This window comes from Brachycentrus maculatus, unplaced genomic scaffold, assembly GCF_059751285.1.
Source record: "Brachycentrus maculatus isolate JH-2025_06_01 unplaced genomic scaffold, ASM5975128v1 h1tg000478l, whole genome shotgun sequence".
NCBI classification, from domain to species: Eukaryota; Metazoa; Arthropoda; class Insecta; order Trichoptera; family Brachycentridae; genus Brachycentrus; species Brachycentrus maculatus.
This window is the reverse complement of record NW_028281225.1, coordinates 175,973-248,061: the sequence shown is the minus strand read 5'-3', so window position 1 is coordinate 248,061 and position 72,089 is coordinate 175,973. Positions and strand designations below refer to the sequence as shown.

Genomic DNA, 72,089 nt, shown 5'->3' with positions numbered 1-72,089 from the left:
AACATGAGAGAAAAACCCAACTGGTTACCTATAAAAAAGAGACTTAAATATAATATGCTTATTTTTATATTTAATTATATTAACGATTAATTACTCAATCATTTTAAGGATAAAAAAGTTTTAAACTATGATAAAAGTGTAATTTAATATAATGTATAAGGGTTTGAAAATGTATGATGAGATGCCTGAATGTATGAAGAATGAAGAGAGTCTGAAAGTTTATAAATAAATGTTTTGTTTACTGTAAGAAAATGTAAATGCGGATCAGACTTTGGAAAGATGCAAGGGAGCTGGCAGCCGACAGAAAAGCCTAGAGACAGTTTGTGGACTTCATGTGCTCCACCTAGGGAGCGGATATGGCATAATATAATAATATATATCGTTTTCTCGTGGCGATAAAAAATTATTAATATTCTACAAATTATTTTTTGACATCTCATCAAAGATGAAGAAGAATATGGAAGTCTGGGCATTTACGGGGCTGACGACCGTCATAGGCTGGTTTAAGTGATCACTTTACACACGTGTAACATTCACCAATTCTACCCATTATTGACAACCACACTACTAAAATTTTTGGAAGTTCTATATATATGTATGAACCAATTTAGAAATCTTGTTCTTGAATCACTAGAACTTCACTAGAGACATCTATTGGTGAGATGTAAAGAAGCTTTTTACTAAGCAGAAACTCTTATATCAGTATGTGAGGTCCGAATCCTAGATTATAATCACACATGAGAAACGCCAGAAAATACCATTTTCATTTTTATTATTTAAGCTTATAATTTGACCAGATAATTTATTTACAACATTTTGAGTGTTTCCAAATACTTGTTCAATTTTTTTCTTTATTTATTTCGTCGTCTTTGATGAGATGTCAAAAAATAATATGAAAATAACTCCTGTAATTGGAGATAATCCAGATTTTGTGAACGAGTATTTGGACACACTCAAAATGTTGTAAATATTCTACAACATGAATAGTACAAACATTATGTCTTTCATTGATTTTATTGTAGCTTAAAGTAGATTCTTCTCATTAATTCTTTTAACGACTTTACAGATCGTCTTGAAATCGTTTTCCGATCCCGAGATTAACCTTTTTTTATCCGCCACCTCCACACATCTTTTCCTTTTGTTCTAGAATCTTCTACAGCGTACACTCCAGACTCCAGCACACATCCACGCCTTCCTTATCGTCTGAGAATGTTCACACCATTAACCAGCCTGCTCGATTAACCGTGATCGAATTATGTTTATTTAATACACATTAGAAATGAGAGATCGAATTAAATAACCGAATTAACCAACGACTTCTTCAACAGAATCTGTCACTTCGTTTCTTAAATCGATCATTATAATTTCAATAAATGATTCGGCTGTCAATTTGTAGTAATATCTATCCATTTTTGACATAAGTTTGACTTACATTTTTAACATCTCAACATATATGAAAAAGGACATGGAAGTCTGGATATTTATAGGGCTTATGATCTGTCATAGACAGATCTGTCATAAGCTATATATATATTTTATACATTAGTACGTAACCTCAATAAAAAAGCATCATATTTTCGAATAACCCTTATCATACATTAAAGGATGCGAATTTTTAACTGATTAAAATTAAGAAAGGTGTGTTAAAATTAAAACACAAACCATCTCATCACGCCTTTCTTAATTTTTATCGATAAAGCTTATTTATTGCCTTGCATTCTTTCCTTATGTTACCATTCCAACATATATCAAACATCGCTTTGCCGCACTAAGAGATTTTGACTGCATTCAATCTACTTTCATCCTTCTTTTGCCAACTCTATGCTTAGGGTTGGCAAAACAAATTAATACATAAACAAATAAGTATACTTTATGCATAGTTTGCATAGCATAATTACGCAGAGAATGCACTGAAATCGGGTCTCCAATCCAGGATAGTGTTGTCTGAGAAAATAAAAATAATGAACTGCATTGAATGGAGTGGAAGTGTAGACTCCTTTCTTCAAACATTCCATGAGCTAGACTAGATTCTTGAGATAAATCGCGTTTATCTGAAGAGTCTAGTACTCTTAATAGAGATTGAAGGACTTCAAACAGAATCGTAAAATAATTTTACGTAAAAAAATACAAAAGTTATTAGAAAATACAGAGCAAAAAAATTTAATTATTCCTATATTGACAAGAGTCCATTGTTTTTACAGAGATTGTCAAAAATATACTTTGTTACTTTAAATCAGCTATTCAATTCAGATTTTGTCATCTCAACAAAGATGAAGAAGAATATGGAAGTCTGGGTATTTACAGGGCTTATGGCTTATTTATAGATCGGTTAAGTGATCACTTTACACACGTGCAACATTCAGCATTCTGCCCATGATTGACATTTTCACTACTAAAATTTTTGAAACCCCTGGATGTATTGATCAATCTTATGACACAGTACATATGAAATTAGAAGTTGGCCATCCACAGTGACGAGGAGCTCAACAAGCTGCTCTCCAAGCTGCGATCATCGCTCAGGGAGACGTCCTGCTCAACACCTTGGCCATTCTCCAGCGCATGAGGATCGGAACGTTGGTCTGTATGTTCCCGATAGTTACCTAAGACAGCGTCGACATAGATTGTTTCACATTCCTATATACAGGACCAACCTGCCGATGGTTATGCCTGTAGGAAGAGCTACCGCTATTTTGAACAATATTATCTGTTCCATGTGTCTGAAGGAGTTTTCCGAAACTGGATTCTTCTACACCTATATCAATAGTTCTTGCATATATTTTATTTTAATGTTTTTTTAATGTACACGATTTAAATTTTTTTTAAATTTGTAATGTGTATATTCATTGAAATAAATTAATTTAATTTAATTGAATTGAGAGGAAGGCGTTACAATTTGTCGGCTAATCTCTCATCTCCCCACCCCAGACTCAGCCCACTCGACGTCCCGACACCGATTGACGACATTTAATTTAATTTTTTTAGTAACTATCATTATCATCACCATCCTATTATTACCCAAGTCATAAGCGTGCGCTTATGCAAGGGTTTGAAGTAATATTTGACAAAAAAGGCGCTAAACAATTTATCCAAATAATTATTATTATCATATCGCTCACTCCTTTCAAGAACGTCAGAAATCAAAAAACTTTATTTTTCAGGAGAACGTTTTTAAAAACGTTTTATCAACTGCTAGGTTTGTTTAACATCAATCCTTGAAATTGTTAATGAGAACATCTTTTGTTAGCACTTGAGTTATGTTTATTTTATTTTAATGACTAGTTTTGGAAGCTACAGACGTTCTTGAAAGGAGTGAGCGATATGAGTTCACAAGAGCCATGTAAGTTGGATTGAAAAAAGGTTTTATTAAGCAGAAACCCTTCTATTTGTATGCGAGATCCGAACCCCGGATTACTTTGACATGCTGAGAACGCATGACAAAATTATTTTATGCTGCTAATAATATGACCGTCCACCTCTGTAGTGTGATGGTTAGTGCGCTTGACTACCATGCTGGAGGTCCCGAGTTCTATTCCCAGGGAGGTCATAATAAATATGGTATATTTAATATCACCCTGGACTGGTGCAAGAAGTGCAGGGCTGATCACCTTGCCTTCATGCAATTAACGATCAAGATAACACTGCGTCGCTACGATGCAATGCCCTATGCACAATTGGGTGCGGATAAAGGTTAAAAATTTATAATAATATGACCACTTAAGAGTTATTTTATACAAACATGTTTAAAAAACGTTTCGCTTTTTCGAAAAACACCTCGAGAGAGAAAACAAAATACTGGGAATAACCTCAAACAGTTTGCAGCGCGATTCGTTTTGTGCTAATTAATGCTATTGCATAATATAATTAGTTTCATTTCTTTGAAATTCACAGCTGGTTAAATTTACGAAAATGTAAATACATTGAAAATGAAACTGTTTTAAAAAAATGAGAAAAATTATGTTTTCAATTAGAGTTTATAATAATAATAATAATAAAACCCTTATCCGCACCCCAATGGTGCATAGGGCACTGTGTCATATTAACGCAGTGTTATCTTAATCGTTTACACATGAAGGAAAGGTGATCAGCCCTCCGCTTCAGGTACCAGTCCATGGTAATATTGAATAAATATTACAGTGAAAAAATCACTTATATTTATTTTACCCCCCTTTGGAATCGAACCCGGGACCTCCAGAACGGTAGCCGAGCGTGCTGACCATTACACTACAGAGGCGGACAAAAAAGGGTTTATAAAATTAATTATTAACGGTTTATGAAAAATTAAATTAAAATAGCCTTTACATTATTTTTAATTATTGATTAATCAAAAAGGAATCGTTAGTGTATAAAATGAAATAACAAAAAAAATTACATGTTTAAATAGTAAAGTAAACATTTCAATACTTTTCTTTGTATAATTTTTAATTGAAGCACTAACTTTGTGATTTTCTATTATATAATTAAAATGTAACTTTGTTTTAAATCACTTAAAATATTTTATTATTACTTAATCATAATTCTATACCGGTTTCGAAGCTAACTGCTTATTTATCAAGACTTATCAAACCTTATTAATTAGTCTTGATAAAGAAGTGGATAGCTTCGAAACCGGTAGATATTATAATTAAGTTATTATAAAATATTTATAGTGATTTTAAAACAATGTTACATTTTAATTATTTTTCTTTGTAATTTTTAATAAAAACACCTGTTTGTTACCACTTGAGTTATATTTATTTTAACGATCAGTTTTGAAAGCTGCAGATTTTTCCATCATCGATTCTGAATACAAACTTATATTAATTTAATTTAGTTTATATTCAGACCCGAAGATGGAAGCATCCGTGGCTTCTAAAACTAGTCGTAAAAATAAATAGTGGTAAAAAACAACTGTTTTCATCTACAATTTCATCATGTCTAACCATTAAATGAATGTCGAAAAAATAAATAAAACTTTTCATAAATTTTTTGAAATTCGTTAAAAACTAATAATGAATGTCACCATTCGTGAAAAACTTTACACCTTGCAATGTTTCAATGATTTTGATAAGTAATAATGACATTTTCTCAAACAAAGGATTACAGTCGATGATCCTAACTGTGACTGGTTAGACAATGGAAGATAAAACTGAAATAAAATAGCATGTGCTGGTTCTATGAGGAAATATTTCCTAGGGGAACTTTCAGGGGGAAATGTGAAAGGCTTTTGTTAGTCCGAGGACGTGAAAGCTTTACTGTAAAATGGGGATACACAGCTTAAAGCTCGTTTGAAGCAAACAATTCTAGAAATGGTGTGAAAAACAGCTTTATGTTCGATTCGTTTTTTTTTATATGATACAGTCCTATAAATATGTCGCGTTATAGTTAGCAAAAAACACAAGCTTTGAGCAATTACTATAGATATCGTGGGTATACTGGCAAAAAACGTTAACTCGAAAATATGCTTGACTTAATGATGCATATTATAAAGTTTTCAACGTTCTATAAACTGGAAAAATACATTAAGTATTATTAAATATCATATACAAGTGGTTTTAAGAGTAAATTCCATTAATTCTTTTAATTTAAAAGCGGGTATTTTATTCAGGTTAAAACCTTTTAATAACAGGGATTTTAAAGTTATATTCACGATAAATATGTATTCATAAGGATTTCGATTTATTAATTCAATGTTTTGTATTGTTTAATATAAAGTTACGGAAAAATAAACAATTATTATAATTTTTTCAATGTAAGTTGTACATGGTAAATAAAACTTTTCTTAAATTATATTGTGACACGTGTTTCGATGCTTTCCGCATCATTTTTGAACACCATATTTAATCATGACATTGTTAGAAAATGATGCAAAATGCATCAAATCACGAGTCACATTAATATATTAAGAAATATCAGTATTTACCAAGTAAAACTATAATTAAAAACAGATAGATATTACCGCTAAGTGACTGCCGAATCAATAAATCAATTATTAGTATTATGATTCTATATTTTCGAACAGGTAGATGATTTTGTATATTTGGGAAGCGTGTTTTCTATGGATAGATAAATTGATAATTATTTGGAAAAAAGAGTGAATTTTGGGAATAGAGAGAATGGTGCACTGAAATCGGCGAAAGCTTCATTGGCAGTGTACAATGAAGTCTAGCAATGTGTAAAAATAAAGCATGGACTTTGATGTAGACTTAATGCAGTTGACATGGGAACTTTCAGTACGTTTAGATATAATTATTAGAGAAAACACTTATTTTTTACCACTTGAGTTTTATTATAGACTACATCTTTCAGAAGTTAAACTTCCATCATTTAGGTCTGTATAATAACTAAAATATAAAATATAAAATTGTTCTATAAATAAGGAGAGGTGAAAGTTAGGGGGAGGGGGTTAGTCAAGGGGTGGAGTTTGAAAACAAAGGAAAAATGGAAAGCAAAGGTGAAGAATTTTGAAACAATATATTTTTTAATAAATTATTATTAGAATTTAGGTTTTTTTGGATTTCTAAATTTTCAAGATAATTCATAATTTGGCCTTCATATGGAACAAGGTGTAACATGTCTTACCACGAAGTTAATGCCGAAACAATAAATAAAATACGTTTAGATATAATGATGTATGATAGATGTTCAAAAGATGATAAAAGGAATGTATAAAATGTTGAGATAAGCATTATCGATAAAATTAAGAAAGGTGACTTGAGATGGTTTGGGCATGTGAAAAAAGAACAGTAAAACAAATTTATGAAGTGAATGTGATTCTACTCGAATGTAATAGAAGCAGAGAGAGACGAAGACCTAGGAAAACTGGGAGAGACCGGAGAAGCGGGATGATGACTAATTAAATAGTTTATTTTATTCACAGAACATATTTGAAACGAACCTTTTACTGTTTTTTAAGCAAAAGACGATGAAAGTCTGAACATTTTAGAAAAAAATATTTGAAAATCAACTGGTAATATCGTAGTTATACAGGAGAAAATGACCAAGTGCATTTTTTACAAAAACGTGATGATTAACTATTTGATATCTTACTAGCTTAATATTGCCCTTAAAACTTCCAATCGATTTTAAACTTGAAAGTATTATACTGACTTGTTAAAAATAACTAACTGCGTCGATGTTTATTTTCTTACCAAGCAAAAGTGACTTAAATGGCCCTCCTGAACATTTTACGTTTTGTTAGTTGGTCACTTTCTCCTGTACGACTACGATATAACAATAGAAGTACATTTTGACATCTCAATAAAGATAAAGATGTATAAAATTTTATTCACGTTTATTCAAAATAGCCCCAAACCCAAAACATCCCCGATACTGCAAGTTCTAGGGAATTTACGGCCTACTGAGATCTACAGCACGTTGAACGAGTCCGTTATGTGTCATTACTCGTCCGCTACACGCCGTTATGGAACGTAACGACGATTGTACTGTCGTTATGCAGTGATTGAGAAAATTTATTTACTTGTTTTCCTTCGGTTCACTTTGGCCCCTTAGATAAAATCGTTTGTACCACAAAGTAAGAAATGGCGTTCCCTTTTTGTTTCTAAGATATGTAACTAAAGATTTTATCAGCTTCAAATTGTAATCCTCGAAATTGGACCATGTTATTTTATTATAATATTTATTAGATGCCTAAGAAAATTGTACTTGCCTATTATGTAGAAGGATTTGTAGCGTATTTTGTTCATATATCTGAAAAAAATATTTCTTGTCCAAATAAATAAATTATTGAAAAATTAATACAGTATTACTTTATGTATTAATTGTTAATTGTTTAAAAAAAACGTTTATATTGTGACAATTGTTTCGCCTAGTTATGGTATTTTCAAACATTGGAAAATGCCATAACTAGGCGAAACAATTGTCACTTTATTAATTTTTGTGTGTTTTTTTTAAAACGATAAAAACAACTTAGTAGACTCAAAAAATAAGTGTTTGATTTAACAATTAATACATAAATTAAAAAAGAATTCCTGAAATTAATCGCCAAATTAATAAATAAGTATTACTTTTCCTGTTTTCCTACTTAAGTTGGTATTATATTCATTCAAACCCTTATCCGCACCCCAATGGTGCATAGGGCACTGCATCATATAAACGCAGTGGTATCTTAATCATTAACATGAAAGAAAGGTGATCAGCCCTCCGCTTCAGATACCAATCCAGGGTAATATTGAATAAATATAAGAGTGAAAAAATCACTTATATTCATTTGACCCCCCCTGGGAATCGAACCCGGGACCTCCAGTACGGTAGCCGAGCGTGCTGACCATTACACTACGGAGGCGGACATACTATTAGGACGTACTATAATATTAGATTAAAATGTAAAAAGTGAAATGTAAAAGGCTTGTATTTAACTACTGAATTGTAAAATACTATGTTTGTACTGTATTTCAAATTTTCAAATCCGAACAGGCCATAGTCCCAATTAGTTCGGATTTTCGGGGTTCTACTATACCATAATCTCGAATTAGTGCATATGAAAATTCTGCAATGAGCTTATAAATGGTTATTCATTATTTATTTATTTATTTATTTAAACTCCACGTACAGAAAATAAATAAGTACATTGGCGGGCTTATTGCTAAAAAGCAATATCTTCCTACCAACCAAAAACAGACTAGTGATATTGATCAGAACGTTTGATACCATATGTAGCTGTTTGCAATCAGAGGGTAGATGATACTTTATTAAAATTAATATAACATTAATTACAAATAGACATTTAAAGTAACATAAATTACAAAAGATGATTATAAGGAGGGCAAAGGAAAAAGGGAGTTTAGGGAAGGGGTAGAGGGAAAAACTAAGGGTGGAGGTTTGATGGACAGTTAGGATTCTAATGATAAATAGTAATGTCTCAGATGTTTCTTAAAAGTTATTAGATAAGGTGCATTTTTAACAAGGAGAGGTAATTCATTCCAAAGTCTCGACCTTTTTTCAAAAGTCATTATGAGCTTTTTCCAAAAGGCTTTCATTGACAGATCACGCTTGAGTCGTGTTGAATTGTCGAATTCATTTGGTTCAGTATTGTTTGAATTTTCATCACTGTAAAACTTACACCGCAACAACGTTTACAAATTGTTCAATTTCAGGATCCGCTGTTTTCGATCAAAATTTTGTTCAGCGATGGCTGCGTCAATAAACAAAATTGCCACATTTGGGATAGGTACTGAGCAATCAGATGAAACTCAAGAACTTCGATTTCATCCACTGTAGTTAAGTCGGTGTAGGGTCAGTGGAATCATCGGTCCGTTTTCTTCAAAAACGCAGTTGCAGCCAACATTTTAAAGATATTATATTCAAAAATTAAATGCCAAAAATGCTGCAACAACTTAAAATTTCATAAGCGTAAACTGTTTACAGTACCGTAACGCCCGACCATATCCGACCCGCTGCCGGATGTAAAGTCATGTGAATATTTCGCGACCATATTTCTCCAGCACGACGCTACTCCGGAACGCGCGCCCCTGTCAAACGTCGGAAGTCGACATTTACTGCCTTTAAAACAGTGTATGGAACTAGGTCCCTTTTAAATTCGCTGGTAAAAGGCTTTACGGCCCACACGATACTATAAAATAAGCCATTCGTTCCCGTTAGTGGGAATAATTCACACCGGAAAGGAAACTTCCTATCCGGCGAATACGTTATCAACAGAAAACAAACTCAATTTTATGTCCACTACTCCAAGTACGGCAAAAGTTTGTTAATTGGAACAGCAATTAAAACAATTTGGCCATATTTGGGAAAATATGGCCAAATATGGATGTATGTATATGTCGCTCACTCCTTTCAACAACGTCATAAATCAAAAAAACTTGATTTTTCAGGAGATCGTTTTTAAAGTTTATGAATATAATAAAATGTATTAAAAATAAATATCAAGCCACTTATTGAACTTTTTACTGCGCAACAGATTTTTTTCGGTAAAACCTGAAGGTTTTTTCTCCATTTGAAAAATAATTACTTTATTTTTAAAAAATAATTAAACAATACCTTTTCTTCAAAATGCAAAAACAACACTTTCTGCCCTGTAGCGGGTAAATATTAAGTTAAAAATATGCCGCTTTTGCTGGGATATACTACATTTTTTGGGCAATCCGAAAACATGCAAGTGAAAATTGACGATTTTTGATATATAACGTTAGTGAAAAGAGAAAGATTATTATCTCTCTCAAGAAAGTTTTTGATCGATGTAAATTGCCAACCCGAGCCGAAACACGAAAAACTATCATATATTTACTGTAACGACACCCTTACAGTGTCTGGATAAATCCAGTGTTAAAACACTTATACATCGAATGCAACACTTGGCATTGAATTTGTAAACTATATCGATATCTAAAAGTCTCTCCCTAAGTATAAATCCATAATAATTGCAATAGGCAGACGCTGTGGCGTAGTTGGGTAGACGCTCGACAGCGAAATTGGCGAAAATCGCGGATTCGATTCTCGCCAATTGCAAAATAAATTCAAGAAAGATTTATTTTCGATTGGTCTGGGTGTTTGTGATGTTTTATTCTCATTTACCTTCCCTATCCTTACTATCCTACCTGCAAAGAAGCTTCTAAAGTAGACGCTTTGCGGGTAATTCATTTAAAAATTAAAAAAATAAAAACATTAAAACAAAAACAAAAATACAATTCTCATAAGTCTAGAAAATGGACTTGTGAATTCTTCGCAGCATTGGGAATTACTGCACTTCGCACATAATTTACTGAATTCGCTGAGTAATATTTCTACCGACTTAGTATTTAATAACTCGGAGATGAGCAGCATTCTATTTCACATTTTCTTCATTCTTAGTTCGAAGTAAAAAGGGGTAGGTAAGTGAACTTACTGTGTATCGTTTATTTCCTTTGTGTGATGTTATTTATCTATTTATTTATTTATTTATTGAACGGCTAAAACCTTTAACGTAAAACATATGTACAGTATCTAATAAAAAAATACACTAATGAATACACTAACAGAGAAACAAAAAGTCTGAAACATAATATAGTTATAATATAACAAATCGCTCACTCCTTTCAAGAACGTCATAAATCAAAAATCGTCAATTTTGAGTTGTGCATGTTTTCGTAATGCCCAAAAAATGTACTATATCCCAGCAAAAGCGGCATATTTTTAACTTAATATTTATTTATTGACTTGGCGTTTAATTTGTAGAACTCCATTTTAATTTATGTATTAATTTTAAATCAAACACAGATTTTTTGAGTCTACTAAGTTGTATTTTATTAACAAAAAACACATAAAAAATTATATTGTGACAATTGTTTCGCCTTGTTAGGGCATTATCAAACGAATGTCTTCGTTTGATAATGCCCTAACAAGGCGAAACAATTGTCACAATATAATTTTTTATGTGTTTTTTGTTAATAAAATACAACTTAGTAGACTCAAAAAATCTGTGTTTGATTTAAAATTAATACATAACTTAATATTTACCCGCTACAGGGCAGAAAGTGTTATTTTTGCATTTTGAAGAAAAGGTATTGTTTAATTATTTTTTTAAATATGCTAAATATTTTTCAAATGGAGAAAAAATATTCAGTTTTTACCTAAAAAGGTCTATTGCACAGTAAAAAGTTAAATAAGTGGCTTGATATTTATTTTTAATACATTGTATTTTATGTTTGAACTTTAAAAACGTTCTCCTGAAAAATCAAGTTTTTTTATTTATGACGTTCTTGAAAGGAGTGAGCGAAATAGTAAGCACTGGTAAATACACGTCTCCTTCACACACTATCAGCGAGCAGCGAGAGTGAAACACAACGTTTAAATTTATCCATTATAACATGGAGAAGAAATGCTGAGAAAGTACAGACTTCAAGGTGGATAACAATATATTAAATAACTCTATACTACCAAAAGCATTGGCATGTTATGTTTTATGTTATATTTTTTTACAAAATTAGCTACAAATATGTCCCGATAAACCTCGATTCCCGAAACCCGTATACATTATATAAGTATGTTTATTTTATAAATGGCAACATAAATATTCCGGTTTTGTTTGATAATATTATCCAGGAGTTCAAAATTATCCAGATTTATTTGATTCAATTATTTGTAAGGCAGATTAATTATTACAATGATATGCATATTGGATTTAATGCATTCTGAATGCGAAGTACATTACCAGGAATTTTCCGAATGCATGAAGTAAATGAAAATTGAAAACTGTAGAAAATTGAGGACAATTAATGAATTGCGCAAACTAATTTCTCACAATAAAATATATGTATCTTATAATTGGATCATGTTTATACACATTTATGTATCGTGACGTGCGTTTGATTCCCAAGCTTTCAAAATAAATTATAATAATAAATGGACATAAATATATCGCTCACTCCTTTCAACAACTATCAAAAAACTAGATTTTTTCGGAAGATCGTTTTTAAAGTTTAAAAATATAATAGAATGTATTTCAAATAAATATCAAGCCACTTATTGAACTTTTTACTGTGCAACAGATCTTTTTAGGTAAAACCTAAAGGTTTTTTCTCCATTTGAAAAATATTTAGTATATTAAAAAAATAATTAAACAATACCTTTTCTTCAAAATGCAAAAACAACACTTTCTGCCCTGTAGAGGTTAAATATTAAGTTAAAAATATGCCTTTTGCTGGGAAATAGTATATTTTCTGGGCATTCCAAAAACATGCACAACTGAAAATTGACGATTTTTGATACATGACGTTGTTGAAAAGAGTGAGCGAAATGTATGTTTATTTGTTTATTTATTTTTCATCCTACATATATTTACAAATTACAATGTACAATAATGCGCCCTCGCCGAGTTTTTCCGTGCCGAGGGCACTTGTTTTATATTATCAATCGAATTATATATTTATTGATCGAATTTAAATTAAGTTTTTCCACGGCTTTTTTATACAGCAAAGGTACAAGAACTCACTTCATGTCAAGCTTTTTACTTAAAAAATATATATTCAAATATTATTTAAATATATTTTACAATACCTATTTATAATTTTGACGAATCCCATAAATACAGATAGTAATTACGTAAGCGCAAACATTGTTTCGTCTAATTGATTTTAAAAATTAAAAAAAATTCTATTCGTGAAAAAGGGTGCCAGAACGCCGTTCCACCGCGTTACATGAAAAAAAAGCCATGTGTTTATCCAATACAATTAGCACTTGTTGTAATATATAAGCTAACGCCTAAACGGTTTAAAATGAATATTATTATGAAATATCCCCCGACTGCTGTTTTTGCCCAGAACTCCCTTACAAATTTATTTAAGGTTTAGTCTAATGTGTTGTTTATTCCATCAGGTATGTACGCATGAAAAACATACCATATTAACACGTTGAACGTCATGTGAGTTAAATTTAACTCATGCAACCTTTTGACCAAACACAGCATGAGTTAAATATAACTCAATCATGGATTGGATTTTACATTCTGTGAATTAAATACGCCTCACGTTTGCCATATAATGTAAATACATTCACTTTCAGTGTGCTCCCCTGGACAAATTATAAAAATTAGCCCAGATTTTTCTTTGAAAACTACTTTTCATTATTAAGTTGTGGCCCTAAAGATAGTTTTTTTTTTCAATTTGGCAGTCAATGTGTTAATTTTTGAGAGAATACTTAAAAATTAATACCTCTGCCTCCACGGTGTAATGGGTAGAAGTCCCAGGTTCGATTCCCAGGGAGGTAAAAATAAATATTGGTGATTTTACACTCAAATATTTACTTCATATTACCCTGGACTGGTCCCTATAGCGCAGTGATCGATCACCTTACCTTCATGTAAGTAACTATCAAGATAACACTGCGTCAAACAATCTAGTGCCCGTTGCACCATTGGGTGAGGATAAGGGTTTAGAAGACTTAAAAATATTTTTTAATATGGCAATGCAAACATATTAATTTTTAAGTAAGTACTTTGAAATTTTATTTACAATGGCAATGATATTTACATTATAATATTTAGTTTGGTAACACTAAATGAAAGTTGTAATAGTAAAATAGATCATAAGTAACTTTTACACAAGAGCTAAAATTGTATACCAAATTTTGCAAAATAATTTCACAACAATATAGTGTTTTGACGTCAGACGTCATAGTTGTGCGTCAGATTTTATTCTTGATAACTTGATCTGTCAAACATTTATACTACATAATAAGCAAAAACTCCGTGTGTTTGTGTGATTCTTGGATAACATTCAGTTTGTTTTCATTTAATTTCTGCGGCTGACGGTGCGTGATCAACTGTCATCTAATAATTTGATGATTAAAGACAGAGGTACCGGAATGGCTCCAAAAAAAGAGGTGAAGAAAAATGTCAGTGATGGAGAAGACTACGGAAGTGATGATTACAGAAAGAAACGAGATCGAAATAACCAGGTAAAACTTGTAAACCATTCTAAATGAAAACTATTTTTTATTGTATATTAAGAACCCTACTAACTGTCATTGTCTTAAATGAAACGTTGCAATGTATTTTTCATCTAGTGATCGTAGCATGTATAAGACTTTTCAGTAATTTTCCAATATGAAGGCTATACGTCCTAGGCGTTTGATACCCAGGAATACTAAATACCCAAACTTCCAACAGAAAATATTAAATCTATATAAATCTGCTTCAGAGTAGATTTTTATTTATTTAATACAGTTTTATTTTTTAAGTACAACATGATACATTTTCTAAACATTTATACATATGGCAAACTTTTAGTTTTAGATTCGCTGTGCCTCTCCAAAAAAGAAACTGAGCTCTTGTGTTTGGAGAGGGACTTACACTCATGGTTTAATGTTATATATAATTAATGGTATAATAGTCTTTTTTAATATATTTTTTCAAGATTTATGTGTAATGGGCATTAATTTTTTTCTTAAGAGTTTTTATATCGAAATATTATTATGGCAATTCAATGTCAATTATAAACTAAAGAACCAACCATCACGCCGCTTCCCCGCAGGGGTAGGCAGAGAGAATAGAGCGCCACACCACTCTATCCTTGCAAACATCTCCTCATACATACCCGCCGATTGTTACGACTCCTAACCTGACCACTTTCAAGTATTTGGCATACCTGATCGTGCCATGTTTTTCTCGGCCTTCCTCTGCTTCTTTTCCCACTAACATTCGCCTCATAAATTTGTTTTACCGTTGTTCCTCACTCATTAGTTCTACATGTCCAAACCATCTCAACACACCTTTCTTAATTTTTATCGATAATGCTTATCTCAGCTTTGCATTCCTTCCTTATTTCACTATTCGCACATCTATCATACATCGTTTTGTCGCACATTCTTCTGAGAGATCGCATTTTGACTGCATTCAGTCTACTGTCAATGTCAATTATAAAATATAATTAAGAATGTTTCAATGTTTTATTTAATATTTCACCAGCTTGTGTAAAGGACAATATTAGTTGGCAATAAATGGCTTAGTTTGCTTATATATTACACTTGTGAAGTTACATTATCATTTTTATATGATTTTTTATTAACACATTGTTGTCAGGCGGTTTTTTCATCAATCCCGACCCTAATTATTATACTAATTAGGGTCGTATACTAATCACAAGTAACCTCAAACCCAATTCCGTTCTATACAATGTTTTTTGGTGTCTCTTGCGCTCAGTAGCGTGCACAGAGAATTAATTAGGATAGGTAGTAAGGTAAGCTAGGTACTACTTACTAGGGTAGAAAGTAGTGGTAGGTAGTAAGAAAAGCTAGGTGCTACCTAAGTAGTTTCTAATAAGGGGCCACACGAGCTTAAGTACTCTCTTATGGTAGAGAAAGTTCAAAAGAAGTTTCTGAGGTATCTCTACATGAGAGAGTACGGCCATTATCCTTGGCTCTACCCGACCGAGTTTCTCCAGGGTATGCTTGGCTACAATAGTTTAGAGACTAGTAGGAATGTGTATTTGATTATGCATTTTTATCGATTGTTGCGCGGTATGATCAATAATCCTGAAATTATCCGGAACATTGGTCTGTATGTTACCTAAGACAGCGTCGACATAGGTTGTTTCACATTCCTATACACAGGACCATCCTGCCGATGGTTATGCCTGTAGAAAGAGCTACCGCTATGTTGAACAATATCTCATTGGATATTGATCTGTTCCATGTGCCTGAAGGAGTTTTCCGAAGCGGGATTTTTCTACACCTTTAGCAATAGTTCTTGCTTATATTTTATTTTAATGTATAGGCTTGAAAAAAATTTGTTTGTTATGTATATGTTAATTGAAAATTTAAATTTAAATTTAATAAGGTAGGGTAGGTACTGGTTGCGCTTTTATATGTCACGCGGGTAAGTTAGGATAGGCACTGCTTTTTTGCCTATATGGAATGCACGCCCCTGCTCACGCTCTACCAGAAATAAGCAAATAGAATACTTATAAGTGTCTCCCGCTCTACCAACAGTACCTAAAAAGAAACTTTTAAATGTTTCCCGCAAACAATGTGTTAAACTCTTCTTATTTCTATTCTCCCCTTATTACAGGCAGTCAAGAGGAGCCGGTTCAAGTCCAAGCAGAAGACTATGGAGACACTCGGCAGAATCAACAAGCTGAAAAATGAAAATGAAGCTCTGGAAGACAAGGTCAAGACGTTAACTAAAGAGTTGACATTTTTGAAAGAATTATTTTTGGCTCAAGCTGCTAACGCCCCCAACGGCAAACTGGAGGCTGCCAATTTGGAGAAACTTCTTGCTGATGAACCAGAAGAAAAACCCAAAAGGAAATAGACCTTATTCTCTCGTACACATTTTTAAAAAATAAGTACAAAAAAATCTCTAGTGTGGAATTTAATTAGGTAATTAGACAAAAGGATTTATTTTTTTAAGTATACATTTTTTAGAAATTTCAGAAGGCCCTCATTCATGCTTATTTGCAGGGCTTTTTTTTAAATAAAAAAGTTCCAGGAACTCAGTTTATGTCAAGCTTTTTACTAAAAAAAATATATACAAATATCATTTAAATATTCATTTCAATACCATGTTATCATTTTGATAAATATATAATTATTAATTATAATTACGTAAGCACAAACATTGTTTTGTCTAATTGATTTTGGAAATTAAAAAAGTATATATATATCCATGAAAAAAGGTGCCTGAACACCGATCCACCGTGTTACATGGGGAAAAAAGCCCTGCTTATTTATATTTGAGGGAAGCATTATATGGATTTTAGCATTTTTATGATAATGTTAATAAATAAAAATATGTAGATGAAATAAAATGTTTTTCTTTATTCCAATATGACAAAAGAGTGCAATGAACACGAATAATGTTACAATTTACTGAACCATTCCTAATAATATTATAAATAAACACATTTTTTATGCGTGAATAAAAATCTTTAAAACGCTTTGGGTACAGTAGTTCTCTGTTGCATTGTTTGCAAACGTAACCAGTTGTCGTTCTACAGCAATGAATAATATATGTATATTAATAGGGTCTCTTCACAAGGTTTTACTGTAGAAACAATGTTTAAAATATGGTGAATATCTGAGTGACTTTATACATCTGTGTGTGTCCACCGCCTATGTGAATAATATAGTGTTCTTTATATGGCTTCCATAACTGTCTATCATATTTCTAACATTATTTTCTTTCACTTTTGTACAAATATTTCTGTGGTTTCTAAAGAAGTTATATAAGGTCATATGTATCATCCCTGACACTTTTATATTGCTTATCTTTATTCAAATGATTGTTATTATGCCTTTTGTGATCCCAGATTTTAAAGATCTTCTTCATTACTATTTGCTGAAACTCAAATCACATTTTAAAGGAAGTCAAAACTATTAAATATATATTTTTTTATACTAAAAACTACCCCTTGCTTGATTAGTTTTATGTATTACGCAACATCACTTTGTGTATACTAGTTAAAATACTATACACAGACAAAATGTTTATTAAATATAGAATTACTGACATTAATATGTGATATGGTTAATTGCCATTTCAAATTGTTTGAATTTGATAAATTTAAATTTACCAGGGTAGCAAAAAAGATGCTCTAGGAAACTTCAAAAAAATATTTTATTTTTTGAGTATAAATGTAAAATTTTTCAGTTGTTCAACTTCTTCAAAAGAAGTCATTTTCGAATTCACTTTTTGGATTCAATCGTTAAAGCCAATTACGCCAACCAGTGCACAAATTTGGTTGTGTTGCATATTTCCAGGTCCTTAATAACTTAATAACTTAAATAACTTGAGCCCAGCTCAAGTTATTTGAATATTTGGTATTAAAATGTTGGATATAAATATAAGCTGAGAAAAAGTAGCGAATACTATCCCAATCATTTTACTCAATAAGTAACAAAACAATCAGTCACATCTCTATATTGTATACATATTTATTATGTAATGTTTTTTTAAATAAATATTTTTTTGTTTAAACATGTTTTTTTGTTCTTTTGCTAGATCATTTACTTATCTTCTCACTTCCCTCCTATACCTGATAGTTTCATTCCTCCTGGTCCTAGGTCATGTTGAAAGCAGCATTTAACCCTACACCACGGGACTTGTTTCAATATCTTAACACATTGTTTGCGGGAAACGAAAAGCGTCTTTAACAGCGTCTATTCAATATCGTTGTTATCCAGAGTCCCGGCACGGAAGTTCCGGCTCACAAGTAAATGTCGTGAAAAAGGGACTTGCCTTTTCTCTGTAGCTCATTATATGAAACATCGCCCGTTAAGAGAGCAAATTTTTCAGATTTTTTTGCTCATGCGAAATACTCGTCTGAAGGTGGAGACTGACCGGAGCATTTCGTCGTAACATAACGTCATAACATCGCTCGCGGCGACCATCACCGAGCATCTGAAATTATGGATAGAGCGCTTGGCTCGGTGCACTGACTGCCTGAATGCTCGCATCGTAACGTGTTACGTTACTACTAAATTCTCCGGTCAGTCTCCACCTTGAGAGGTGCTCATTTTGAGAGATTTCACTCAATTTCGAAACAAATAAAATAATAAAAATTTCAACAAAAAAAACAGTTTTGTTTTAATTTATTTATTTCATATTCTTGTTCACATCCGATCATTTCGTTATAATAATGCCAGACAGTTGGTACCATACAAAACATTGTTTTCTGAAACATCACATATTTATTGACTAATTTATTAACACTTCCGATTCACTTTTACGTAAAATAAAAAAAATTAATATTATCTTAAGCTCTTTTCATCAGAGTAATGTTTTATCTTCGAATTATGCGTGAAGTATTTTAAACATGATTTTTTTAATAATTTAAAGGGGTATTTAACAATACCAAATTAATCTTAGATTAAAATTAACTTGTAATGAATTCTATAGTAAAAATTTAGCCACGGACAATGACAGAAAAAAAATTAAAAATATATTGCTAAGTACGATACAATGTTTAATGTATTAAAAAAATACTCGAGAAAATAATATTCTCAGTGTTCTAATCAGTTCAAAATATGTCAAAGATAATTAAATAATTTAATTACTTTAAAAAAAAAACAAATACACTTTTTGATTTCATGTACATACTTTACTTATATTTTAAATACATATTAGGCCCATTTTTTATTTGGCAACATTCTTTCCGATCATTTACTTTCATTCCTATTGTATTTAAATATTATCTGTATGATATTAAATTACATTTATAGATGTATAAGGAACTTTGTAATAAAAAATATGTGTTTAATTATAATTTCTAAGGCTGTCACAAGATTGAGATAAAATAAAAATGCTAATTTTTATTTTTATTTTAATGACAGCTTTTTCGCCCTGTAAAATAAAGATCAAGCTGTATTTAACACTAGGTATTTCTTAAATACAAAATAGAAAAGCCCAGATAAAAAAATGTGTTGAATTTTACAGTAATATAACAGCAAAATATTTGTTTATTTACCACAAAATAATGGTGCTTGATTACAATTTATTATTATAACAATGTACTCCCATTCAAACATAAAGACTTAAATCGCATCAGAAAATGGAACTAATTTATTTAAACAAGTATTGGCAAGCCTTTATAACCCTTAGCACTCCTTAATTTCTAACTATTCTTTAGGTGTCTAACTAATTGATAGATTTGAAAAGGGGACTTACATTAGTTTTTATCGGAACATTGTACTGAGTCAATTTTTTTATTTATACTACACTAAAAACCCCTATAACGTTGAGATAGGTACCGCATTATCAGGTGGAATGTTGTAAGTGGTTAATTTTTTCAATTGTATTTTTGTATTTTAATAGAGGAAAATAATGAAATGAGTCATTTAAAATTAAAATACAATTTAAAAACATTAACCCCCTACAACATTCCCATTGATAAAGGCGGTATCTATCTCAACGTTATAGGAGGGTTTACTGTATTTTAGAAATTGCGCCATATAAAGTCGAACCAAAGTTAGCATCGTGTTTGGCATAATAAATACGATGTTGAGCCACACTCAACATAAGAGTCCTAAGGGTTAAACCACAATACGGTCATTTATGAACTGATAGCGCAAGAATAACACACTTTATTTTATTTTTCCCACTAGAAATAGGTCATTAAAACATATTTTACTTAGCATCTCAAAGTTCAGCGATCTTACTTGGCCACCCAGATCAGCCGATTTAACGCCACAGATATTTTTGTGGCGCTATCTGAAAAGCAAGGTCTAAATCGATTTTACACAGAATCTTGCCAATCTGAATGCTGACAATCCAGTATTTCAACAAGAATTCAGCACTTATAAAAAAGACTCAAACAACCTGAAACTTGCACCAATGCTACCAGTGACCATTTTCCAGATATATTTCTTCAAACCCTAACAAAGCAAATTGTAATGATCTTAACACACTGGACGGGAAAGGTATTTCTACCCATTCGATCGATTGATGCTTAAGGGCGGGAAGGCTATTTTCACCTTCTGCGCCGGCCTCATTTCAAAGTCAGAAAAGAAGCAATTACATTTTTTTTTTTTTTTTTTTTTTATTCATTTAATATATTTACATTTTTATTTATAACATAATAACATTTGAATCATTTATACATATGTAGAACTTTTATATTTCGATTCGCTGTGCCTCTCCATAAAAGAGTCTGTGCTCTTGTGCTTGGAAAGGGACTTACACTCGTGGTTTAATGTTATATAATAAAAGATATAATAGTTTTTTTTAATATATTTTTTTAAAGATTTAAATGTATAGAGCTTTAATTTTTTTCTTGAGGGTTTTTATATCATCTATTTTTTTTATTTCTTTAGGGAGTTTATTGAAATGTTTGATTGCCAAATATTTGAAGTTTTGCTGAAATTGCTTGGTGTTGCATTTTGGAATAGAAAAATCGTTTGAGAATCTCGATGATAAATTCTTTGTTAAATTTAAATAGTTGTCACCCTTTAGTATTTGAAAAACTGCGGTTTTTTTATAAATGGATTCTATATTTGGGACTTGAAATTTTTTAAATAATAATTTTGTTGGAAATATGTTTTTTTTTTTTCAAGATGACTTTAATTATGGTTTTCTGTACTATTTTCACCGAGTTCAGTATGTTGTTGTATGAGCCTCCCCATGCAATAATGCCTTACTGTAGTAGTGAGTGAACGATAGCATAGTAAACTCTTTTTAGGTTGTCGATGGTTAGTATGTTTCGGATTCTAATGAATATATATATGCATTTTCTTATTCGTTTTACTAGTTCATTAATGTGACTATGGTATTTCAAATGTTGGTCTATTATTACACCTAGATATTTTATTTCTTTTTTTGGACATAAAACAGAACATAAGTTTTTGCAATTTGAATCCCTGCAGTCACCATTGTGAATTGTAATTTTTATATTTGTCGGTATTTTGAGTTTATGGATACAAAATGGGATAAAGAATGTTTTATCTGTATTTAGGGATAATAGATTATTGTCAAACCAGAATTTAATAAACATATTCAATGTTTTTATATGAATATTATGTACTAATGTCTTTAAGGTCTTAATTATATGTACATAATTATCGAATCCCGTCGCAAGCAGTCCGCAGGCATAAAAAACACCCGTCCCAAGTGTGTTAATAAAAGATATCAATCACTTTGAAGATTTTTACTTTTCAAATGAGTTTTTCACTAATTTCCAAAAAAAAAAATAACACCATTACACCAGTTACTTTTCGCTTTATTTTTAAAATAATATTTGAAAATGTGTGAAAACCCTAGTGACCTAATTTAACAAAAGGTGACCAGTAAAAAATATAAAACAGCATTTTTTTAACATAAATATTTTTATCGTAAAATTAATGGACGAAATGAACACAATTGCATTGCAGAAACAAATAAAATACATTTATATATTTATTGCACACTCCTTTAATGGATTTGATGTGTAAATTTTAATTTTAAAACTATATATTTAATGTTAATTAGTGGAACTAATATCATTAAACTAATAAAAAGAAAAATACATTATAAAAATGACAATATTTTTATATACTAAAGGCAAAATATACATATTAAAGTGATCTATCTATATCTGTGGTTTTTCAACCAAAGGCTTGCGAACTGACAGTTTTTTTCTTAGCAGTCTGCGAGAAAAATCATATTTTCAATATTAGGAGACAAAGATATGCGTATGTGAGGAGAATGGAACCATCCAGACTCCCCCACATTGCACTGTACGGCCAACCCAAAGGTAGACAACTCCCGGGCAGACCATTAAAGAGATGGATCGACAGCTGGGAATCGACATCGCAGAAGCCTAATCCCTCTTAAAAACAGGCCTCAAGGTTTACACCAAGCAGAAGAAAAAGAAGATATTAATATGTAAAATAAAAATAAAATATTTTATTTCATATATTTTTGTGTACTTTCCTGGTTCATGGAATATGGAGTAAATATTATGTTTAATTTTAAGATCGGTGGATTCCTATAAATAAATTTTTAAAGCAATTTAAAAATAAAGTTTTTTTGCCACGGCAACATTATTTGGCTGAACAAATGAAAAACGTAAAAGAAAATGTCTCTGCGAATTATGTTGATATATTCACCACATGAAATAAATTACAAAAATAATTATTATTCATATCAGGAGAGGTATTTTGCAAACCACAATTAAGAATTTAATGGTTGTACAATCAAACAAGACCTCATACATTCCGCATGAATCTTCTATCCACTTCACTATGGACAATTGACAACATTTTTTTTATATATCAGCTGACCAAAAATACAAGAGCAAAAAAAATGTGGTGGGAAATGGTTAAAACTATTTTTTCCACTTGCAACACTGATGCTAAATGTCAAATTCAAATTTAAGTTTCGCTTTTTCCGTGGAAAATAATGCCAAAAACAATTAAAACCTGCAAAAAGACAGTTGAAAGTGAAATTGAAAATAAAAATAAATTAGAAAATTAACCCATTCTACAGATAAGCTTGTCAGAATGTTTATTGTATTTGTTGTTTTGAACACATTTTATTGACGTCTTAAAGAATGTGAGGCAAGTTTTCATATATTTTTGGTCATTCAAATTTTTTATCGGAAAATTAATGTATCTCGTTCTATTAATTTTCGGATAATGTTGTCATTTGTGGCATGGATTTCCAACTACCCTTGGAGGAGTTGGAGAAGCACTATATCATCACTTTTACATCAACCGAACTTACATATTTAATACCCCTTCCCACCCATTCTGGCACTTTTGCATCTAAAACACAGATGAAATTTTAATATGTGTCATCTTGCGTAAAAAGTATTCAAAAAGTAACATGTATTATAAATAATAACCATGAAATCAATTGAAATACACATACATGGCCATCACACATACACACACACATCGTCACGAATTGAATTACATATCTAATTAATTCTAAGAATTATCAATAAGTTTTCTAAATATTAAAAACTAAAAATCACGGCTTTTTAAAAATTAAAATCATTGTTTAACCTCTCGGGAAGCGAGTTATTGCGAACAAATTGTATTTTATCCGAATAGTGAGTCTTAAATGAACCAAAAATTAACTGCATAATATTCCGAATAAAAATACAATTGATTTTAAAGCTGGTTTAGTAATGTTTCACCATCAGATTTATCTAAACAAATGGGTATTTTAATCAAATTTAAATTGTTAAGTTGGTATTACAGAAATTTGTACTACTTTAAGAAGTCAACAGATGTCACTACAAGTCTTATTTTGTCAACAAATTTGACAGCATTAAAATTGTAAGGGCGGTCGCGGCAACTGGGACCAGTTTTAACAGTCTCATCGAGAGGTTGAATCAAACAATTGATAGATTAAGTATAAAAAATAATAATTGCAATGGCTAATAAGTTTTTTTTTATATAATATATTCCTCACGTCTGAGATTTAGTTTGAAATAAGGTAAAATGGACAATTCAAGCTCCTTAAAACCAGCCGACACAATCCTATCCGATACATTTAAAGCAAACCCAATCCTGTCTCTCTACTCCGGCATTCTTACAATTTCCTAGAAAAATTATTCAGCCCGATTCTGGCGCGCGTTTCTCACTGCCAGACGCTGTTGGCCGCCATCGTCGATTGACTATTGGGAGGGAACACTCCTTGCAGCGTCTGCGTGGAGGAGAATGCGTTTAAATTATTGGCGGGCGTCGGCTGGTGCCCGAGCGACATGCTGCCAAACTGCTGCTGCAGGTTCGGCTGCATGTTGAAGAGGGACTGCTGACCGCCGGGCGGATTCGAAGGCGGGAAGCCGCCGTTCATGTGCGAGGGCTGGAACTGGCCCGAGGGTTGCGGGAATTGATTCGGGATATTCGAAAACGCGCCAAGAGGAGCGGAAAACGAATTCGGGGCGGAGAAAGAATTGGCCGCCGCAAATTGGCTCTGTTGCGAAGGGAACTGAGCGAACGGGGTTTGCGTCGGCGCTGCACCAAACTGATTGAAGCTATTTGGGAAACTGTTCTGCGGCAAATTAGAATGAGAACCGCTGCCGTTTTGCATAAACGCGCCCTGGGTCTGGAAGTTGTTAAAGCCTCCGCCTTGGCCCCCGAAGGAATTAGGCTGCTGCTGGAATTGGCCTTGGTTGAACATTTGCGAGTGGGGAAACGTGGCGTTGAATCCGCCGTTCTGTCCCGTCGCGGGAAACTGCGAAGAGTTGAGCGTCTGCGTCGGAGCCTGTCCGTAGAGAGCCAGAATGCTGTCCTTGGTCATTTTGGACTTTTCTTTCTCGCTGGGCGCCGGCTGGTTGAAGAAGCTTTCCTCCTCCGTCTTCAGATCGATGGTCTTGGCCTCTGGTTTGCCGTTTTTGTTCGCATCCGGCGTGGCTTGGGGCCCCGACAGGAAGCTACTGAAGACATCGTCCACGGGGGGGTTCTGGGTTTTAGATTCGGCACCAGCGGACGTAGTAGATGTTCCTAGAAGGTCCGCCGTTCCCCCGGACTCACGTTTCGGAGTGGTCCTTCCAGGTTTCGGGCTAGCGGAAGATTTGGGCTTGGGCAAGAGCTGTGGCACCACCTCGGACGACTTTTGCTGCAAGAGGAAACATATTCATGAGAGAAACGTATGTCAATGCCACAAAAAAAAAATCTTAGTTTACTGACCAGAGACCTTCATTAGCAGAGGCCTTCATGTTTATAAATAACTCCTGAGTGGAGATAAACTCAGAATTTGTGAACAAAGATTTGGACCCCACTCAAAACATGTTAAAAAGGAATTAAAGATAAACTAAATTATTATTGTAAGCGAAAATAATAAAATATTAGATAAGAAACAAAAAAGTACAAAATTTCTTGCATAATGCAGAATGTAAACATTAATTAAGAATAAAAAAAACTAAGAAATACATGACAAAAAATATTTCCACTCACTGCTGTCTTCTTATCGGCCGGAGAAAGTGATGCATTTCCAAGACTTGTGCCGGAGGAAGCGGACTTCTTCTTTTTCTTTTGCCGTTCGATTTCCTCATCTATTTCTTTATCCCTGCAAATTCATAAATCAAGAAATACTTTAAAGCTCAGGAAACTGCGTACAATCTTTATTTATAAAATATACTTTATCCATTATCTATCTGTGATTCAAGCCCTAATATAAAACTAGAAGGCTCTATTATCAGCTTCACAAATGCCAGTAGAAAATACAAGGTTTTTTGGCAAATAATTCCTTTTGTTCATTTCAATTTATCATTCCCTCCCCTCAGGAATGTCAAGAACGAAGTCGCTGGTCAAATAAAATAAAAGTAGAAAAGACAATAACTTGTAAAAAGGTTAATAACCTATCCAGGAGTGAGTTTCTACGGACAAAACTGTATCTGGGAAGTGAGATTTATACTTTTTATAAATTTACATCATAGTCAATGCCTTAAGTAACATATTTTCTTAAATAAAAAAATATATTTACACCATTAAACGTGATTTTTATCAAATTATCCATGTTTTATTTGATGGATTTTCTTTGAGAGTGTCATTACAATGACGCACAAACTTTGTTTTCATGGATAAAACAGAAAAATAATCTGAAGTGTAATTTTAGTGTTTTAATACAACCACAGATGGCAGTACAAGTTCCAATTTAGAAATAAATGCCACCAGGCTTTGGTTATAAGCTCGGCCGTTTATGTACGCACATACTGCTTTGAGGAAAGTTTTGTTTGGACGACCACGTATAGCCACACTCCCGGACAAGTTAAGTCGTTGTTTAATTCTCATTTAAGGATGAAGTTTGGTGCGGGACAACTCACCAGTTGACCTGGGGCGGTGAAGGCGGGACCCACTCGCGGGCCAGGTACTTGCGATGCTCGTACTTGGCCCTCACAAAGGCCTCCAGAGCCGAGTCAGTCTGCGGGCGCCTAAAGGAATCCGGCAAGTTGGCTTCGTACACGGCGCGGGCGCGCGAGTTGCCCATCTGCTGCAGAGACACCTGGAAATAAATCGTTCAAAAAAAGTTATTTCATTGTCCATTTCGACTCTTGTAATGTATTGCAATTTTAGAACCAAACTCCATTCAAACTCTTGACAAATTGAACCTTGAATGGTTATAGACAGCATTATGTATATAAATAAAAATGTTAACACATTGTTTGCGGGCGGTTTTTTCATCAACCCCCACCCTAAGGGCCTTTGTGCACTACACGGAATTTTACTGTCCTGCACTTCAGTTAGCATATAAAACGGATGATTGGCTTGTTCTTTTGTCTTTCTTTCTTCGGATCGGTGCGTGATCACGGTGCGCGTAAATTCCATTACGCTAAACCGCCGTAGTCACTTTTATTTTTCAAAACCGGCCTGCCGGACGGTAAAATTCTGTGTAGTGCACAAGCTGCCTAATTATACTCAGACAGTCTGCCGCCCGACCCTCAGTATACTAATCACAAGTAACTGCACAGCCAATTCCCATATGTACAATATTTTTTGGCATCTCTCGCTCTACCAAAAGTAAGCAAATAAAATACTTATAAGCAGCTTCTGCTCTCTACTATCAGGAACGAAAAGACTACTAAAAAAAACTACTAGAAAAAACTAACGAAAAGACGCTTTTAAGAGTTTCCCGCGAACAATGTATTGATGTTCGTTTGATCAAAATCTTAAATCTCCTAAAGTTATCCGCCAATCACTTTACAATTTTAACATAATGTTTCATTTGAAGAGGCATGTTTTTTTATCTATCTTTATAAATAAAAATGTAAATGTTTGATCAGAGTCTTTAATCTCCTAAGTTATTCGCCGATTGCTAAATTTAAATTCATTTTGTTCCCAGCATTTTACATTCCTTATTATAGCTTTATAATTATTTACATCCCTAGGAAACATACTTTCCGAATACACAAAATCATCTACCTGTTTGATTCAAAATTTCCCCATTTACCTTCTACTGTATGACAAATATGCAACTAATTTTTAATTATATAAACACAAGAAATTCGTAACATCATCTAAATAATTTCATTAATTGATTCGGCAGTCACATTGTGGTAAAATCTATCCATTTTCAACTATTTTTTACTTAGTAAATATCACTATTTCTTAAAATCCACTGTGACAGGTGTTTCGATGCATTCTGCATCTGAAAATGATGCGGAATGCATCGAAACACGTGTCACAGTAGATTTTAAGAAATAGTTGTATCTACTAAATAAAACATTAATTAAAAATCATCTAAATGCTTTAAAATGATTTACATATTTTTACATTTCATCTTCAATCTGTTATCCAGATAAGATCATAGTCAATATTTCACTCTGAAATTGATAACGGCCGTAAATATGAATATTCTATTACCATGCCTATGTAGAAAGGTAAATATGAAAGGTAAAACTATTACTTTCCAAGAATGATCAGTGTTTTTGAAAACTTTTCAAAGCAAATAACATGACAGTGTTGATAATAATTCTGTTTGTTGATTCTTCTACAAACGCTTGATGAGTCAAGAGCCAGTAAATATAAGCAACAACACGAATAGGATTTTGTACCTACACCCACATTTGGAGAAATAATAGCCAACAAAACTTTTTTTAAACTGGGTGATTTGAATTTAATTCACAGGTAGGTATTTTGTACATTCGATATACAAATAAATTGCAATTTCATACACACTTTGATACTGTGTGAACAAGGGGTTTATTGATCACCAGAATACCTGCCAAATGCAAACTTATTTTATTCTTTCATTAATTGATTTGGCAGTCACTTTGTGGTAAAATCTATCCATTTTTAATCAGTAAATACCACTTTCTCTTCAAATCTACTATGACACGTGTTTCGATGCATTTCGCATAATTTTCAAACACCGTATGTGAAGATAATTTTAAATTTTAGAGACGTTGAAGGTTGAAGAGGGGGTAAGAGCTGTAAAGGCCCAGACTTCCATATTCTTCTTCATCTTTGATGAGATGTCAAAAAATAAAAAATTATGTCATCTTTATAAGTGGTGCAATGGGTTAAATAAAGTATATTTAGTTTTATGACGTCAGTCTACATATGAATCAAACTGCCCGTGTATCAGTAGCTGATCTTTATGACGGATTATAACAAAGATAAGGAGAGTACTCACAACTTGTTCCGGCGTCCATGAGTCCAGATTGACACTCTTCACTTTGGAGATGTGGACTCCGAGGTTTCGGTGAATACCGGCGCAGCGGATACACAGAAATATTCCCAAGTTCCATGATGCCCAGCGAGGACCTTCAAAAAATATTTTAAAACCATTATATCAACCCCATTTTTCTCAAGAATCACTTTACGATGCAAGACCCTAAACATGTCCGGGAGTATGGCCGGTACATGTAAGGCCGATACAAAACATGATTTATTTATATCAAAACATTTTTAAAACATAATTTACCCCAAAATTATGGATGTTTCGACAAATCATGTCTAATAGTGTGAATAAATAAAAATATCCAAGAAAAAAGGTTGCTAATAGCATTGAATATGATACAAAATAATAATAAGTTAAAAAAATAGAAAAAAAATTGACTCCCCAGATACAGTTTTGTCCGCAGAAACTCACTCCCGGACAGGTTAATCAAGCTTGCCTCTTTTACAAACGGCTTCTCTGCTCAGGACATACACTGCTGAGAATTTCGCCGACAGTTTTGTGACCAGATTTGGGAAGATGCAAAGAAGCTGGCAGCTGACAGAAGAGCTTGGAGGCAGTTTAAGGACTCCATATGCTCCACATGGGCAGTGGATATGGATTAATGAATTAATATTATACCTGTCATTTAATTAATATCATAATTAATATTGGCACAATCAGGTATGTCAAATACTTGAAAGCGGTCGGGTCAGGAGTCGTAATAATCGTCGAGTATGTGTGAGGAGATGCATGAATGTAGAAGAGGCGAAGAATGTTTGCAAAGACAGAGTGGTGTGGCGTTCGATTCCCTCTGCCTACTCCTGCGGCGAAGCGGCGTGATAGTTAGTTAGTTTTTATTATACCTGTTCTTATAGTGTAATGAATAGAATGTATAATATAATATTCTAAAGACAGACTTTGGGGAAAAAAGACTTTTTTTTAAATAATAATTTCTAAAAAAATCCTAGCATTATATGAATACTAAAGGTAAAGTAAAGATGACACAAATTCGACCCTGGGTAACGCCTCCTGGCGTCACATTTAAAACACCCTCTTTTTGCAGTTTTAATGCCATAAATTCATAAAAAATATAAATTATCCGAATTACATTTGGCCCACCCAATTGGCAGATGAACCCCTTAATTTTGATGAAGATAACGCTGCGTCAATTCAATTCAGTGCCCAGTATATCAATGTATGTGTAAAGGGGGAAAAATATGAAAAAGATGAGTAAATTTATATCAATTTGCGACGACTTAAATGCATACGATACGCAGCTAAGAGAGGCCGTTTTAAATGACTGACGGTCTTACTGAAACAAATCAGCATTTTTGTTAATAATTAGTGAATTTGAACGGAACCAAGGAGGCGTATCGAAACCGCAAATCGTTGGGCGAACATTTCAAGGTTCCCGTGTGCATCGACCGTCCATTACGAACACTTCACTACGAGAATGTGCACCAAATCACATTAATAAATCAAACATATTTATGAACCATCCAAAAAAGAACACCGACGAAAGCCTTGTACAAAATATTTTTTGACAAGAAATTTCAAACGTACCTTTGGCGTCACAGTCCACGCAATATTTATTATCCTCGTCTTTGAGTAATTGATTCAATATCGTCTGGCATTTTTCCTGTATCTGCTTTGTCCTATCTTTTTCATTTCTGGATGTCATTGTAATAAATTCGTCACTGCACCTTGCTAGCCGATTCACCACAAAATATTTGTAGGGGCCATTGACAGACGGAAATGACAACGAAGCGCTAGTGTCACGGCGGTGCAGTAACTTATTTACAAGACAGATAAAATATTTTTGGTACCTACTTAGTTTACTCTGCCTCTTGTATAATAAAATCAAAATATATCCTTGCAAGAATAAACGGAATTTTAAAGTATATGCGCACTGTTCATTTTAAGACCGTTAACATCATGATGCCTAATGTGGCGCTCTCAAAACTGTCTCTGTAGTTTTTTTTTTATTATAAGGAACGTTTTTCGTAAAAGGAAAAAAAGTTTCGTAGCTGGCAATACTAACATAAGAAAAAAGTGACATTTTAAATTCTCGTTTGCTGTCAAAGTCAAAAGTTTGGAGTGTAAATATTTTTTTAATTTTAAACAAAACGAGTGATCTCACACATGAAAATGGAAGACGAGTGAGTTATTTTACTTTTATTTTAATCATGATCTATGTGTTATTTTCCATTTTACTGTGCATTCAAAAATTATGTTAATATTCTCTCTTAATTTTTGGCGGGCTTTTAAGCTAATAAGAAAACATTTGCTCAGGACCTTTTAATCATTTTGTTTACGAATTTTTTTTACCTTTAATATGTATGAAAACATTAATTTTGAAGAGCCCCTCAGTTTTACAATGAATTTTAATTTTATAAAAATTTGCTTTGAGGTTAAAATCGGTTTCGACAACAACTGCAATTTTGCATTTGTGCAATATGTCATGTTGCAAATTTTGTGATTAAATGAAAGCCAATAAAATCGTTAAAAAATTAGCAACAAGTAGCATTATTTTTTAAATATATAAGTGATCTAGAACAGTGATTTCAGAACTATTTCACTCGCGGAATTATTTTGGAATCAACTTATTTAAAGATTTCTGAGGCTTAACCTATGGTACAAGTCAATGGTTTATTAGAATTTACTTTAAGAATTTGTTTAGTGAAACACTTGTGGTAGTATTTTAGGCTAATTTTATGAAAATTGCAATTGCAATATTTGGTTGAAAATGTTTTTTTTTTTTATAAATTGATTTATTTAATATAGTATGTAGTTAAAAGATTTTTTAGAATTTATTCATTTGCTAGACATTTCTACTTTTGACAATCTTAAAATTGATTATGCTGTTCTCTCCAATAAAGAGACTAAGCTCTTGGCTTGGAGAGGGGCTTACACTCATTGTTTATGCTTGTGAATGATATAATTTATTTTATCATTGTGTTTTTTGTTATTTTTCGATTAACATGTCGCTCACTCCTTTCTACAACGTCACATATCAAAAAACTTGATTTTTCAGGAGATCGTTTTTAAAGTTTAAAAATATAATAAAACGTTTTAAAAATAAATATCAAGCCACTTATTGAACTTTTTACTGTGCAACAGATTTTTTTAGGTAAGACCTGAATGTTTTTTCTTCATTTGAAAAATATTTAGTATATTTAAAAATATAATTAAACAATACCCTTTCTTCAAAATGCAAAAACGACACTTTCTGCCCTGCAGCGGGTAAATATTAAGTTAAAAATATGCCGCTTTTGCTGGGATAAAGTACATTTTCTGGGCATTCCGAAAACATGCACAACTCAAAATTGACGATTTTTTATATATGCCGTTGTTGAAAGGAGTGAACAATGTATGTAAGGCATTTAATTTATTTTTTAGCATTTTAATGTATTCATTTTTTTAAATATCTGTAGGAAAGTTATTGAAGTATTTGGTTCCCAAAAGTTCTGTTGGAATCATTTGGTATTGCATTTTAGTATTGTAATCATTTTGTTATCTCGATGATAAACTTTTCTTCAGATTGAAGTATGTTTCACCCTAAAATAGTTGAAGAACTGCTGTTTTTTTTAAAATGGTTTCTACTTTAGGGACTTGGTATATTGGAAACAATAATTTTGTTGGATAGGTTTATTACCTTTTTAAAACGACTTTAATGATTGTTCTCTGAACTGTTTTGATAGGGTTCAATGTAATTTACTTATTTTGGTTTTTGTTTATTTAATTTTGTTTTTATCCATTTCGATTCCTGCCCTTCTGACTCCACAGAACAATAGTTAGAGAGCAGTTTAATGCATTAACCAACGATTCTTAATAAAATAGTGCTTATCCTACCATTTAAGGAAAATGCAGCTAGTGTAGTTGTAAGTTAAATCATCAATTTCAATCATATCTTGCTATTATCTGTAGAAAACCTTTCCCTTCCAGTGCTAAAATAAAATGCACGTCCCGGTGTTGGGTAGTCACTACACAACAAAAGATTACCGTTTTTAAATCGGAAAAATACAATCATTCATAGCTAATCCCCTTAATTAATTATAAATGAAGTCAAAAATTATAATGAATTAGATTTATTTGCTGAAAACATTAAAAAACCATCTTGCAACGCTCACGAAACAAGCATAGGCCCACTCTTGTCGAAAGCTCAAGAGCTACTGCCGCTAACCCGCTAGCTAGACAAAGAACATTGAGCTTTGAGCTCCTCACGCTTGCACGGTGCAAGTATGCAAGAGTATGTCCCGTACACTCTTCACGCGCTGTTTATACGCGAATTTGTTTCCGATATTCAGAAAATAACTCCGATGTACTCGAAAAATTCTGACTATTATTTTTTAAATGAATGCGTAAATATGTTATGGAGGAATACCTAAAATCTTAGCCTTGTATTTATTATATTTATAGACATATTATGGTTATTAGAAGCAATGTGAACATAGCACATAACACCGGGAAGGGAGGGTTGAACTCATTATGAGGTATTATTAAAAGGGAAATATGGATTTTACCCTACATTTTATTTGTGTCTACAAATATCGTGTCCGCCTCCGTAGTGTAATGGTCAGCACGCTCGGCTACCGTTCTGGAGGTCCCGGGTTCGATTCCCAAGGGGGGTAAAATAAATATAAGTGATTTTTTTCACTGTCATATTTATTCAATATTACCCTGGACTGGTACCTGAAGCGGAGGGCTAATCACCTTTCCTTCATGTGTAAACGATCAAGATAACACTGCGTTTATTTGACGCAGTGCCCTATGCACCATTGGGGTGCGGATAAAGGTTTTATTATTATTATTATTATTGATATTGAAAAAAATTAATAATTAAATTAATTTTGATTTGCTTAATTAATTTTAAAAACAAATACATTTTAGCATGTTTGCGACTTGTAAGATTTTTGTGATAGTGGCAGCATGTTTTTGGAAAGCTTCACACTATGCGAATTATTAGATGTCATGTGACTTATTAGATCTTTGTGACAGTGACAGCGTGATTTTGGAGAGCTTCACACTAGGCAGGACTTCCCTTTAAATTTTTAAAAATTAAGAATCACTATGGCTCAAATCTGACTGGAAATGCTGTTCCCACATCATCACATTGAAGACAAACTGCAGAACTTGCTTTAAACAATGCTGGTTTTTATATATGCATTTTTCAGATGTATATTTTTTTAATGGCGTTCCTTTCATTTTTAAATTGCCATACCATTGCTCCGTAGTGTAATGGTCAGAACGCTCGGCTACCGCTCTGGAGGTCCCGGGTTCGATTCCCAGGGGGGGGGTCAAATAAATATAAGTGGATCCTTTCACTCTAATATCTATTCAATATTCCCTGGACTGGTACCTGCAGCGCAGTACTGATCACCTTTCCTTCATGTGTTAACGATCAAGATAACACTGCGTTTATATGATGCAGTGCCCTATGCACCATTAGAGTGTGGATAAGGGTTTGAAGAAGAAGATAAAGTTACCGGGTCCATTTCATATCTACTTGAAAAAAAAACAAAATTTTTCATAAGGTTTCAAAATAAAAATGCATTTTTTAGTATATTTTCAAAAACATGTCATATTTATTTACATGGCAAATAAAATATTATATTTCGATACAAACAATGCTAATATCGAGGAAACGTTCTGGAATAATTAGCTGACCAAGTCAAGGCGAGTGAAGTGACTTTTGCGCGACTAATCATTGCAGAACTCTTCCACATTTACCGTAATTTTTGGCAGTCTAGGCACTGTTATAAGACTGAAACTATCGCATAATTTTTCAAGAGAAAAACAAAAATGAAGAGTTTATTTTCTTAAAAATTCAAATCAGCTTTTTCTAACATTTCGTAGTCATACAGGAGAAAGTGATCAAGTGCATCTTTTACAAAAAACGTGATCATTGACTATTTGATATCTTACTAGCTTAATATTGCCCTGAAAAAATCCCAAAGGATTTTAAACTTGGAAGTATAATATATTGGCTTGTTAAAAATGACTAACTGCATTGATGTTTATTTTCTTGCCAAGTAAAAGTGACTTAAATGGCCCTCCTGGACATTTTACGTTTCGTTAGTTGGCCACTTTCTCCTGTACGGCTACGATTTATTTGGCTGTGTTTTTTTATTAATTTTATCCTGTTCACATCAAAATACAATGTCAAATTATCAACACAATTTTGAGACATAACTATCTATAACTTAAAATATATTTCTAATAAATTTAAACAATGAGGAAAAAACTAAAAAATAAATTTTATATATTTTTCTGCTTTTTAGTTTTGTTTTTTTATAAGAGCAAAGTGTATTTTATCTGCGTGACAATGCGGGAAAAGTGTCTCGATAAAATTACAATTCTCGTTATGAAAACAACCAAAAAAGCTAAATAAAATCTAAATTATGTCTCAAAACTAATCAGCTATAGTGTTAATAGGAAACCTAATGTTTGCGGTAAGATATTTATTACTCTTTCTATGGAATTAGTGAGAACTAGATGCAGTTTAGGCGCAAGCTGCATTGAAAAAGTTGATACAAAGTTACAATTCAATATATCACAATCATTTTACCTAACGTGAAGTGTTCGCCAGTTCTAATTGGTCAACTGATTGATTTTCTCTTTTACTCCAATTAAAAATGGCAAAAACCATTGTGACCTTACCAAAGAAACAAAAATGGCTGCCCTAAATTGTAATACAAAGACGAATAATATTACTTTCAAGATTTTTTTATTGAGATCTCAGATGAAAAAGATAAAGAAAAATGTGATGAAGAAGAATATGAAAGCCTATGCATTTAGAGGGCTTATGACCTATTGTTGATTGGATTAAGTGATCACTTAAACTAGGCAAGGACAGGTCGTAAACTTTGTAAATACCCAGACTTTAACATTCTTCCTTGTGTCGATTAAGTGATCGCTTAAACCAGCCAAGGAAAGGTCGTAAGCCCTCTAAATGCTCAGTCATCCATATTCTTCTTTATTTATGATAAAATATCAATAAAAAAAATCTTGAATTAGTAATCCCTTATTGAAGTGAATCCAGAATTTATAAACAAAAATTTGGACACACTCAAAATGTAGTGCATATTACAACGACTATGAGCATGTTGTTTAGTTAGATACATACATTTTATCAATTATAAAACCAAGAAGAAAAAACTTTTTTTTTGAATATTGAAAATGAAAAAATTATATAAAATCAACACATTGTTGTCGGGAAGTTTTTCTTTCATCAACACTGACCGTAATTAGTATGCTAATTAGGGTCGTATACTAATCACAAGTAACCGCAAACCCAATTTCAATCGGTGCAATATTTTTTGGCATCTTGCGCTCCACCGAAAGTAAGCAAATAGAACGCTTACAAGCGTCTCCCGCTCTCTACCAACACCATGCAAGCGTTTCCCGCAAACAATGTGCTTAGAAAGCAAATTTAACAGGCTAATATACTAATGTGCAAAGGCAAATAGCCGCAAGTTAAAAAACAGTAGTTTTAAGATAAACGAGTTTATAGCCAACTTAAAATGATGCTTTTTGCCAAAACATGTATCAAATTAATACAATTTTGCGGCTATTTGGATAGTGAATATCTCAGTAAAGGAAAGAGATAGAGCAAAATCTGTGATTGTATATGATAGAGGCCAGTTATAAGAATGTTTTGTGCCTTGTTAAGCCAAACAGCCGCAACTTGAGTTACGGCTAGTTGCCTTTACACATTAGTATAGTAATAAATATTTAATATTGAGTTTTGGTTTCATTGGTAAGTCACATTTAAATAGCGAAAGATTCATATATTCAATTCCGGTATTCCTGCACGTTTCACAGCGGAATTTGCTTAAATTTTCCCCATATCTTCTGGTCGTCAGCCGACGTGGCTATCGTGTAGACCCCGGCGACGCAGAGCCCCACGGCGGCCCCCAGCCCCGAGGCCTTCAGGCCGGCGGTGCTCTTGTACAGGGCCCCCGTGGTAGCCGCCGCCAGGAACGTGTTGAGGGCGTCTTCCTTGTCGCGCGCGTACGAGACGCCCACCCCGACGACAGAGTAGAAGGAGGCGATTATTCCGAGGGTACAACTTGTGGCAGATCCTGAAATCAAAGAGAAACTCATTAATTTATTGTAACTGCAGACAGTTGGTAGAATTCCATTTAAAATTTTTGGGTAATAATATCCAAAATTAAACAAGGTTATTAGATTGAATCCTACTTTTACAAATATATGACGATATGTGACGCGTTTCGTCTTATTTAGACATCATCAAACACTCCATTTTATAATATATATGTAAATAAAAGTAGAATTCAATCCAATAACCTTGTTTAATTTTGAATATATTACCCAGAAACTACAAATTTGCCACACCAATCTGTCTTTGCAAACAATCTTCGCCTCTTCCACATTCATGTATCTTCTCATACATAGCTGCTGATTATTCAGACTCCTGACCTGACCGCTTATAAGTATTTGAAACACTTGATCATGCTAAGTTTACCTGGGTCTTCCTCTGCTTTTATTAGCGGCAACAATTCTCCACATAAATTTGTTTTACTATTCTGTCTTCACTCATTCAATCCACATGCCCAAACCATCTCAGTACACCTGAATTTTATTGATAATGCTTATCTCAGTCTTGCATTCTTTCCTTATATCACCATTTGAACATGTATTACACAATGTTTTGCCGCACATCAGTCTTGAGAGAGTGCATTTAGACTGCATTCAGTCTACCATCATCCTTCTTTTGCCAACTTGCTTCACTTCACATTGTACATATTAAAAAATATTAACAATACTACAATTTGATTTCATAAAAATAAATATATGGTACATGGGCTTTATTCTTCTTGCTTTGAAAATATCATATTAGTAATAATAATAATAATATACAATGCCTTTATGCTGTAATAACATTTTTACAAAGGTAAAAAAATATGCTTGTCCGCCTCCGTAGTGTAATGGTCAGCACGTTCGGCTACCGTTCTGGAGGTCCCGGGTTCGATTCTCAAGGGGGTAAAATAAATATAAGTGATTTTTTCACTGTCATATTTATTCAATATAACCCTGGACTGGTACCTGAAGCGGAGGGCTGATCACCTTTCCTTCATGTGTAAACGATCAAGATAACACTGTGTTTATATGACGCAGTGCCCTATGCACCATTGGGGTGCGGATAAGGGTTTATTACTATTATTTAAAAAATATGCTAATAAGTAGAATAATTAAATGAAATATTTACCTTGTTTCATAACGTAGTTAAGTATTTGTGTTCTCCTAACTTTGCCTATTTGTCCAGCTAAGGTAGTTGCTTTTAATCCATTGTAGAAGCCAGCAGCACCACCGAGGCCTAAATACACAATAATATTAGTAACCACGAATAAAGTTACTCACCCCTTAACCTGTGCTGGAGTATAGCTGTACATGGTTCACACTAGATTATCCCGCCTGTTCCCAACGCAGATGCAAATAAAAACATATTTAACTCTTACCACTCTGTAGGCCAGACATTCTGGCCCGTATGATTCTAGTAGGCAGCTCCGTGGGCCACAATGTCTGGCCCGGCGCAGGTATAACTTTAATGGTAGAAAAACGTCGCATTTTTTTGATCAGTGTAGCTCAGCCATACTCAACCTGCAGCCCGCGTACCGAATGCGGCCCGCCAAGCTTTTTGTGCGGCCCCCAACACATTTATTATCAGGAACATGATTTACAAAATCTGGCATTCTATAAATATAGAATCGTATATCTTGAGATTTATTTCGACTTTGACGTACAGACATGGAAACCCAAAGAGGATGGTCGTTGTCGTGTCAACATCAGATCTGGTATAAGAGTGTTGCTACTGCACACGCTAGATTTATTCCCAAAAAACAAACATTTGACAGACAAATATGCGCGCTATTATTATTCTGTTTTGGTCATATTTTTATAAATCTCAAATGGTTTTCCAAAAAAACGGGGGTGGTGGGTTTCATGATATTTTTTGTCATACCAGTATAGTGTTGCGGCCCGCGTAGCTCTACAAATATATGTATGCGGCCCGAAGAAAAAAAAGGTTGAGTATCATTGGTGTAGCTGATCAGTTATGAGAAAAAATAGTCAGAGTGGAAAAGGTTAATTAGCTAGAAGAAACAAAAATCCACTAAATGATCTATAAACCTCGTACATAATAAGCAAGGTAAATAATAAATGCAATTCTCAACTAAAAAAAAAGGCATACATGTTTATCAGAACGAAACTTTCCTCAAAGGAGTAAGGGCGCACATGAATGGCCGCTCTTATAACTAAAGCCCGGTGACATTTATCTCTAAAATGACACTTGTACTTCTGTGGTTGTATTTAAACAGTAAAACCACACTTCAGATTGTTTTCCTGTGCGAATATGTCATAAGGCACATTTAGTATTTCAAGGTCAATATTGCTAGCTACCACATAGATTGATATATCAATTTTATAAAAAATATGTTTCTCAAAATATTGAATAGAATTTGCCTTCATGTAAGTAATGATCAATGTAACACTGCATCTTGCATTGCCCTATGTACTATTGGGTGCAGATACTTATTTGAATATTCAACTGGTAAATTTAGATAAATGATTTTATTTAAAAAATGGTGTTTGACTACTATACTGGTCCCTGGTTCGATTACCAGGGGGGGTTAAAATAAACATTAGATATATCTCACATTCCAGACTAACATTGAATAAATATTACCTGGTACCTGAAAGATATGACTGATTAGCTTGCCTTTATATAATTAATGATCAACTAAACATTGTGTTGATCTGATTCAGTGCCCTATACACCATTAGGTGACAATAAGGGTTAGAAGACGTTTAAGATTTCATTATAAAAACCTGAAAAATCCATCAAAAATTTGTCTACAAATTTGTGATTTTCTCTTTCTGATGTCATGTTCTCAAAGTGATGCTTATGCTAATCTACTTGATATTCAAAATGTATTATTTAAAAAAATCTTGCTTAGAAAGTGAAATATGACAATCCTTTATCGTTTTCACAATCCAATGAAAAATTTCATGTTATTTTTATAACTGTATTCTTATTTCGCTACATACGCTATTACCGGATCTTAATAATATGTAAGTAACGATGAAAAGTATTTTAAAAACCTACCAGCCCCAATGATGCAGCTCGCGCCAATTTGAGGAAGTGCTACTGAGGTTCGTTTTGTCGTGTGCGCTTTGTAATTTTCGTCCGGGTATATAAATTCAGGTTGTATTTTAGGAATATAGTGTGGATCAAAGTTCAGATAGGGCGAGAGGGGAGAAATGGCCCCCGTGCCGCCTTTGCTGGTCGTGGGGCTCATGGAACCGTCGTCCTGGCCCTTCGACGTTAGACCAAAATCGCCAAATAACGACGTCATATTTCTAAATAACTAATTGTTTTTAACACACTTAATTTTGCACTGCACGGTTTTTTGGTACAAACGAAATGTTTGCGGGACTGATTACACAACTACGGTAACTACGCTAGAATGTTTGCTGTCATTTCCAGAAATTATTTTAGGTTAGGTCATTTTTCAATGCTGCGCAAGTGCGCGTTCGTCATGTTGGTCACACTTGTCACGTGCCATAAAGCGGCAAATTTAAATTGAATTATTTTATTTCTTTAAATACAACTTCATAACCTAAAAAATCCGAAAGTTTTATTTTTTAAATAATACAAACAAATATTTGGACTTTATTTTTTTTAATTACGTTAAGTGCGTTACGATAAATATTATTTCGAATGCTATGAACCAGTCTTTACCGATTATTGCACGCATGACAATACTCACGTAGGCTGCGTTTGCCATATATAAAAAAATATTGTGGTGCTAGGTACTTTTTGTAAAAAATCACAATATGCAGATATATAAATTTATATTTATATACATATTGATATCTCAAAAAAGACCAAGAAGAAAATGCAAGTCTGAAATTTTACGGGGCCAATGACTTGTCATTGAATCAAAAATCTACATTTTTGCTTTCAAAAATTGTGTCCAAACTCAAAATATTGTGAATAAAAAAAACTGGTCAAAATGCAAGTTTGAAAATAAATAAAAATCAATATGAAAAATCATCGTACTATCGGTAACATTTTTATTGAAATCTGTAGAGAAGTGAGGGAGATATTAAGGTTTAAACTTAAGATATTTTAATAAAACGAAAAAAAAAGACACAGCTATACATCATCAAATTTTATGTCATCGGGTGTGTTGTGGGGTGTATCCCTTTAAGTATCTGGTATATAGAGCTGTATTAGTAGTAGTGTGCATTCGTTTCTGTGACGTCATTCGTTACCAACTTACGAAAACAACGTTTTAACGAAGTAACAAAACTAGTCTTACACAATCCTTAGGTTGAGTAGGTTCAATTAGATATTCCTCCCGAGTGAAAATACCCTATTCCTTAATAATTTTCTTTTCTTATATATTTTATATTACTCCTTTTTAGTTATGAGCGAACGCCTTCTGACGTCCGGGATATCATAAAGTACGCTAAACTCCACGAGTCCGAGTTGACTTCCATTTCGCAAGTTCTATGTTTTCCGGAAGAGAGTGCTTCGTTTGAGAACCTGAAATTGATTCAACTGGACCAGCATCTGATGGATGAGCTGTCTTCAGGGGGCACTGTGGTGTTCAAAGGTAATATGAAACGGGGAGATGCACCTTCAAGAAACGTCTAAAAAATTCTAACCAAATATCAAAATAACTCTTCTCTCCTGAGTCCTTTTTATCTTCCCAGAACTCCTTTACTCATCCTACTTTCCATATCTTTCTCACGCTGTCACTGTGAAATTACGAGACTGACAAGAAATTACTGACGAGAACTGCCGACGAATTGTCAGCAGTGGTCGTCCTGGGCGGCGCGAACCTGATGCCTTGTAAAAGAGGCAAGCTCGATTAAGGCTCTCAGGAGGCATGCGGAGTACATGACCAAGCCAACTGAATCGCCTTTTCTTGACGACAGTTGTGACCAAGAATAATACTTGTCTATATTTTTATGTAAAAACCTTAAGCTTTATGATTTAATAAGAATTTTGCCTTTTTTAGGGGCTCAAAGTGATAATGCCGTTCTGTGCACATCGACCAAAACATACGACATCAAAGAAGCAGAAACTTCAAACAGTCTTTTATTAATACCCAGCCTGTTGTGGGGCAAAGAAACCAAACTCGATGACAGCGCATCGTTCAACGAATCAACGGACGAAACCAACACCTCGCTCACAAAAACAACATCTCCAAACACTAGCCTCAACACATCGGAAGACATCATCAAATCACCGAGAAATTTGTCCAAGAAAGACATACTTAAAATTTTCTACACGTACCTCGAACCTCGCGTTTGCAAACCGCATTTGAGAAAGTTATACGAACTGCTGCAATTTACAAAATACTCCGGGCCGGAGTATGAATACGCAATTGATAAAAAGCTACTTTTGTCCCTCGATCAGTTGCAGGACGTCATTCAAGCTTCGGACGTGGAACTTTTGCAGGGATTAGATAATATCCAAGCCATGGAAATTGACGGGAATTACAGGGTTTTGAGTTTCGAGTATGAATTCAGGGTTGTGTCCCACATGCTGGACTTGATCGAGGAAAATTCGTGGCCTCTCGATAAAATTATGAGAGCCACGACTGTAGAGTCCCTGAAAAACCTCGTACCGGAAGCGGTTTTAGATAATTTATTCAATTTTTATACGGTGAAGACGGCTTATGAAAACGGCAATCAGTATTACAAGTATCAAGAAGATAAGGTGTGTAGGTTGTTAGCGCAGGTGTTGCTAGAGAGCGCGGCCAAGTTTAATTTGAACGATTTCATGCAGGCTTGGCAAGATTCACTGCCGGAAGGAATGTCTGCTAATGTAAGTTATAAATCTTTACCCTATTTATTAATTTTTTCATACACATAATTACAATTTCAAATAATGTGCCCTTACGGAGCTTACCCAGACTGAGAGCACATTTTAAAATTGCTTGTTTTAAAAATTATACTAAAAATAAATTTGTTTGTTACATGGTTACTTATCTACTTATAACCCTTTTCCGCACCTAATGGTGCATAGGGCACTGCATCAAATTGACGCTGTGTTATCTTGATCATTACTTACAAGAAGGCAAGGTGATCACTCTTGCGCTTCAGGAACCAGTCCAGGGTAATATTAAATGAATATTACAGTGTTAAATCACTAATATTTATTTTCACCCCCCCCCCCGGGAATCGAACCCGGGACCTCCAGCACGGTAGCTAAACACGCTGATCATTACACCACGGAGGCGGACTTGTTACATGCATTCAAATACAAATTAAACTTTCATAGAGCCAACTTCTAAACATGGCGATTTAATTTAAAAAATCTAATGAAATAACGACTTCTGGATAAGGTTTTTGAATTTAATAATCAAAGCTTACTACGCCAACAGTGCTCAAATTCGGTTGCATATTGCATATATTTGATATCAAAAACATAAGCTGGAAAGAATATAAACCGAGAAAAAGTAAGGAATACCATTAAAATTGTGTAACCGACAAAGTAACCGTTACCCATTAGACACACTTCTACTTCTGTTTACGAAAGTTCTCCCAGTATTTTTATATTTAATTTTCACATACAAATTTTTATTTTGCCTTCACGCTACTTTTTGTTTTATGAAGTTTTGTAGGAAGCTTAATGCCGATTTAAAATATTACACAACGTAGTCAAAGCTCCTTGATGAGCAATCATTTTGTAATTCTGGCAACAATTTAAAATACAGAACTTTTGATAATTTAAAAAAATATGTCGCTCACTCCTTTCAAGAACGTCATAAATCAAAAATCGGCAATTTTAAGTTGTGCATGTTTTCGGAATGCCCAGAAAATGTACTATATCCCAGCAAAAGAGGCATATTTTTAACTTAATATTTACCCGCTACAGGGCAGAAAGTGTTATTTTTGCATTTTGAAGAAAAGGTATTGTTTTATTATTTTTTTAAGTAAACTAAATATTTTTCAAATGGAGAAAAAATCTTCAGGTTTTACCTAAAAAGATCTGTTGCACAGTAAAAAGTTCAATAAGTGGCTTGATATTTATTTTTAATGCATTGTATTATATTTTGAAACTTTAAAAACGTTCTCCTGCAAAATCAAGTATTTTGATTTATGACGTTCTTGAAAGGAGTGAGCGATGTATTACCAAAATTAAAAATATAACTTCAAGAAAAATTTAATAAAAATGTGAAAAAAATTTTTTTATAATGGCCTTGTTTATTACATGGTTTTATAGTTTTTTATTACTTTTTTGTTTTATTACTTGATAATCATTGAGTTCTTATTTTGCAGGCTAAAATGCTGGACGGAATAGCTCTTATTGACTTGGAATCGAATCCCCAAATGATTTGGTCATTTAGTGAATCTAAACTTCCTGATAATATCAACGACAGATTAAAAGTTCTATTCCAAACAAGACAAAAGTGGACCGTTGAACAAATCGCTCCCTTCATTGAGTATGTATTTTTTCCTTTCTTAATCTTAAAATTATTCTTACCTTTTGACATCTTATCATAGATGAAGAAGAATATAAAAGCCTCAGTATTTACAGGGCTTACGACCCTAATAATAATTATATATGTACAAATATTTATTTCTCTGGTGGTCCACATCATGTTTGTACATTTTTTTATCATATATGCAACTTTATTTAGTAATTTAATTCAAAATATTTTAATAAAATTGGTTTGAAATTTTAGCAAAGAAATTAATTGTACAATAAAACATGTTGCATGGGGAGGCTCATACAACAACATACTGAACTCTGTGAAAATAGTACAGAAAACCATAATTAAAGTTATTTTGAAAAAAAAAAACATATATCCAACTAAATTATTTTTTTTTTAAATTTCAAGTCCCAAATATAGAAACCATTTATAAAAAAAACGCAATTTTTTAAAATACGAAAGGGTGACAATTATTTAAATTTAAAAAAAAATTATCACCGAGATTCTCAAACAATATTTCTACTCCAAAATGCAACACCAAGCAATTTCAGCAAAACTTCAAATATTTGGCAATCAAACATTTCAATAAACTCCCTAAAGGAATTTTAAAAAAAAATGATATAAAAATACTTAAGAAAAAAATTAAAGCTCATTACCTTGAAAAATCACATTATCTTGAAAAAATATACAAAAAAAAGACTATTTTATCTTTTATTATATAACATTAAACCACGAGTGTAAGTCCCTCTCCAAGCACAAGAGCACAGTCTCTTTTATGGAGAGGCACAGCGAATCGAAATATAAAAGTTCTCCATATGTATAAATGATTCAAATGTATTATGTTATAAATAAAAATGTAAATATAATAAATAAATTTAAAAAATTAAAAAATTAAACCTCGACATAATGGACCTCTATTTAACGAACTTCAGATATAATGGACAAAAAATCCGATCAAATGTCAAAAAAATTAAAACATCTTGTTGATATTATAAATGCTGAAATTGTGTCGCTGCATGTAAACAATTTGTAGCGGCCATGAAATTATCAGTCGCAGAATGAACAGGAGTTTCATGGTGTGGAGACTCACCAAGAATATCTTTTATCATGACCTTGATGTCATAATAATACATACCTTTACGAACAACTGACGTAGTTACTAAACTTTCGTTAACCGGACAATGATATGGCCGTAGGTCACCTCCTAATTATCGTGTGATTGCAATTGCGTCACCCGATGAACTATTTGCACCAATCACGAAGGTAAACATAATGTGGCGGGTGCAGGGTACAGGGTAGTAAGTGAACTTGATTTTCTCGGGGAGGGGCATCGTCGCTTGGATGAATGTTTGGTAATCTAGGGTTAAATCTTTTTTTATATAACAGACTTTTTATCTTTAATGGACGTTCCCTACCCCCAATTAGTCTGTTATATCGAGGTTTTACTGTACTTTTTTTTTATGAAATGTCAAATGGAAAGTAGTATGTATTATGTGAAGACATTTACATCCAAGTTATTAATTTTACTTATTTTTCAGACGCTTCACAACGGACAAGCTGAATGTAAATGCATTACTTACAAAATACGCCCGGGGCTCCTATCAGAATAATATCCGCTACTATTCCGCAAAACATAGCAAATGATCAACTATTTTTTAACTTATAATAAATAATTTATTTTTTTCTATTTACATAGCAAATTTTATTTACTACCCATGCATGGTATACATTTTTCAGGAGAGAACACTTTCCATTCCTAAACATAATTCACATCACATAATTCTTCAGTAATTCCCGCACTGTCCAAGCTGGCAGACTATGGAATGAATTACCTCTGTGATCATGGTCTATCCACTTCTTAGGAGACAATACTTTCCATTCCTCTACGTAGCACATCATTCATCAGTAATTCCGGCACTGTGAAAAATTCATGGATGTGAAAAATCCAAAGCATGTCACCTTAAGACAGATTAGTCCGAGGATCTATCATCTCAGCGTAGTTAGAATACACATTTTAAATGTGTATTCTAATAGAATAGAGAATAGCACCAATAAACTCAAATAATAAAAGAAGTTCTTATTGTATACAGTCTTTATTTTTCAAAGAAATTTGTACAAAACGTCAATTTTTTTTTTTTTAACATAAATACAAACAATAGATGAATCAATAAAGTACAATTATTATAATAATGTCAATATTTTAGGAATGTTCTGATCCCAATTGTCAAAAGGTATTTAAAAAGGAATGATAATAAAGTCAATCAATGACTTGAAAACGTAAAATTATAAAAAAAAAACAAGTATATTTTAATATATACTTGCCATGACTTATTTGAGATCAACTCAAATGTCACTGCATAATAATAAATTATTTAAATTAATAAAAGATCTTCAATATATGTGACAACAGTGTGTACATAAAATTATATCTAAGAATAAATGCTTTTTTTAATAGTTTAATACAATAATTTTTCTTGCTAGATTTCGGGCCATGAAATTTGTTGAACAGCAAAGTATATTTATGAAAAAAATATGTATATAACATTTTTCATTATTCAAGTTTTTGCTTATCAATAATAAAAATAAACAAAGCATTCTATTATTGAGTCGTTATTTTTTCAAGTAAACGATTTTATGGTTATGGAAATACCATTGTATTTATTTTTATTATTGCTTGAGTAAAATCGTCATTAATCAACAATTAATTAAAATAGAAATAACAAAGAAAATTTATAGTATTTTTAAATAATTACTTTTACAATATGAGTCCTGTGTATTTTTACAATATTTTTTTTAAAGTTTTGTATTTTATTTGTCAAAAGCCTTTAACGCAGGTACAATGTTGTGTCAAAATAATATATTTTTTTTAAATATTGCACAAATACAAAAGTCACATGCTAAATTTTATCAAATAGATTTCCGGAAATAACACTTTTATATTTTTTTAAATAATCTCAATTTGTTTTTATATTTTACAACGTAACATAAAAATAGATAGAATTAATAAAAAAAAATCTTTAAACTGATGAGTTTATGCGTCATTTGAAGGTTTTACACATAGCAAAATAGCTGCCCCGTAAGTTTAGAATATTCAACTATTGGAAAAATTAATTGAATCAAAACAAAACATATGAAATATACATTTTTGTAATATTATTATATAAAGACATGACTGTCTTTTTCAGCTTATGTATATACATACATTGTATAATTTTCCATAATAGAACCTCAAAAAGAGTATAAACAATTTTTAACGTAAACGATTTTAAATGATAAATGTTTATATTTTACAGTCATATTTGATATACAGGATGCCATGTTTTTTTCTGCGGCTAGTCCAAGATTTTATACAGTAATAATGTAAATATAAAACAATTTTTCATATAATCTCCAATATTTATTAGATAATCTCTTAGTGTTTGATATTAAGTATCGTCAATTCCGTTGCATTTTACGGCTTTAAACGTACCCCAATTCTTATATCTCCATTACATTCAGCCCAACTCTCTACTAGTTGTGAAGTCTGGCACGAAGTTGCTGCAACTGCTGTCGGATTTCAGAGGGAAGGTCCTCGCCGACTTGTTCTGTGAAGTATTTGTCGATGGCATCCGCCTGCGAAAGAAAAATGCATTTATTAAATTGAAAAACCTATTTAATTTTTATGTTTGTAACTATTTCTATGGAACCATCGTCATTTTAGCTCTAAACAATTAGACCTACTTCCTACAGTGTGTAAATATAGTGGTTCTATTTATTTATGTAAAATAAATGTTACTGAATCAAGTTGTTGAAAACTGAGGGTGTGGCCGTATGACCGGTATGACCGTATTTACTGTATTTTAAAATATGTTTATTAATCTATAATTTTTGCAATTGAAATACATACAAACTAAATTCATAATTTTTCTTCTTTGACAGACTTACTTGATTTACATATAAAACATATTTTTGCTATAGAATATTGACTTTTTTGTAAAAGTGGTATTCAATCGTAATGTGCTAATAGCATTTTACTTTTATGCAATTGCATATAATTCTTATTTTTTAGGATGTTATAGCGTGTTGTTATAAAACAACATAACATCCCAGAGAAAATACGTTTAATGAATTACACCAGATTTTTTTTAGTTTCTCAAGCCTCAAAGTAGGTTTTTATATATCTTACATCAATTCTATTCTAAATTTTTTGGTAGTTTCAATTGATATTTACCTCTTGGAGCCAGAAATCTGTTGGCACATCGAAGAGCTCTTCCGTATTGATTTTCTCCGCTAGTCCCTCAAAGTTGAGAGATCCTTCACTCGGCAGGAGTCCGATTGGACTCTCCGTGTAGCACTGCTCCTCGTCACACCTCCTGAGGATCCAGTCCAGCACTCGGCAGTTGTCACCGAATCCGGGCCAAAGGAATTTACCCTGGGAAGAGAATTGGACGTTAGGCAAATCTCAACTGCTAATTAATTAGCCATTATAATAAAATAAAAACTACTAAAAGGTACACCTGAGAAAAATCTCAAAATGCCAAGGTAATGTGACTTTAACTGTAAGCTGTTACGGGGACATGATTTTTTATTATAGAATGGTATAGAATTATAACTTAAAGCTGAACAAAATCTTATCCTTACCTCCTTGCTTTTCCTGAACCAGTTGACGTGGAAGATCTTGGGCAGTTTATCCTCAGTGGTACGATCAGCCATCGACATCCAGTGGGAGAGATAGTGTCCAAAGTTGTAACCGAAGAATGGCCTCATTGCAAACGGATCGTGCATGATCACCTTACCCTGTTAAAAGAAATTCAACATTTAAAAAAACTATCATCTTGCAAAGATGCAATTGGCACCAAAAAGTTACTTATATACTTTTAAAAAAATTTCACATTAATGTAATAAAAAATAATGTAAGATGTACACAGTAATTATCAACGACTAAAATTTCTCTTTTTACAATCAAATTTCTTCTTCTTTTTATCTTTGTGATAATTGATTTGCTGAACTGTGTGCTCCAGAAAAATTACGCTGAGCTAAATGAACGTTATTTGGAAGTGAAAATAGTCATAAGGTTACTCACGCTGTGTTCTGCGGCGGCCGTGGCTTCTGATCTCATGGCCGCTCCCAGGAAGACTCCATGGGCCCAGTCCCTGGCTTGGTACACTAGAGGAACTCCTTGCGGCCTCCTGCCTCCAAACAGAATGGCGGATATCGGCACTCCGGCCGAGCTCTCCCAGGCGGGGTCGATGGTGGGACATTGCCCTGCCGGTGAACAGAATCTAGCAAAAAAAGACAAATAATGTTAATAAAGTCATTTAATCATCCATCAAAGTGATAATAAGTAGTGGATTTCCACTGAGAATCATCCTTTATCTTCTTTCGTATTTATCCTCTATCGAGCTAAGTCCGAAAATAAATCAGAGAGGGAAAAATGTAATCTGTTTAAGGTATGTTGATCAGTCTAATCAAGATTTGTACTTTTAAATGTAATAATACAAATTTCCGAATATGTGTAATATGTATAATATTTTTAAAACGTTTAATAGAAAAATTAGTGATGTCTATTCGACTATTTGATTATTTGATTAAGAAATATAAGTTATAATATAATATTATTATACTTATTTACGAGTTTTTTTTATTATTTATAAGTGAAAACCTGTACCTACTTAGAATTTTAATTTAAATTTAAAAAAAATATTATATTTTGTGATTTTTTGAAAATATTTGTTGGTTTTCCAATAAATAAATAAATAAATGCAGATGGGTGAAATTCATAGTGGTCTCGTTGAAAATTATAGTAGAATTACCTGGAGTTGGGGTGCGCAGCGGGCGTCTTGCTGTTCTTCCTGTCCCAGGGCTGACCGAGCCAGTCAGTGATGCCCACATCCTCCGGGGGACTCTCCATCCCCTCCCAGTACACGCCCCCGTCGCTCGTCTCCGCCACGTTTGTGAATATTGTGTTCTTGAGCACCGTGGTCATGGCGTTGGGATTCGTCTCGTAAGATGTACCTGTGAAAGGATAAACGGGTCAGTTGACTTTGTAAAACCAAATTACTGCCTAAGTAAAGAGACTTTTGTCACAAAAAGTATTTGGCTATCTGTGTGTGACAATTTCGGTACCATCTTGCCATGAATATAGCCACAAATGATGGCCGAATCATCGGAAGGATCATATTATAAACAGGTTCACCCTAAAAATATGTTTCGAATGTGTTTCTTTAAGCTGCGTGAGTTTCAATGAAACCTCGTAAACTATATTCATTATGTAGGTTGTGAAATACATTGCACGTTTCCTAGGCCCTTGTCTGCACACAATGGTGCAAATGGCACTGCATCTATTTGACAAAGTGTAGACTTGTTTTTTGAAATTTTAAATGCCCGCTTCAAGTACTTGTTCCCAATAAGATCTGCTTGATTACAGCATATCGAAAAGGGCAAAATATCTTAAAATTTTAGAGTTATGTAAATATTGGATTTCCCGCAAGAAAAATAAAGATTTTTTTAAAATATAATCACCTGGTGCCACTCCAAAGAATCCATTTTCTGGGTTAATAGCCCTCAGTTGTCCGTTGCTGTCAAACTTCATCCACGCAATATCATCCCCGACGCACTCCACCTAAAAAAGCAATCGCGTCCAATTAACTCAAGTGTTGACTCAATCATCACAGTCGAGTGTGTGGTGAATCACGGTACCAATCATTATGGAGTGGCTTACACATATATTGGAGGTCCTCACCAAAACGTTACATTTCCATTATAAATGATTTTAAGTAATCAGAAATTCTAGCTTGTAAAATTGTTACATTTTGATACGATTCAATGATTTCATGCTGATGAAATTTGTCACGTTTTGTCTCAACCTTTTTAAGATTTTGATAGAACACAGTAAACTGAACAGATTTGCATTTAAATTATTTTTTGTGCAGTATTTGAAATGTAACTTTTTGGTGAGGACCTCCACATATAAGATAATGTGATATAATATAATATGCGTGTGTCTGCATACCTTGTATCCGGGCAAGGATGGCATCATCATGGCCAGATTGGTCTTTCCGCAAGCTGACGGGAAGGCAGCGGCAATGTAACGTTTCCTGCCGGCCTTGTTAGTGATTCCCAGAATCTGGAGATTGAAAACAAATAAGAATTGAAGACAAATCAAGGGGAGTTTCATCACCATTACTGATGATAGTATTGTATCATTCATATTTTGTTCAGTATAGAAGTGATTCCTCACCAGCATGTGTTCGGCCAGCCACCCTTCTCTCTTTGCGATGGTAGATCCTATTCTGAGAGCGAAGCACTTCTTTCCCAGGAGAGAGTTTCCTCCGTATCCGCTTCCGTATGAGACTATTTCGTTGAATTCGGGCCTAAAGAACACAAGGAAAAAACGTAAACATTTGAAAATAATTGATGATTCGTTTCATAGAAAATATTTTCATTCTCTTCTGTTTCCTACATTTTTAAAGTTTATGTATTATTTAATTTTTTATAACAGAACTTATTGCATTTCTTTACTATAATTAGTGTCGATTTTGAGCACTGAACTAAACTGAACTGAACTCAAAGTGATGTGTAATAAAATATTACCTATGAAGAATGATGGTCCTCTCCGGATCACAAGGCCAACTCGGCATCTCCACAATTCCATTAGACGGAGTTCCCACCGAATGAAGGCATCGCACAAACTCAGAATCGTCTCTCTTCAGCAAATCCAAGACCTTTGAACCTGTGAAAAATACAACAATTTAATGATGCATTCTCATCCCACCCATAGATGGCTATTGTGAACTAGCGCATACTGTGTTACGAGTTTGATCAATATATCTAAAAGTTTCGAAAATTTTAGTAGTGTGGTTGTCAATCATGGGTGGAATTGGTGAATGTTACACGTGTGTAAAGTGATCAGTTAACCAAGCCTATGACGGTCGTAAACCCTGTAAATGCCCTAGACATTTATATTCTTCTGCATTTATGTTGAGATGTCAAAAAGTAATGTAAATTTATGATAAATACTAAAAATTCTAATGTACCTGCAAGTGTGGTGTAGTATTGTTATTGCTTTCCAAATATCACATATAATACATATGATTGAACTCACCAACTCTTGTCATAATTCCCATTGAATACACAACGTAGGCAGAATCCGTGCATTCGATTCCAATCTTCGATAATGGAGATCCAATGGGTCCCATCGAGTATGGAATCACATACATAGTACGACCTGTAAAAACATAAAAAAATTGGTCTTATATTTCGGTGGACACCATGTTCAATGTTTAAAATCAAAATAATAAAATATTTTGTTCAAATTTAAACTGTTCGATACTAAAAACCATAAGGTACTGTATTGATCTTTAAATACAAATGAGGATGGCAGGAGCAAACTAAGTATTATCCCACAACATCGAAAAATGTGATTTTAATGACAAAATAAATTTAAAAAATATTTTTTTGTTTTTTACATTTTAAAACTGTCTCTTCTTTGGCTGTTATCTACACCCGGATGGTGCATAGGGCACTGCATATCAGATAAGCAAGGGCTGTATCATAATTATATTTATATAAAGACAAAGTCTTATTTATAAATCTAATTTCCGGGAAAATAATTTAGCTTTTAATTTAAGTTTAAGTTGGTAAATACTACTTTTTTTTAAATGGATAGATATTTCCACAAAGTGATTGCAGAATCAATTATTAAAAAAAATAGGTTTATATTGAAAAGGTCAATTGTTGAGAAAAGACATCAGCAAGATATCTCCATGTTATGTTTCGATTTTGATTAGATGCTATATATAAACCTTTGAGGCTTGCACTCTTCACCTCAATGTTTTGAATAAAGATAGATAAACAAATAAAACTTGACAACATTCAAAAAGCTGTTTAAAATAATATATATTTACAGCTTTTCGTGAATATCAAACAAATCCATAACTGTGGAATAAAAATTTTTGTGTTGGCATTATGTATTTGTGTAAAAATGATTACCTTTCATGCATCCCGGGAAGCGTTCAGATATGGCCTTGGTGTAGTCCTTGGAACTGATCCAGTTTCCCAGGGAGGACTTGCCGTTGGCGACTCTCGGGACGACGTCGTTAGCTTCCTCCGTGCAGATGAACGTACGGCTCTCCACTCTAGCAACATCCTTGGGGTTGGTACGGGCCAACCAACTTAAGAAAAAAAACAAACGAAAAAATTATAACTCGTCACCATATTTCATATGTAACCATGTAACATGGTTCCAACCCTAATGTAGGAGAAGTGAAGGATCACGTTGGGCAAAAGAAGGATGAATGTAGACTGAATGCAGTCGGAATGCGATCTCTCAGACGAATGTGCGTCAAAACGATGAATGATAGATGTTCCAATGGTGATATAAGGAAAGAATGCAAGGCTGAGATAAGCATTATCAATTAAATTAAGAAAGATAGTTTGGGCACGTGAATCCAATGAGGGAAGAAAGAACGGTGTGGTTGGTAATAGAAGCAGAGGAAGACCGAGGAAAACTTGACATGATCAAGTATTTAATATACTTGAAAATGATCAGTGTGGCGTTCCATTTTATCTGCCTACCCCCACGGGGAAGCGGCGTGAAGGTTAGGTAGTCAGATAATAAAAATAGATTATTAATTAAGAATTTTTTAAAATGAAAAAAATCACCAATGAAATACAAGGAAAATGTGTTGAAAAAATAAAAATTACGTAGTATTTATTGTACTGTTATGAATATTGCCTGTTTTAAGGCGCCTTTAGCATAATTTAATATATTACTTTGCATAGTATGGAAGATTTATAATGCTTTTACGACAAACGAATAAAAATAAACTTTTTATTATCACGTAACTTGATCCATCGACTCACCAGTTATCATACTTCGGCAGCTTCTTGATAGCGCCACTAGCCTGCATAAGCTTCAACAAATTGGCACCTTCGGAGGCGCTTCCATCGCAAATGTGCACAGCATCAGGCTTGCAAATGGCCACGTTCTCCTCGACGAAGGAACGCACCTATTACAAGGAAAAAAACAACATCAACACCAGAAATACTCACGAATATCAGCAATGAAATAAATAAAATAAACAAATGAGAAATGTCAAAAAATCAAACGAACCGCCATTTTTCATTATTCTTTAATTTCAAATTTGGAAAATTATTCCATTTCTATGTTAAAATATTTAAGTAGGTACTTCTCGAAAATTAAGGTTGATGGGTGTTATAAAAAAATATATAAACAAAATACGAAAGTAGGAATTTGCAAAATAAATATTTTAAAGCAAGATATTTACGAAAAAAATAATTATCGTGTCGATTGGTATAAATTGTTTATATGCTTATTATGTTTCATTGGATTTCTTATCTGCTTAGCAACTCCGGGTGAATAAAGTAGTTCAAAATGTAATAATTACCTTGATACAAGATAATACATACAGCGTTTGATAATTAATTTTCTCAATATTTAATTTTAATTATATAAACAAACTAGTTCAGGGTACAAAGTTTAATAAATTCAGTATGTCTATTTATTAAATGTCTAGTATAGACCCGTTTTAACCTTGTAAAGTACCTACCCGCGTTAGATTTTAGAATTAAATCATTTTGTTTTGTTATTGTTTACATTTTGATCTGTCGGAGTCTAGACACTTGAGGTTATCATCAGTTATTCCTTCTATCGGTTCGTAAATATCAAAAAGTTAAAAGTCCTTCGAGAGATCCCCAGACCAAAGACAGCCATTATTCCGATTTTCTGTCTTTGAGAAAAAATACGATCACGCTCACAGCGACCATGACAATTGTAATGAAATGATTTAATTTATTTATTACTTCATTAATTATTATTTAATACATATAAAGCTTAAGATTTCGTACGGGAAATATGATTCAATCGTATTATTATTTCGATTCAAATTCCAATAAATTACAAGACACATAATTATCTTCACATTGGAAACAGTATATCGTTGTCTCAATGATAATAAATCTAGGCTTAACTAGAATGAAAATGGTCTTTGATATTCTTTCGCAACACAATGAACCTACCTACCTGCATAATATTTACATAAATTACCATTTGATATTAATTTAGATCAAAGTATAAATGCCTATCATTAGAAAAACGTAAACTATTTTAAACTAAAGATATTAGAATAATGTCCATATTATTATGGGTTCCATTCCCAATCGCGTCATTTTTTTGGTTGTTTTTGTTTACATGAATCTATCGTAATACAGTTAAAACAACAAAAGAATCGCCTCGATAAACCGGTAAAAATATTGGGAGATTTCCATTTTTTTAGCTGGTAAAATGTGTTTTGCAATGCTAATAAATGTATGCGTGACTTTAAAAAATTAAACTTTCAAAATTACTCATTAAAAGAAAGAAAAAATAATGTTCTTACCGTAAAATTAAAACAACAATTGAAAAGTTGGCAACCGATTTGCTGATTTTGTTTTTTGAATTAATTTTTTTATTGGATTCTAAATTGCTGTTTGAATTCTGAATAGGTACGCACTATGCAAAACATTTCCTGGTTAAAGGGTTTTTGTACTTAAATTGAAGGTGACAGCCAAAAATAATACGCAGGTAACGTGTTATACATAGTTTTTTTTATATATTTGGCGCTAATTTATTTAAATGTATGTAACCAATAGGACGAATATTTAAATTTTGCATAATATCCTTTTATGGACGTAGGTTAACTTTGTATTGCGTGTGAATATAAAAATAACGCGTAATATTTTGCGTCAAAGATTTACAAAGACGTAATAAGTATGTTTTTGTCCGAATCAACTATTGAAATCAAAGGCAAAATAATATTAAGTATGTTCAATTATTTAGAAAAATAATTTTGGTTTTAATTATCAACCTTACAGAGTGAGAAGTTGCGGTAACAGGTATTATGATAAATACGTAAAAAGCGGGTACCTGCATACAAGCGTACCTACTCATAAAAAAGAGGCTTCATTTTATTATAGCAAAGGGTATAAAATATTATTGTGTGGGGAACTTAAATCTTCAGGTAAAACAGATATGAAAACGTAAATAGTTTTTTTTAAAATAAAATAAAATAAAGCTAAGTAGGTATGGTAAACTAGCCCTTAAAGCTATTTTATATACATACTCGTATATTAGTAGCTTCAGATACTTACATACTCATTAAAAAAAAACAATTACTTTCTTTAAAAATAAATTGGTTGAAAAAAAAAAAATAACGTACTTCTTTTTTATGAGAAGATTATGTGTATGGGAAGCAACAAACTTCATTTTAAACTTTTAATAATTTATAAATACAGTTAAATTTATTTTAATATGGATCAGTATATTTTAAGTCCAAAATGGAATATTGTGATATGAATATATATTTTTTTAAATTCATAGCGCAAACGGGAAAAAAACAAACTTACATGTATTATACACAAAAATAACATACGTGTATTTAAATTTGACATTTTTTAAAAAAACCTGTTTAGTACCATTTAACTTTTTTAAACATTTTAAACATTTTTTATGTATCAAATTTTAATACGTGTTTTATGCTTGATAATATTTGCATTTAAAAGCGGTAGGGTTAATAATTGGGGGATACCAACAGTCAAAAACATCCCCCATTTACTTCACCTACGCAGGAAGATTATAAATTAATTAGTATAAATAACCAGGTAATCACTTACCGATGGAGACAAGCTTGAGATGTTGCCATTAACAACTCTAGCCCCTCGCAGATCATGGAAAGCAGCCAAGTGTCCTCTGAATGGAAGAGACTTGCCAATGATGGGAGCACACCTGGCAACAAAAGAAAATACATAGTTTTAAAACAGAACATTGCTTTAAATTTAAATATGTTTTAATAAGTTAAATGTCTTATATATTTTTTATTAAATATACACTTAAAATATCAACATAAAAATACTTTAATTTAGATGAATTTTAGATGTGCAGGTGAATAGAAAAATCCCAAAAAAGTAAGTACCTAAATATTTTTAAGGTAGGTACTTTTAATTTAAACTTTTTCCGACAAATAAAGGAAAATGATTGATGTTTAAATGATTAAAAATCTATGAGTTTAAATTGAAATGGCGTTTTTTTTAATTACATTTTTTTTAAATAAAGACAAATAATGATAATGAACTCACGTCTGCAGCATGGTAGTATCAACGGCTTCAGGCATTTTGCTTTTTTCTATTCAAAATTTTATTCCCAAAAAAGATATGCAACTCGGCTTTCACCTCGAGAGCAATGCAAAATTACTATATAAAAATAGATTCAAATGCTCTTCAAACTCAAAGTAGACAAAAAGTATGTTAATTAATGTTATATTTCCCATCTAATAAAAGACTTCTCTGACCGTTTGAGAAATATATTTCTGTACTGAATGAGCTGACAAGAGCGAATGAAAAATTCGCCGGATTCGGGTAGCTTATATACGCGCTTCGCCTCCGGCGCGGCCAATCACGAGCCGGATTTATGGGTGTGTTCCAATTTCGCTCTCCGATTGGCTGAAACCGGGGGCTCGGCGCTTGAACGGCATTTCTTGCTGATGTAAGAATATCGACGACTTACACCAAAGTCCAACGGCTGTTTTGTTGTTGGTACCTTGACTTTTTTATTGCCTTGTTTTGCGCTCGGACGAGAGTGTGCGCGTCGCCATTTTTTATGACACGGGCCCGCTGTTTCCATGTCACGCGTGTGTGAGTGCGGTGTGACCGAAATGACACTTTTTAATGTCGAAGGGCAATTTCGAGATAACGGGCATAAATGATATAAAAAACAATACACTTATTTATTTAATATGGCTACTTCAAACCCTCATTCAATTTGGAGGTCCCGGGTTCGATTCCCAGGGGGGTGTCAAATAAATATAAGTGATTTTTTTACTCTTATATTTATTCAATATTACCCTAGACTGGTACCTGAAGCGGAGGGCTGATCACCTTTCCTTCATGTGTTAACGATCAAGATAACATTGCGTTTATATGATGCAGTGCCCTATGCACCATTGGGGTGCGAATAAGGGTTTAAAAAAAACAGTATTACCTTGGAAGCCAGAAGCCCAAATTATCTTGTTTTCAAATAATAAAACATCAAGATAACAATATGTTGATATGGTGCAATTCCCTATGCACCATTCGGTGCTAATAAGGGTTGGAAGAAATTATATAATATGTTCACTTTACTCACCGATATTCTCCACCTGTGAAAAAAAAATTCAGGATATTTTTTTTTCAGTATTCTTTCAGTATTCATTTTTCAGGACTTTCAGTGTCCAAATATTTTCCGTCTAATCAATCATATTACATTATTTGCGAATGAAACTGACGTTTTTTACAGTCATGTTATTTTTGAAATAATAATTTTTATTTAAAGTAATTAACTTAACTAATTTTTGAAATAAATGACTGAAAAACATTCGAATACCTTGCTTATTTTCATTCGATTCATCCCATCTCTAATATGTACCTTCTACTTATTCTAACCGTTATGCACTATTTATGCTTATACCCGTTGGTGCATATGAATGTATATATATATATATATATATATATATATACAGTATCTACTCAATGAATTAGGGCCACCCATTATTTTTTTGAATACTCTGAAATCTTTTGGATTATTATATTTATTTTACATAAATACTTTAAGTTTTCTATTGACATCTAATATCATGTATATTACCTTCAATAATATGTAAAATATACCTGGATTATTTAAGCCTTTACAAAATTTCAAACCCTTTTTCTGAGAAAGGTCCCAAATTAGCACAGGTAGACAGATAGTTGAAAGTTCAAAAAATAGTCCTATCTCATTTATTAGTGAAGTTTCTTGAGTTCTGGTTGTTGTTTTGTTCAGAGAGGTTATGTAGTTATCGTGTCTTGTGAAAAAAACTTAATTTTTAATTTTAGTTCATAAAGTATAATTTTATTTTGTAAACACAAGTGTTTTTTTTGAAAAGGACAAAATAGGAAAAAGTAAAGACATTTCTGAGGAAAAAAAGGCTAGTGTTATAGTGCTACTGAAATTAGGAATACTATCTAATAGAGAAATTTCAAAAAAAGAAAACGTTTCTCGTCAAACAGTGGACAGAATTTCAAAATCAATAAAAAATCAGTCACTCGCCACCAGCAATCGGCGAAAGAACTGTCGTAGGATTAGAAAAACAACACCGAGGACTGATCGAAAAATCGTTCAAAGTGCCTTAAAAAACCGTAGTGTATCAGCAAAAACATTAAAAATAAAATTGGAAGAAGAGGGTATAAATATATCGGTATCAACACTGAGGCGACGTCTTTACGAAGTAAATCTGAAATGCAGGCGCCCTGTAAAAGTACCAAAATTGACACCACGAATGAAAGCGGATCGATTAAAATGGGCCAAGCTTCATCGAAATTACTCGGTAAATGATTAGAAAAAGGTATTTATTTAAATTGAATTTTCAACATATCATTTTAGTTAATAAACTTATATATTTGAATTAAACTTAAATTTTCATTATTTTTCAGGTCATCTTTAGTGATGAGTGCCGGTTAGAAGCCGTGACAGAGAGCCGTCGATTCGTCAGGAGAACACCAATGGAACGTTACAATGAGGCCTGTGTGGTAAAAGTTATCAAACACCCCCCTGCAACAATGATATGGTCATGTATTATTAACAATTTACCTGGGCCGTTGTTTTTCGTGGAAGGAACAATGAACCAAAATTCCTATAAGCAGGTCCTCGAACGAATTTTATTGCCCTTCTACCATACACTCGACCCAACAGAAGGTCCATACACCTTCATGCAGGATGGGGCACCTTGCCACCGGGCTAAATCAATAATAAAATTTTTGTCTAACAAAAATCTGCCTTTGCTCCCCTGGCCTGGAAATTCTCCGGACCTTAATCCTATAGAAAACGTATGGAGTATGTTAAAAAATAAGGTATACTCATTTCCAAATCCGACAGTAGACTGTCTAAAAAAAAATATTCAAAAAATTTGGTCAGAAGACGAAGAAATAAAAAAACATGATAAAACAGTGCATTTTAAGTATGCCAAAAAGAATTGAGGCAGTTATTTCTGCCAAAGGTGGAAATACTAAATACTAACTATATTTATATGAAAATATATGCATAATTTAAGCGTAATAAAGTGTTCATGTGTAAATAAAATTCAATGTCGTTTTATTCAAGGTTTTCTCTGAGTTATTCCTGTTTGAATTGAGAAATTGCGCGAAATTCTGCGTGGCCCTAATTCATTGAGTAGATACTGTATATATATATATATATATATATATATATATATATATATATATATATATATATATATATATATATATTCACAACAGCGTGCTAGTACCGACACTAATGTATGAAATGCGCTCCCTCAGACGAATGTGTGGAAAATCATTGTATGACAGAATTAAAAACGAAGATATAAGAAAGGAATGTAAAGCTGAACGAGGAATAATTAATAAGATTAGGATTAGTTCTTTGCGGTGGTATGGACATGTGGAGCAAATGGATAACGAGAGAATGACTAAGAAAATATATGTGGCGAATGTGAGAGGGAAAACAGAACGAGGACGACCGAAAAAGACTTGGCACGATCAGATCAATCAGAACCTAAAATGGATGTGAAGGAGGCGAGGAGTGTATGTCAGGACAGAAGAGTGTGGCGTTCCATCCTCTCTGCCTATCCCTGCGGGGAAACGGCGTGATGGTAGTAGTAGTAGTAGTAGTAGTGTATATATATATATATATATATATATATAAATATAGTTATATATATGTATATAGTTATACATATGTTTATACAAATATAAATAAATATATAAGCGGAAACGTTATTGAAATTCGAAGAAATGTAGGTAATAACAGAGTCGATAGCAACCAGCGTTTAGCGAATACGAGATTAAATTTTAACATCAACAAAAAATAGAGATAAACTTTAGCTCGGTCCATTAATTAGAAATCACCCTCGTGACGTCACGCGTCGCCTGGCAACAGAGAAATAATATCTCTGCTCGGCTATCACCAAGCAGTTCTATAAACATCATGTTACCGCGATGATCCTTCTGCATTTACGCTAATTTGTTTATTCAAGCATGCTTCACGTTTATATTTGTCTTTGAATGCGTACATACATGGGCAAATATTTAGCTGGATAATACGAGTTGTTTTGATGGAAAATTCTATCCAACACGCGATTTGGGGGCCCGGTATAAAATACCGGTTTTCGGGAGTCCATATATATGTGTATCAAAATCAGACACATCACACAGAGAGAAAAAGTTTTTTTTTTTGTTTTAAATATAATTTATATTTGAAGCACTAATTTTATTCATATTAATTCCATTTTATTATTAAAATATAACTTTGTTTTAAAATCACTACAAAAATATATAGTGATTTTAAGACGAAGTTACATTTTAATTGTATTTTTGTTACATTAAAGTTTCAATTAGTAAAAATTAAACACTTGTATTAAACCACTTATTGAGTTTTATTTCATTTCACACGACTAGTTTCGAAAACCACTGATGTTTTCATTGACAGGAGTTTTGTTTTCAGCTGTCGATGAAAATATCTGTAGTTTTCGAAACAAGTCATGTGAAATGAAATAAAAACACAATTAGTGGTTCAATACAAGTGTTTGATTTTTAATAATCAACATGTCATTTCACAAAGTTAATTGCAATCAATAAATTAGTCAAAATCAATAAATAATATAAAGTTGCAATTATTATTTGCCATGTGAAAAAGGATTATTAACAATATTTTAAGTGTGTTCAAACACTTGTTCACAAATCTGGATTTTCTCGGCTTAGGAGTTATTTTTCATTTTAACATCTCAACAAAAACGAAGAAGTACATATATGGAAATCAGGGTATTTAAAGGGCTTATGACCTAGTCATAGGCCGGTTAAGTGATCACTTTACACACATGCAACGTTCACCATTCGACCCATTATTGACACCACACTACTAATTTTTTCGGAACTCCTAGATATATTTATCAATCTCATGGTACAGTACATATGAGTTCACAATGGCCATTTATGATGGCATTGAGATGTCAAAATGTAGTAAAAACTGTAAGTGGAGTTAGTATTTGGACACACTAAAAAATAACCAATAAATAAAAACATAACCAATGGTGTCATTAAATATGCTAAACGCCAATTTTCTGTACTGTACTGAACTGAAATGTGGACTTGGCCCATTTTGATATCGCAGAAATTGGTTGCTAAGGAATCTAAATGCTAATATTGTATCAAGGTGCAAATAATCCTATCATAAAAAATCTGCGATTAGGCTGGAATGCAAAACATTAAACTTGTAAAGTCTTTTTTTAATGGGGATCCTGTAGGGTATACAGTTATGCTCTTCGACTCTACGTATTCATACGAATAATCTTTTTTAAGCATGAACCTAATTGAAATAATCTTGATATATAAACATTTAAAATTACTGCTGGTACGTGGAATATTGTGGATGAGTATCATCTTTAAACTACAAACTAGACAAAAATATCGAAATCTTTTAGTACACAACCATGATACACGATTTACACACAACGAAGGTTTGATAGTCCCAAGAATTAACAATAAATATGGGAGTCGAACACCGCAATATATCGTTCCGAACATTTTTAATTTGTTGCCGACGGATGTTAGAGGTCAAAATAAAATGTGGAACAAAGGCAAAATAAAGGAATAGGTATAAATGATCAAGAGTTTATTTTATGAAAATTGTAAAATGTTTATATTCTTAATTTTTCTCTATTTTTTGTGTGTATATTAGGTTAAAATCGTTAAAAACAATAAAAAATGTATTAAAAAAGAAATCCACCGACAAGACACACAAGGTGGCTTGGTGGGTCTCTACAAAAAAATTCTAAATGCATATGTAAAAATTGTGATTTAAATAAATGTATACAAATAATTTAAAAATTCAAAATTAAAAAAAAAGAAAACAAACCGAGAAATCGTCTTATTGACGAGGTCTTGAAAACGTGCTAAAAATAACGACAAACAATCTCGACTTGATCAAACTTTCAAAGGAGATGCAAGGACATTATTCGCAATAAGAACTGTTCTTATGGATACCTTATTATCAAAAGATTTTTTTATCAATTAATAAAATCCTTTTTAATTGTGAAATTAAGTTTTATTAGGTGTACTCATAATTTATTGTAGGTCTAAAATTATAATAAGGGTGTACTAGAATTGCATACACATTGAGAATATGTTTCAATTGCTGTAATGTGCATATTTCGCCCACTCCTTTCAAGAACGTCATAAATCAAAAAACTTGATTTTTCAGGAGAACGTTTTTAAAGTTTAAAAATATAATACAATGTATTTAAAATAAATATCAAGCCACTTATTGAACTTTTTGTTGTGCAATACATCTTTTTAGGTAAAACCTGAAGGTATTTTCTCCATTTGAAAAATATTAAGCATATTTAAAAAATAATCAAATCATACCTTTTCTTCAAAATGCAAAAACAATACTTTCTGACCTGTAGCAAGTAAATATTAAGTTAAAAATATGCCTCTTTTGCTGGGATATAGTACATTTTATGGGCATTCCGAAAACATGCACAACTGAAAATTGACGTTTTTTTTATTTATGACATTCTTAAAAGGAGTGAGCGATTTGGCTTTTTAGCTAATACCACTGCTGTAGGGTTTGATTTAAAATTCCACGATCAAAACAATGAATGTCAATTAGAACAGAATTAAGAAAATCATACTTTGAGGTTTTCAAAGTGTTCGTCTTCCCTTTATCCGAATACAATAGTGCATAGGGCACTCTATATCAGACCGATTACGCAATACTAACTAACTAACCACCACGCTGCTTCCTGATCACTTAACCGGCCTATGACATGTCATAAACCCTATAAATAACCAGATCTCCATATTCTTCTTCGTCTATGTCAAAAAAATTAATAATAATGACATATAATAAACATCTGTCTGTCTTCGTAACGTAGGGGTTAGCACGTTTGGCTTCCGTGCCGGAGGTCTCAGGTTCGATTCCCAAAGGGATAAAAAATACATCAAAAATTTATTTAAAGGCACCCTTGACTGGTACTTTAAGCGATGAACAAATCACCTACCCCTCATACAATTATTAACTATGAAAGAGCTGCGTCGATACGACGCAGTGCCCTATTGCAGTGCACCATTGGGCGCGAATAGGAGTTGAAAAAGGAAGAAGATGAAAAAGTGATGAAATTGGTTTTATTATATAGAATTTCCCATTTATATAAAATTGTAAACATGTTTACCGATAGAATATCGCTGGTCAAGTTGTCATAAATAATAAATAAATATTCATGAACAATACAAGTGATTACAATTTTATGAGTATGAGACAAGATACAAAGAATTTGAAACACGCACATACATTTATATATACATATATATGTATATATATATATATATATATATATATATATATATATATATATACATATATATATATATATATATATATATATATATATATATATATATATATATATATATATATATATATATATATATATATATATATATATTTATATATATATATATATATATATATATATATATATATATATATATATATATATATATATATATATATATATATATATATATATATATATATATATATATATATATATATTTATATATATATATATATATGTATTTATATGTATATTTTTTAAATACCATTAAACGGCTCACGCTCGAGTCCTGATGAAGACCTGATGAAGAAGTACCCTTACGTATGAAGAATAATGACAGTAGAATGAACACAATTGACAAATATACTTCAAAACGATCGAATGAATTTTTTAAAATTGTAATTTAAATTGTTTTTTGTTTTGTTTAATGTGAGATATTTTTAATATGAGAAGTAATTTTCTTCAGGTAAAACACCGTAATTGTATATTAAATAAGTTTTTCTTCGAAATAAATACATGGTATAAAAATAAAAGGGTTATTGACAGGTAGGGAATGAAAACAGGAACAGGATAGTACATATTTATTCGCCAAATACCAATACATTTTATTTAAAAAAATGTGCGCGAACAACAAGAGTGCTGAGTTTGTACATTTGAGAGTTCACCCTTAATTCGATCGCCTACGTCTACAAAAGAGTGATCAGATATGACTTTTTTACGGAAACAAATGGGAAAAAGCCGTATTAAAGCATTCAATACTAATTTGACCCCTTGTGTGGAAAAGAGTATGTATATTAATATGACGTTCTTACGAAATTAAATGCGTAAATTGATAAAGGTTCACGATTTTATCAAATTAATGCTGTTACGTACTAGTACCTACCTACATACGTGTGAGTACGTTAGGTACATAAATATTGTACAAGAAAGGAAATTACTTTTTAATCTATTTGATATATTAACCTCGTTTATTATTACTAAGGCAACAATAATTATTGGGAAACGCAGTGGCGTATCGCGCGAAAACAATTTAATTAAACTTAAAACATTTCGATTTAAAGCAAGGGTAGCCAACCCGCGGCCCGCGGGCCGCATGCGGCCCGCCGGGTGTCTACTTGCGGCCCGCAGAGCATTTCACACATTTTTTTTAAGTGTACATAAAACCATCAAAAAAACATTCCATCGTGCGTAGTTTGTATCATATCCCATATATTGGAGTATTTCACTATTCTGACAATTTTAAGACCCATAATGGCGTCAAGTAGTAAAGACGTTGGACTAAAGAAGAAAAGAGTAACAGAAGAACTGAGAAGTTTTGAAGACAGATGGACTATCAACTATTTTTTCGTGGAATTTAAAACAAAGCCAATATGCCTGATATGCAATGATTCTGTTTCTATCTTGAAAAAGTATAACATTAAACGGCATTACGAGGCTAAACATACAAATAAGTTTAAAAAGTACGTAATAAATATGTTTTTATACATATATATATATATATATATATATATATATATATATATATATATATATATATATATATATATATATATATATAAATATATATGTATATATATATATATATATACATATATATATATTTATAAAATAAATTTTGTTTTATGGCCCGGTAGGAAACCTCATTTACTGAAAATGTTGGCCACCCATGATTTAAAGCATTCATAAATTGGTTCGTTAGCCGCAACTTAATATGCAAAGGCAAAAGTAATATTTTTTCATTCGTAACCAAAGCTTCGTTAATTACGTTTTATTTTTCTTGAATCATGACATCTCTCGATGGCCGATTTCTGTTAATCCAGTATTTATTGTTCAGGTTGATTCAGGTATAATTCTAGGCATATATTTGGATAGTTAAATTCTAATTTTGAGTAGTAAATTTCTATTTTAGCCGTTAATGATAGATTTTTTCCTTTATTTTTGGCTTCTATCAGAACAAACTTCAATTAACGTGTATCCCAAAAGCTAGAGCTAATAGAAAAAATCTGGTGGCATTTTTAAAATCAGCACATTAAAAATCAGTTGTCAAATTTTCGGCACCAATTTTTTTATTATTTTGTGGTCAAGTGTAAGCAATACAAATTACAAACAAAATTCTATTTATTGGCTTCGTATACTCGTCGTGGAGTGACGTTGCTGTTTGATATCGGCGCGCTTGCTTTCGGTAATCCTGCTTTGAAATGAATCAAGTTTTGTGGGCACTTTTCAATTTTACTGAAGGGAATTTCCTGTATTATATAGGGTGATCGTGTATTTTAGGGCTTATAATTTACTATAGCCGTTAAAAATCGTTTACATGCGGCGACATTTAAATTTAAGCACGCATACTATTAACAGGGCAATTTTAATTTTTTACATTCGATTGGATTTTTATTATATATCTAATAAATCCGAAGTTCGCTAAAGAGAGGTCCATTGTATCGAAATTTCACTGTAGGTATTTAAAAAGACATTGTAACTTAGGTATGATTAAAATTTTGTATTTGGTACTTCACTGTTTTTTATTACGTATACTTGAATATTTTCTCAACAATTTTTTTTATCACTCGGCAACGAATGTAAATATTATTTATTGTAAATTCGGTTAGATACATGTTATCAGTTTTACAAATTCAATTATTCTTTAAGTGTTCAATATTCAGATAAAGAAAAAATGTAAAAAATATGACGATACCGACGGGATTGGGAAATCAGAAAAAAACGTCACTGAAAGTACGAAATTCTACGATTATTTTGTATAATAATGTAAACAAGAAGTGATTAAAATGAAAACAAGTAAAATGTAAACACATTTGTATTGTTTACATAGATAATGTTTGTATCAATACAACATTCGTCCAATCTTCAAACAACTACAAAAAACACAAGTATATCAAAGCCCATTAAATGAAAATAAAAATTGAATTTCATTTAATGATTCGGCGTCACTTTGTGGTAATATTTATCCATTTTAAATTAAAATTTTAATTTATAAATACCACTGTTTCTTAAAATCTAATGTGGCACATGTTTCGATGCAATCTGTATCATTTTGTTCCGCACCACAGTGTTTTAAAATGATGCTGAATGTGTTGAAACACGTGTCACAATAGGTTTCAAGAAATATTGGTATTTTACCAAATAAAATTTGAATTAAACATTTAAATTCTGTTTTTAGATTCAAATAATTGCATAAATTGTTATGAATTAACAACTAACAAAAAACGCACTAAGAGTGCCAGAAATGAAGACTCTAAGAAGCATATCTGGCAAGAGCCTGCGAGATAGAATAAGGAATACTAGGATAAGAGAAATAAGCGATCGATGATGTCGTTAGGTGGGGAAGGCAACGAAGGAGACAATGGTATACGCATGTGAGGAGAATGGAACCATCCAGACTCGCTCCCGGGCAACCTTAAGGTAGACGACCGGGGGATCCTCCAAAGAGATGGGTTGACAGCTGGGAATCGATATGGCAGGAGGCTAATCCCTCTTATAAACAAGCCAAAAGACCTACACCAAGAAGAAGAATAATAATAGTTCAAATGAGCGAGATAAATGGATGGGCCATAATATAAACACCTAGGCCTTCATATGTATCGTCACCTGAATACGGAACTATCCCAACTGCATGTAAGGAAATTTCACAGGAGAGGCAAATAAATATTCGAAAATGAGTATTCTCTTTATATTATTATTACTTTACAAGTGTGTTATTTTCATATTTAAATCATCATGTAATTCCACAAAGTTAATGCCAAGTCAATTCATAATAATACGCTTTTATGTTCCCAAATTCGATCAATAATTACATATACAGGGTATTGGTAACTCGATATGTTCCCGGCAGGTCACTAAACAGGAAAATTGGTCATTAAACAAAAGCGAAACAATCCAAGGAAAGCGTAAAAAGTAGCCAGACACTCTGTAGTACTTAAAATTAGTTTGTAATGTATTTTTCTAATCAAAATATATATTTTTTATATATTTTTTGAAACGAGGATTTTTTAAAAGTAATCTGTACGTTTAATGTCGTAGTGTTTTTTTTTTTACATGTACGAATTTTTTAATGGAGTCACGTGAAAATATTAAAATGAAAAACACTTTTAGTCATTGTAATCAAACAATAACTGTTTTTAGGTAATTTATTATTTATTAAGCTAGTAGATCACCTACCAATAAATAAAAAATTACTGCATTTAATTAACCTTTTTTTTATTCTATCACTATCGCCCAAAAATTATGATTTTTTTTATAAAATGGCTAAATTCCAAATATCTCAAAAAGTATTAACATTCGGCCATAAATTGTGATACTTAAATTTCTTGCATTTGCGTACCTCTACCTCGTCCTCCCGGGAACACATCGAGTTACCGATAACCCTGTATGTTACACATAACCAAATAGGACACATAGGTAATGATATTATTAAGTTCTTATACTATGAACCTTCTACAAACATCCAGCATTTTAAATAACATACCATCTCTTATCTATATGTCAAGATCCATCTCTTTCGTAAACACATTGATGACTCTAAAACCTGTTTATACCTATTCTGTTGACGTATAGTAATTCAAACACAATATTATTTGTCGCAGTTGCTTTCGATAATTTAGAAAACAAGATAGTAGTAATAAATTAAGAGAAACAGGAAAATTTATTGCGTAACATCATCAACATGTTTATCCAGAATCTACTACAATATACATATATTTACTATACAAAAGCAAACGGATTTGTAAACAACATTTTTTTGACATCTCATCAAAGATGAAGGAGAATATGGAAGTCTGGGTATTCACAGGCCTTATGACTTGTCCCATTAATGTTTTTTTTTACATAAATTGTATAATTTATTTAAAAGAACAATTATAAAACATATTAATTTTTTTTTGCAGAGACCCACCAAGCCACCTTGTGTGTCTTGTGGGTGGAGTTCTTTTTACATACGTTTTTTTCTTGTTTTTATCTATTTCAACCTAATATACACACAAAAAGGAAGAATTTAAAAAATATATAAACGTTTTTACAATTTTCATAGAATCAACTCTTGATCACTAACCCATTCCTTTATTTTGCCTTTGTTCCATATTTTATTTTGACCTCTAACCTCCGTAAACGTTACACGTTACACGTTACACGTAAGCTCCGTTACACGTGTACAAAGTGACCAATTAAACCAGCCTACGAAAGGTAGTTAGCTCCACCACGACGCTCTCTGTAATACATGTTATTTTTTGGCCCTCATTTGTACGCAATGGTGCATAGGGCACTGTTTAGAATTGTCGCATGCTTAATGGATGCTTAGGGCAATACTAACTACTTACTAACTAACCATAACGTCACTTCCCCGCAGTGGTAGGCAGAGAGAAAATAACGCCACACCAATCTGTTTTCGCAAACAATCTTCGCCTCTTCCACATTCGTGCATCTCCTCACGCATGCACGCCGAATCCTGACCTGACCACGCCCGTGTACATATGGTGTAGTCATGTTGCTTCACCAAGTTCAATGTACGACATATAAATATACAATATACTGACTAATAAGTGCGCATCAAATTCGTCTTCCGTAAGGGGGTCACCCAAGTCATAGCTCGCATTAGTCGATATTGAAACGCACAAAGAACTACAAGATCCAAAACACAGTAACACATAAAACGAAATCTAACACACGCCTCTTTTGGTCAAAGAAACTTTAATTATTATGCAATAAAGTTGCAATAAAGTTGCTATAATTATTATACAACCTGCTTCTATTATCCATAAAGTTATATTATTTATTGATTCGGCATTAACTTTGTGGAATGACATGTTGATTTTTTTTTAAAGTAAACACTTGAATATAACACTTTAATGAGTTAATTTAAATATACGATTAGTTTTAAAAACTTACAGATGTTTTCATCTTCTGGTACAAATTAAAACATTAATTAGTTTTAATTTGTACCAGAAGATGAAAACATCTGTAAGTGTTCGAAACCAGTCGTATATATGTAATAAAATACCTAGGTAACTACCTACATATTTTATTAAGTACTTACTTACAAATAGTACCTACATAAAACAGTTCTACCACCAGATGTCGCATGCGTCGCACTGAATAAAACAAAAGACATCAGATAGAAAAAATAGAATATTCTGAACTATCAGAATCAGATAGATAGATAGAAAAATATTATAAAGATAAATTAAGAATAAACTTTAATTACAAAGCAACACATTGTTTATTTTATTATTATACACCCACTTTACATATTATTTACACCCAATTTACGAAGGAAAATATTACCACGTTATATATATATATATATATATATATATATATATATATATATATATATATATATATATATATATATATATATATATATATATATATATATATATATATATATATATATATATATATATATATATATATATATATATATATATATATATATATATATATATATATATATATATATATATATATATATATATATATATATATTTATATGTATAAATAAAACTCATCAAAGTGGTATATTCAAGTGTTTAATTAAAAAAAAATATGCATAAAGTTATATATATATATATATATATATATATATATATATATATATATATATATATATATATATATATATATATATATATATATATATATATATTTATATGTATAAATAAAACTCATCAAAGTGGTATATTCAAGTGTTTAATTAAAAAAAAATATGCATAAAGTTATTAAATAATGAAACTTAAGTATAAAATAGCTATTCATAAACGGATAATTGAGGTAGGTAAATCCGAAATAGATCGCATTATTCGGCCATGTTTAATTTGATTGGCATTTCAAAAACAATTTATTTTTCAATTTTTTTGAGATCCTAGCATAAATGAAAAAGAATATGGATGTTTGGGTATTTACAAGGCCTTTGACCTGTCAAAGACTGGTTCGATAATCACTTTACACGCACCAAGACTTTCATATTTTCTTCATCTATGTTGATGTTGTGAGTTGAGAAAACCCTGATTTGTAAAAAGTATGCACACTCAAAATGTTTTTGAGTGTGCATACTTATATACAAAAATGAAATATTTTAATTTAATCTGAAATATAATTTTGTAAATATGTAAGTATAGTAAAATGGGCCGGCACGGGAAACCCCAGTGAGGGTGTATTATAATAAATTGTAAT

At 32.3% G+C, this 72,089-nt stretch overlaps 5 protein-coding genes across 5 annotated transcripts; 2 read left to right on the top strand and 3 right to left on the bottom strand.

The window, feature by feature from the left end:
• Nucleotides 1–14,131: 14,131 nt before the first annotated feature.
• LOC148302105 (CCAAT/enhancer-binding protein gamma-like) lies at nt 14,132–16,870 on the top strand. Its single transcript, XM_088272167.1, has 2 exons — nt 14,132–14,385; nt 16,496–16,870. The coding sequence occupies exons 1-2, from the start codon at nt 14,269–14,271 to the stop codon at nt 16,736–16,738; spliced, it is 360 nt and encodes a 119-aa protein (XP_088128293.1). The 5' UTR covers nt 14,132–14,268; the 3' UTR covers nt 16,739–16,870.
• A 6,517-nt stretch (nt 16,871–23,387) lies between these two features.
• Nucleotides 23,388–30,768, bottom strand: LOC148302104 (stromal membrane-associated protein 1-like). The gene is made up of 5 exons (XM_088272163.1): nt 30,575–30,768; nt 28,985–29,115; nt 26,676–26,854; nt 25,807–25,918; nt 23,388–25,468 (listed from the first exon to the last, which is right to left on the bottom strand). Exons 1-5 carry the CDS (start codon nt 30,690–30,692, stop codon nt 24,488–24,490), a joined length of 1,521 nt encoding a protein of 506 aa, XP_088128289.1. The 5' UTR covers nt 30,693–30,768; the 3' UTR covers nt 23,388–24,487.
• Nucleotides 30,769–31,056: 288 nt separating this feature from the next.
• Nucleotides 31,057–46,164, top strand: LOC148302102 (sister chromatid cohesion protein DCC1-like). The gene is made up of 5 exons (XM_088272164.1): nt 31,057–31,170; nt 41,465–41,655; nt 42,064–42,875; nt 44,333–44,496; nt 46,026–46,164. The coding sequence occupies exons 1-5, from the start codon at nt 31,154–31,156 to the stop codon at nt 46,129–46,131; spliced, it is 1,290 nt and encodes a 429-aa protein (XP_088128290.1). The 5' UTR covers nt 31,057–31,153; the 3' UTR covers nt 46,132–46,164.
• Nucleotides 34,565–40,618, bottom strand: LOC148302103 (mitochondrial import inner membrane translocase subunit Tim23-like). The gene is made up of 3 exons (XM_088272165.1): nt 40,140–40,618; nt 38,244–38,351; nt 34,565–37,095 (listed from the first exon to the last, which is right to left on the bottom strand). Exons 1-3 carry the CDS (start codon nt 40,387–40,389, stop codon nt 36,830–36,832), a joined length of 624 nt encoding a protein of 207 aa, XP_088128291.1. The 5' UTR covers nt 40,390–40,618; the 3' UTR covers nt 34,565–36,829.
• Nucleotides 46,165–47,274: 1,110 nt separating the features above from the next.
• Nucleotides 47,275–57,859, bottom strand: LOC148302101 (phosphoenolpyruvate carboxykinase [GTP]-like). The gene is made up of 14 exons (XM_088272162.1): nt 57,601–57,859; nt 57,139–57,250; nt 54,331–54,476; nt 53,458–53,639; nt 52,571–52,693; nt 52,060–52,198; nt 51,707–51,839; nt 51,479–51,592; nt 50,989–51,088; nt 50,280–50,481; nt 49,550–49,748; nt 49,108–49,263; nt 48,698–48,898; nt 47,275–48,099 (listed from the first exon to the last, which is right to left on the bottom strand). Exons 1-14 carry the CDS (start codon nt 57,633–57,635, stop codon nt 47,998–48,000), a joined length of 1,944 nt encoding a protein of 647 aa, XP_088128288.1. The 5' UTR covers nt 57,636–57,859; the 3' UTR covers nt 47,275–47,997.
• Nucleotides 57,860–72,089: the final 14,230 nt, after the last annotated feature.

Excerpts from the sequence above, each read along its gene's own strand:
- LOC148302105 (XM_088272167.1), top strand. The coding sequence starts at position 14,269 with ATGATTAAAGACAGAGGTACCGGAATGGCTCCAAAAAAAGAGGTGAAG. Across the intron at positions 14,386-16,495 it reads AACGAGATCGAAATAACCAG|GCAGTCAAGAGGAGCCGGTT; the intron begins GTAAAACTTGTA and ends CCCTTATTACAG.
- LOC148302104 (XM_088272163.1), bottom strand. The coding sequence starts at position 30,692 with ATGACATCCAGAAATGAAAAAGATAGGACAAAGCAGATACAGGAAAAA. Across the intron at positions 29,116-30,574 it reads CGTGGACTGTGACGCCAAAG|GTCCTCGCTGGGCATCATGG; the intron begins GTACGTTTGAAA and ends TATTTTTTGAAG. Across the intron at positions 25,919-26,675 it reads TCACCGCCCCAGGTCAACTG|GGATAAAGAAATAGATGAGG; the intron begins GTGAGTTGTCCC and ends ATGAATTTGCAG.
- LOC148302102 (XM_088272164.1), top strand. Across the intron at positions 42,876-44,332 it reads CGGAAGGAATGTCTGCTAAT|GCTAAAATGCTGGACGGAAT; the intron begins GTAAGTTATAAA and ends CTTATTTTGCAG. Across the intron at positions 44,497-46,025 it reads CAAATCGCTCCCTTCATTGA|ACGCTTCACAACGGACAAGC; the intron begins GTATGTATTTTT and ends CTTATTTTTCAG.
- LOC148302103 (XM_088272165.1), bottom strand. The coding sequence starts at position 40,389 with ATGACGTCGTTATTTGGCGATTTTGGTCTAACGTCGAAGGGCCAGGAC. Across the intron at positions 38,352-40,139 it reads GAGCTGCATCATTGGGGCTG|GCCTCGGTGGTGCTGCTGGC; the intron begins GTAGGTTTTTAA and ends TTGTGTATTTAG. Across the intron at positions 37,096-38,243 it reads TAACTACGTTATGAAACAAG|GATCTGCCACAAGTTGTACC; the intron begins GTAAATATTTCA and ends CTTTGATTTCAG.
- LOC148302101 (XM_088272162.1), bottom strand. The coding sequence starts at position 57,635 with ATGCCTGAAGCCGTTGATACTACCATGCTGCAGAC. Across the intron at positions 53,640-54,330 it reads CTGCCGAAGTATGATAACTG|TTGGTTGGCCCGTACCAACC; the intron begins GTGAGTCGATGG and ends TTTTTTCTTAAG. Across the intron at positions 49,264-49,549 it reads CGGCCGCCGCAGAACACAGC|GGTAAGGTGATCATGCACGA; the intron begins GTGAGTAACCTT and ends TTCTTTTAACAG.